Raw genomic sequence first — 72,089 nt, 5'->3', positions numbered from 1 at the left:
TATATTTTAGGTCACACACACACACACACACCAATATGTACCAAGTTGCGGCACTGCTGGTATAATATTATTATTGATGAGGATTTAGAACATTTTCTATTTAGAATACCTATTGGTAGTAGACCAACATGATCCACACTCCGCTCAACTAAACCGTAAATGCTATATAGGGGCATAGGGCCCACGTTTTATTGCAAAATGCAATATTTTTTAGAATGTCCCAGCCGGCAATGCTTTTCAAGTACAATATTCGTTTTATACATCAAAGAATTGAAAACATAAACTTCTATTTTGAATACTCTTGTTAAATAATATTTAATAGTATTTATAAACAAAGTTAGAATACTATCCATTTGTTTTCAAATAAACCTCAGTATAAAATAATAATTTAACAAATATTTGAATTCAACTTATAATTAATATTTATAAATAAATATAACACAATGCATACCGAAAAAGTCCGAAAAAAAGTTATGTAATTAATGTTTATTCATTAATAAATTTAAAAAAAACGATATAACTTATAATTTAAAAAACTAGTATAAATGTTTTTTCAACATTAATAAATTATAATTAAATGTATCATATCATAATATTTTTTAAGAGATTTTTCTGGAAGTAATGGGGGTGACTGGGGAAATATAGTCAATGGATGATACTGGTTACGTCATTATCTTGTAAACCAGTACATCTTAAATTATGTTGTCCATACAAAAAAAAAGGGAGAATGATGAAAAAACGAATTTATATCAGAACTATATTATTAAAATACATTTTCATATTCAAATGTGTAAAATTAATGTTTTTAGTTATTTATCAAAAAAAATTGTCTTGCTTTTTATCGAACCAACCACTAAAGGTTAATTTTGGAATTGTTGTATAACAGCAATGAAGAACAGATTCATTATATACCGCCGGTCTCGAAAAGACTTTTGGTTTGTGATATCACCGCTTTTACATACAATTCTGGCAAGCATCACGCGCTTGATATTCTCCAGTTGATCTTAAATTAAAAAAAAGGTTTATTCAAATTTTGTTCATTCATTAAAAAATATTTAGGTAACTAACAATCAGTGAATACTCCTGGTACGTCATAAAAATATATATCGGCAATTCTAGTTCTTACAAATTGTTCCCTGATGATACACCTCATCATAGGGCCAACCATTGCGTCGTTAACGTGTATCTCCAACAATGAACATACCAATAGTTCTATATCGTTTCAAGTTTTATATAGATTCAATAATTTATCAGCTGACTAAAAACAACATACAGAAAGAAAGTAATCAGTACATTATAATTATATTATAATTTAACAATTTCATATGGTTCAGAATTTGGCATATTATACATTTATACAGGAAGGACAATATCGACATGAAAATCACAGTATAATATACCTTCCGGAATTACCTTCTAACGAAACAGTTCGTTACCAGTTAACGGCGACCGTATTAGTAACTAGTATCTAACTAAGGGTCCCGGACCCGTTTGCGTACATTTAACCTTTTTTCGACTTGTTTGCGTACATGTTTGTATTTACTATTTTATTAATTTTAATGTACCTAATGCTTCTTTGTCGTTAATTAAACTAATTTATCGCTATAATATTTTGTGCCGATTAATTGTTTTAAATATTTCAATCGATTTATAGATTTATTACATAATTTTCTGAAACATTTATCTAAAATTTAATTTATTTATGGCGTCTTTTCGTTGAACATACCTACCTTAATATTTTTTTTTATTGAGTTTAATTTTAAATCTGCTTCTGATTGAAGTGTATGACGACGTGTATATTATTGAAATTTGCTTTGAAAGTTACAATATAAGTCTAATTTAATAGTCGTTTGAGTAGTCATTTTTCAGGTCAAATTTTGTATTAGTTGGATTTTTACGATTTTCGATGTACGCAAATTAGTTGTCAGTTTACAGGTAAAAAATTTCGTACTGTGTGCAAACGAGCATCACCGGTAGTTAAGTACAATGTACAAGCACTATAGCAGCCTGTCTACCTGCTTATCACCATATGTCTAATTGTTTAATCTATGTTATTGAAAACCACCAAGCAGCGTGACCCAGTCAACTTTCCCAACGTATCGGTCGTGGCATATGGTGGGACGTATGGTCGACGGAAAAGGCCGTTCGGACATATTTCTTCGGACCTCCGGACCGATAACACATCGCACGACGTAAAACTTGTCGCTGGAGCTGCATTGTAATATTTGGTTGTAACTATTGTTATAAGTAACAACATATCATAACTTTGTGATAAACATAAAGTGTTTTTACTGTGCTTTTACCACCTCAAGTCCTAACTCAAACCTACATTACGACCGGACCACGATAAACCAGTATTCAATTATCGGTTCTACGTTTGCTTTACTTGTAACCTACTTTACAGCAGAGCGAAAACAACCGGCCCACTTTTTTTTTTATAAAATACCTTGAATACAATATTTTCATTTGCTGGTTGTAGCAATGTGGTGGATTGGGCCAAAGACAAAAAATATTTATTTTACAAGTGACCAAAAAAGAATTCAATGTTAAGATGGTAACATATTAGATAATATTAATAATATAGTTACAATATAATAATATATTGTATACTATATTGTTCCAATAGGATAATGTTCATATGTACTCGTACTATACAATAATACACGATAAGGTATAATAACGCCAATCAAACATAAACCCTTTTTAAGAAAGCTTCAACATTATTCGAATGGGCTAATGCCTAATCGTAAACAGCACAAAGACCCGAAGCCGTACCTAACTAACCGAGTGCAGTAGTTATCTATGTAGTTTCTAAAGACAATATCACGAGTTCACGAGTTCACGCAAGCTTGTTGCACTATCTCGACTTGCCATCTAAATTATTATATTTTTTTGCAGGAAACATATGGTTGAGTATACCTGTGCAGTGTTTGTTTCGTTGGTTTTTACTTTTTAGTGCACAAGAAATTGTATCGCAATTTTATACTGAGCGGTGCGACGTATTAATAATAATATATTAATATGCTTTTATATATTTTATTTTTTTTTTGTGTCAGAACGCCTGAAGACATATTTTCTAGTAGAAAGATTAGATTTTCAACTTCGAAGGTGTTTTCAAAAAACCAATTGCATCTAGTTGGTACTTTTAAAAATGTTCTGTACTTTTTTTTTATAATCAGGACGGAATTTGTAAAAATCGCTAATTAATTTGTCAACATAATTATTGTCTTCACTCTTCGCTCTAAATAGTTTTTCAACATAATTCGTAAACAGTTAAACAGTTAAATTCCAATTTAAATAAATAACAGCAAAATAAAATTATTTTATAATTAGTATAAATTACTATAACTAGAGATGTATACAAAACTGTATGAATTTGTTAGCTATCCAAGTTTTTCAATCATCCAGTTGTTCGTCAAATCAAAATTGTACGCACACATTAGTAGTAACTAGTACTTAGTAACAAATGATATACTACAATCATGAATAATCTACCTATTGAATTCTATTTGCATTTATTTATATGGCTAATTTATACCCTCGGTGATTTCCGTGATTTTTAATATTTGTTTACAAATTAAATTATTCGTTTTTAATCGCACCTAAGGTGATTGTTATGAGAGTTAATCATTTTTATTAAATGTTAACAAGCGACGATATTTTCTATAATGTAACAGAATGATTATGATGGCCGAGCGAGTAGCTTACTGCTGCTGCGCGTTGTCGCAACAGCCGCCGAGCCGCCACCGAGCTGCCGCTGAAACTGAAGAAAAGTAACGATTAGACCATAAATCCCTGGTACTCCAACTCCCTATTTTTCGATTTAGTTCGTACATTTTTACTATCAACCACAACATCAACCTCACAGACCAACAGTATTATTATTATTATTATTATTATTATTGTTCAGTTTGAAAATATATAATATGAACCTGCCGCCGCCGTAGCGTCTCTAATATACTTTGGGCGTATCTGTATTTTTAATTTCAAACAGAATTGGCCCAATGATTAAGATTAGAATCCATCGATTAATAAGAATAGAGAAATAATATTATATTATATTATAAATGTGTGGTAGTAAATTCCAATTTAAATAAATACATCCATTACAGCATAATAATTTTATTTTATATTTATTATAAATAATTAGAGGTGAGAAGCGAATACAAAACTGTATGCATTTCTTAGCTATCCAGTTGTACGTCAAATCAAAATTGTACGCACACACTAGTTCTTAGTAATATTAATTATATACTATAATTATAAATCAATAGTAGTAGTTAATCTACCTATTGAATTCTATTTGCATTTATTTATATGGCAAATTTATTCCCTTGGTGATTTCCGTGATTTTTAATATTGGTGTACAAATTTAATTTTTAATTTTTATCGCACCTAAGGTGATTGTTCGAACGCGGAACGGGGTCGCCGCCAAAATCATGGACGCTCCAAGTCGCGCGAGATATCGGATGTCTGCGCGACGCGTTCCCCCTCCGAAGTTACTACGCCGCCTTCAACGGCCGGCGAGCTGGCCATCGGCCGCGGGCCGTCGCGTACTTTGTGGTTTTTGTCTTTGTCCATCGGCTGAACGTAGTGCAACGTCCGCGCTATCGTTCTTAAAAAAAATAATAATTCGCGTGTGACCACGCCTGTTTATCCGTCGGGTCCGTCGTGATTAAGAGGACGCCACACCTAAAGCGAAACGTATACAACGGCCGAGAGAACGCGCTGTTAAGTGTTTTCGCGATGCGCAGGCACGCGACGTTTAAGTCACGCCCATTACTCGTAGTCGGCGACCGGCCGACGATTTTGCTCATTCCGGAGCGACGTTTATTATTTTCTCAACGTTCGTCTGTGACGGGTCGAGTATATATAATTATATATATATATATGTATACAATGCATACACGTATATTATGCCGCATTGCCACGGCGGCGCGCCGTAATCATGTTAATATTCGCGCGTACCTACGTGGCTTGTATTTATTGCATTATTAAATACTTACTTCATAAAAAATATATTCAATACAGTAAATAATATCTAATTTATAACTGTAATCTAAACTAGTATTACCAAAATATCTAAATATTAGTTTTTTAGTAGATAAATTTTAAGTCTCTAACTACTGTTATCATCTAACGTAAAATTGTAATTTAATTATCGCACTTAATACGCCAAAATGTATTTTATCTTTCATCTCTAGGTAAAGATAGCGAAAGCTAGGAGTACCTTATTGTAAAAAAAATTTTTAAAAAAAAGTGGGTAAATTAGTTGAATATATTATTTACGTTATACTGTTACCACATAGGTATATTTTTTAAAAGGTCGTACCTTTCTACCTATCTTACTTATAATAATTTCCATAAAACCAAATCTAAATATTATAGTTGAAACAAAAAACAATAGTTTATACTTTATACTCGTATATAATATTTGAGTGCGATCCATGTAAGATCACTATTATTTTAGGTATGATTTATATTATAATGTATGCAATATACATTTCAATTTTTTAAGTTGTTTTCTTATACTTAAATAATTATATTTTCATTCAATATTATTTCTTTTTTTTAACCATTAACTTCTTATTTTTTTGCGCATGTATTATGTGTATTGGCTCTCTGATATCGGTTACGAGAAGTCTTAATTTGAAAAGTGGATTAACAATTTCCGGTAACATACACTCTAAATAAAATCTGTAAAAAATATAAGTAAAATGTTTTTTGAGATATACTTTTACAAATATGGATTTAATAATAATAAAAATAATAGTTACAGTTTAAGTTTTTCTACCATATTATTAATCCAAAACTCTTCTTCATATTTTATTTCTTGAATATTAGTCCAATTTGTAGTGTGAATTACAAAATAGCATATTTTTCGTTGTGTTATACGTAATTGACCTATGACTTGGTAATAGTAATTATGATTTTTTTTAAATTCAATGTTACACGTTTTGTCATTAATACTACAATAATCCAACTAAATATAATGCATCATTGGTTAGTCGTGTAGTTATTAAAAATTCTTTTAAAATTCAATGAATCACGTGACTTACAAGTTTATTTTGCACTGCTTCAGTGGCGCTCAATGTATCTTTAGCCACGAATGGACATTTAATTTCCAAAATACCGTCTTCACCAACAAGACCATCTAAAAGTAAAAATAAAAACGACGTCGAGATCACAACGAGCTTCCGCTCGCGTCTAATTCCGCGTTCGCGCTACTCGCGTGGAACCACGGGCCATCATCGTCGAGCGACGAGCCGAAGATTTGTCCGCCGTCGCCAGGCCATAACCTAACCTAACCATATTGGTCGGCCACACGGATCGCCGCAGTCGCCGAGCCACGTAGCCGCTAAGATTAGTCAGGTCTATCATTTGTTTTGGCCCCACGTGTCAGTGGGCTATATATATATATTATAATTATTGTTCACCAGCTGTGGTATTTAGTGTTAAGTTGATATTACTATTTTAGGCGCCCGTTAATTAAATTATTTATTTATGCCAATATACTTACGTGTTTCCGACCCTAAACATTTGACTATACTATACAAATTGATTAACCTGTCCCCGTTCCAGCCTTCAACACTTAACGCAAGTCGTTGCCGACAACCGCACAATTCGTAGGATCGGTACCGGCGTTTACAGTGATAATCGTTATTTGGATGATAAAAGTTGCTAAAAACGACGCGCTACGGTTTGTTTATCCCTCAGTTACAAAAACGTTGGTGCTTCCATATTTTCTATCAGAATGTAACAGGAACGTATGCTATGATCGTGATGGCCGTTGAGCGTGTAGCTACAACTGCTGCCGCATATCGTCACAATAGCCGCCGAGCCGCCGCCGCAACTGAAGAAAAGTAACGATTACACCATGAGTCCCTGGTTACTCCAGCACCCTATTTTTCGATTTAGTTCGTATGTTTTAGTCAACCGATCAACCCAATAATAATCATCTCACAGACCAACAATATTATTATTATTATTATTATTATTATTGTTCAGTTTGATATGAGCATGCTGCCACCGCGTTGCCGTGCCGTCTCATTCAACACCGCTGACGCATATACGCGTCAACAGAGCTCATTCCAATAGGCCTACACTATTATTAAATCGGATTTTTGTTAATGAACTCTGAAACCAAAATAGGCTATTGACAATGAACTATAAATTAAACCAAATAAACTATATAGGTAAGGGTGATTTTAGTTTTGATTTTTCCGTTGTTTCTGGAATCACAGTCGGCGTTGAACGTGCTAATATACTTTAGACGTATCCTATATTTATCGTAACTATTATATTAGACGTATCTAATATTTCACAGAACCTTATAGAATTAACTTTACCAAAATATTTTCAATATAAATTGTAAATTATCAATATAAAATAATTCAATTGTCCTAGGATGCCTAGGATTTCCTAATTTCTATCAGCTTATGTTGGTAACACATAGTTTAATTTTACATTAAATAGAAAAATTGAAAAGCTTATGATATAATATTATACAATATAACAGTATTATATATTATAATTCAACTATAACATTTGGTTAAAGATTTTCATTTTTGTAAATATATTAAGTAGGCATAAAAGTATATTACACATATTAAAATCAAAATTCTTCCTTTATTAATTATAATACATAAATGTGCGTTATAATGATTACTCATACTTAGGTAATAACTAAATTATAACATTATTATTAACATAAATTAAAAATTAAACTTTAGAAATTGTATTAAGATATTCTTTAATTATTATATTTACCTATTGTTCCTCTTCTTCCGATTGTTTTTTTGTTTTTAACCTAAATGGGGCGTGAGCAAGCAATGTTCCTAAAGGAATATCAATCTCCTTATCTGTGTTGTGTTTGTATTTAAGATGTTTTCTCAATGCATCTGAAAAATATTATTAAAATAAGAATATATTCATTTTGGTTTTTGATGTAACTTTAAAACAAATGATTAGAAAAGAAGAAGTAGTTATCAATAGGCTCAGAATAGGCCACACTAGATTAACCCACACCTTCCTAATGAAGAAAGAAGACCCACCCATGTGCCCGACTTGCAACGATCCCATGACAGTTAAACACATCCTCACCGACTGCAGAAAGTACGAATTACAACGTCAACAATTCAATCTAAATCACCATTTCGCTGAAAACCTCAACATCGATACAACTAACGTTCTCAAATTCCTAAGAGATACAGAACTTCATAAAGAAATGAATATATATTATAAGTATAATGTACCTACCATATTTAATGTAACTTATCTATTATTAAATACTATGTAATATGTTTTTGTAGCCAATGGCCCATAGTTGCCGAGGCATTTGTCACAATAAAAAAAAAAAAAAACAAATGATTGTCAATACATAAAATTTTCAATGGTTGTTTATATTTGCATTTTCATGTATACATGATAAAATATTCAAATTATTTGGATTTATTTTTAACTGTTTAGGAACATTTTCAGTTTTATTAGTTTTTTTTTCTATGGATGTCAATAAAACTTTATTTGTTGAGTAAAAATACTTGAAAATTTAATTCAAGGCTCCTACTATATTGTTACATTGACAATTGAAAAATATTAAAAAACTTTAGTCACAGTTTTTTTTATAAGCATTTAAAGTTCAAATCTTGACAAACTAAAGAAAAATCACGAAAATTAGCAAATTATTTTGAATCGAGAATTCATAAAAACTATTCTTTTTGAATCTAAGAGTTGATATTGTAATACAAGATTCCTCATAAGTTTTTCTACCGTTGTCAAAAAAAAAAATGTCTACAAACAATCATTAAATTTTTATGAGCGTTTGAAATTCATATTTTTACAGCATTTAATATTCACTCGATTTCTCATGTAATGATTTTGTTATTTTGTTATTCAAAACGAATAACTGTAGATATATGAAAATTTTACTAAATCATACAAGCAGCCACTTGACAACTTTGACTCCGTATATCTCATGAATCTATAATAGCAGAAATTTTGTTGACATTATATAAGTTTAATTAGGTGTAAATTAAATTAAACTAATTATGATATTAACAATCTCTGTTTGATTCATCTATTTTTTTTCTTGCATACCGTATCATCTTAAATTAGGTACTTTCCTCTTGGTACATTAAGTGGAGTCAAAATTAAATTAACACTTCTAAATCATTGCACGTAATATTCGTACAGATGTTTATTCTAGTTTTAAACAACTCCATTATTACTAATAATTCCTATTGCATCAAATGCCCACTACTCAGGTTTTGTTTTTTAGGCGAACGACTCAACTGGGTCCACCATATTAAAGTAAAAAGACTACTACTCAACCAAAGACACAGAAACCTCTGCTTTTATTAAATGAAAAAAATCAAATATTAATCTTAGAAACAAATTATTTCTTTACAAAACATTATTAATACCTATTTGGAATTATATATTCTGATATTCAACTATAAGGAAATTTAAAAGTTTTAGTTAAAAATGTTATGATATAGTAATATTGTTTATATTTGTATAATGTGTTATTAAATCAGTGTTAAAAAATGAAAACATATTTTAGAATTCATGTAATTCATGTTCTAAAAATTTTAATGTTTGCTATCTAAATAATTTATCAATTAAATCAGAAAATATATTACCTTTTATTTAATCCTCTTTTGAGAGCAATAACCAATGGTTTACAAAAAAAATATATTTTTCATATCGTTCAACGATTTATGTAATGCATTTATAGTAGAGAGCAAATATCCCAACGATACATTTTTATCACCCTGCAATATGTCCAAAGCTCTAGATATAGGTTTCATGACTTAAATATAAGACAATCTTTAGAATATATTTTAAACACATTAAGAAATAAAAATTAAATTTACATTGCAATATTCTTGCTAGAATGAAACTTCCCGAGGTACTAAAATGATAGGAAGTTGTTAATCATTACACACTTTTTCAATCTTATAAATATTTACAGCAATGCATCTTATAGCATCATAATATGAATTCAATCTAAACATAAAATACATAATATTATTAAATAATAATGATTTATTTTTTTTAATGCATATAATACTATTTAAAATAATTAGGAAATACCTTGTGGCATTAAGCGTGATGAGATAACAACCAATATGATATTTTATGGTGTCTGCGCTTAATGTAGACCGATTTTGTTTATTAAAAAATGCTCGGCACTTTTTGAAAACTTTTTTACTGATTGTGTTATACACAAGATCTTGATCAGTATCTTTGATGTCGACTGAACTTATTAAATTCATTGTGTGTACAGCACACCGTTGGTGAGGTACCCCCTCTAATATACTTAAGAGCTTATCAACAAATGGTTCACTTTCAAGATTATTTGTTATTTCTACTGACACTTAATTTTCTTCGCCATTGCCTTCTTTTGCAGGCACTTTATTTGATGTTACTTTGAGGTATTTTACAAATGCTGGATGCTCAATGAATGTAAAAGGTGACACAGTATCAACTATAAGTTTTAAATTAGCCTTATCAAACTCAACTTGATTTAATTTTTTCGTTGGTTGAACTTTACCAACTTAATTGCAGTTGTTTATGAGATATTGATGTAGAATCTGTTGGTCTCGTTTTCACACTATTATCAAATTCTGTCAAATCATTTGGATGCTTAATCTGAATAAAATGATAAATATATTATATAATATTTTGCACGAGAATACCTTGAGAATATTCTAAAACTTGTTTATTTTTATACAAAAACAACGACAATCAATACAAATTATTTAAAAATATTAGCATTACAATATTATAATAATTATTCTTCTATAACATTTCGACAAATTTTTTAAAATCCATATATTCATAAATCATAAATTTTAGTTACTGCATAATGTATGAAAAAATAAAAATATGAACATCTATGACTATGTTATTTAACAGTTTTAAAATTATCTTATAAAACGAAGGTAGGTACTATTAAATATATTTTGTATTTTAGTTTATACATATTTAAGAAATCAGGCATTATCATTATCTTAAAATAGAATCCACACTTAAATTAGTAATTACGAATACAGATACATACTTTGATATTTCGATATGTGTTCTAAAAATTGAATTTGATGATTTAGAAGTAGAAATTCTTTTTTCTTTTGGACGACACAAAATGCATTTAAAGATTAAATTATTTTTGTTTGAATTTAAATCACTTGATTTTAGTTGTTCGAAATTAGGAGTTATTGTTGGCCAATTTGGTAGATCATTAGAGCTGTTTACTTCTTGATGCTCTAGATTTGTACTAAACATTGAGAAAAATATTATGTAGGTATTACAATTTTGAAAAAAATGTAAAACATTATTTGGTACTGATGTGTCAACACAATATATGAGGAGTGTAAATCCAAAATGTAGGTATACTATTGCCATTAAACTAATGGAAATGATACTTTTTGCATTATTGTAAATTTTAAAATGCAAAAAATATGGTTTTTTTTTTATATAAGTTTATAAAAATGAATATTAGTTAAAAAATAATTTCTACAAGTTATAACTCATTTAACATTACATTTATTGAGCTTCAGTTAACTAACCTTGGTTATAGAAGATGAGATTCAGAAAATCGCTTATCTTTAAAAATCAGTATTTTGGCAATATTTAATTTTTGATTTCCATCCCTTTTATAAATTACCAACTTAATAAATAACAAGTAAAATTTATAGTTTATAAAGTTTAGTAATATATATATTTACAATTAACTATATCTTTACCTATATGTTTATGAATACAATTACTTGGATTAATATAAAAACATTACTTATACTTGGATAATGATCGTTCATGCTTATGGCCAATAAGTTTCAATACAAATTTACAATACATAATTAATTATTAACAACTGATCATGGAAACTGAGTACTGACTGGCAAGAATAAATAAGTAGTGAACATAAATAACAGTAAAAACTAAAAATTGAGTGAGTCAGCGAGGAATAAAAAGTGAAAACTGTATGAACTAATAATGTATAAATGTATGATACACCAGTATAGGTAAGTAGGTATTTCTTTAATAAAATTATTATATTATATTATAAAATAAATTAATAAATAATAAGTAATAATTAATATATAATGAGTACCTAATAAATGGGTATCATAAATCATAGCTTCGAGAGCTCGTATCTATTGATGTCTTATTTTTATTATACCGACAATTATTGTTAATTACCCCTTTATTATTATTTATTATTTCTTAACTAATACGACATATTAGTGACATTAGTTTTTATAAATAATATTATAATACAACATTTTTCGTAAATATAGGTACCTTGTTTTTTGTTAATAATATTTTCTATATTCTTTGAACTTATGAATTATATAAATAATATTTTTCTGAAAATTCAAAATTAACTTAATTGGGAATATTAAAAATAATTTAAGTTGATTTTAAGTTAACATAGATACAAATGAGTTAAGTTAATGTTAAGTTAATAAAACAGCAAACTTATAAGTTAAGTTAATAAGTTAAAATTAACTTAACTTTTAACTTATTAACTCGTTAATGCCCAGCCTTGAATAAAATTATCCAATATTAAATAGTACATAATTACCTGAGGCTTACAAAGATTATAATTTTGTGGCCTTAGCAAAAATAAAAAACCGTGGCCCTTTGGCAACAGTTACGTTTATAGCCCCCCATTCCCTCCTCAAACAAGTTGTATATTATAACAAAATAATAATTTATTTCAATTTAGTATTAACTTATTATTATAGATAGTATGTTTTATTAATTTTATTGGTGTAAATTAAAAAACTAATAAACGTAAATAATTGAAATTTTTACCAAATGTTCATAGGACAATATTTCATATGTTATGCTAAATTGTTTAAAGTATTTGCAATCTTTTTGGGATATTTATCAATATTTTCAAATTTCAAATTGTTTTTAGTTTTTTTTTTTTTACCAAATTGCATATTTGAAATTTATTAAGGAATTTAAACTAGTCAAAAGTTTGTTCACACTCAATATATATTTCATATTTGAAAAAATCCTGTGTAGTAGGATCAGCTAAAGTGGATCTAGATGTTTTCATCAGAATAAGAAAACATCCAGAGTCAGTAAGTTTCTGATTGATAATATGATGCACACTGCACAGGTGATATATGAACTGAAGTGATGAAGTTTAAATAAAAGTATCCAAATTATTAAATTTTACTTCATACTAATTACTTTAGAAATTAATTAGAGATAGCAGCATTTGCTTAATAACACAATCACTATAATGTCTATACCGCGGTTATACTTTTAGACTTTAGCGGTGTTGCGCCGACGAGGTAAATCGAAATCGGGTTTAACCAAAATTAAAATAAAGTTCTACATGATGTTATTTGTTTATATATTAATTAGTATGATTGTGATTGCACAACTACACCCGGATCCCTTAACTTAAAAAGTTAATAAAAAGTTAACAAAAAGTGTGTATTAACTTTTAACTTAACTGAGTTAACCTATAGTTAAATTAACTTTTAACTTTTTGTTATTGGTGCATATTGACTTAACTTAACTGGGTTAAAAAAATTATTAACTTGGACAGCCTTGTATTATTATAGTTCATAAATCATAAGTATTTGAAGTCGGTACTCGGTATTTATAAATGTCGGTAATCGGTTCTTAACTGGTTAAAACATATTAAATGTTATTATAACGTTTTATGTCAACTGGAATATTGTCACGGCCACCTGGAATAAAAATAGGTTTAAAATAACGGTAAACAATTTTAGGAAAATTCTGGGAAATGACTGGTTTTTTTTACCGGTTAGCCCGATTTTGAAAATTATAATTATAGAAGCTGGAATATGCATTTGAATAATGCAAAATATTTGTTCTTTTTCAAACGTATTTTTCTACTACTATTTTAAGTAAAATAAAAATTCGAGCTTGAATCGACCTGCAAAAACTTCTCATTTTTCAGATAATAAAAAAATGACCAAAATACGACATATCAACGAGGGGTGAGAGTTTTTCCTGTGAAATCATTTTTGTTCATCAAAATAGTGCTTCGATAATAGTCATCGTAGACAATCACTGACTTGTGCATGCGTGTGCGTTAATATCTTTATCTGGCGTGTAATGTAAAGCGTCACTCATACTTATATCGATTTACGTACTGACAAAAATTATGCACGTTCCACGTGTGGCCGACATAACATGTGAATTGAATTGCCTAAATTGTACTCCTTAATAAATGGCCAGCACTGACACCCTTAACATATTATATTATATGGATTAATTGTCTATATGTCATCGGGGCTCTGTTTCCGATCGGCACACAGTTGTACAATACGGTCCCCGATACACCTGGTGTAATAATGATGGTCATCGGCCAGAACAGGAATGAGAATCATTGAGAATCACCTAACCTATGAAATGCGCTGATCCATGGAACAGGCTGGAATATGGACCCAACGTCCCTGAGTGGCTACCACAATGGCCCGATGGAACGATGATTTATATTTTGGATAGAGACGAGATTGAAATTACGTCGAGGAAGCGGTCGGTGTTACAGGGTGGCGGCTGCAAGTATTATTATCATATAAGTGACCACTCATATCATTATGCCCTATTATTTAAGTTAAATTTATGTATAATAGTACCAACGGACTCAAGCATGTTATGAACGTTTTAAAATTATGATTCTTATTTTTTTTTACTAGACCTAATGTTAATGAATATGATGAGCATTGACGATGACAACAACCACGACAATAATAATAATATTAAAAGTTGAGTTAAGTTAAAAAGTTAATTTGATTTTAACTTTTTTACTTAGTTTCCGATAGTTTAAACAATACAAAATTACACTCGTTTTTTAAATTATCTGGGAAGTACTCTTCATAATATTGAATTGAATTTGTAGTTAGTATCTGAAAAACGGTCCCAAATCTATAAATTACCTTACTTATCATCTGCCATTACTGGACTGAGTAAAGAATTGCCCAATTAACTATATAATCACTAAAATTATGTTCGATATATTACAATGCCCGCGACCGTCCTTGCATTACCGTATTGCCGTGACAGCCACGGCTATGAGTAAAAACTTATATTTTTAGTTCCAAAAACACGGCTGACTGACTGGTTTTAGAACAAAAAACCTCGCATAAAAGTTGAAGAGAAGACTTGAAATTGTTAACGTATAGGACTAGACTTTTGATATTTTAATTTATTATACCTACCAATTATTCACAAATCAAAAAGTAAAAACAAAAAACAAAAAATGCAAAACGATTTTACGGATTTTGCAAATGAATTATCGAAAATCGAGTCCTCTAATTTTATATAAAATATCCATAACAACCCTTTCAAAAATGTTTAAACAATATTTCTATATAATATATATTATTTATTGTATTAAAAATATAAGAATTTATAAAAAATAAAACTTATCTCATAAAATAATAAGTGTATTCCGAGTTGCGACATCCGACAAATAGTAATTGTTTATATATTTTTTTCCAGAAAAAAAGTTGCATTTAAAAATATCATTCTTTGTATAAAATAAAATAATATAAGTACTTAAAACTTTCCAGTACACACGAATAATATTAGATTCTGAGCGGAGCGAAAGAATGTATTGGTTTTAAAATGATGTGTGTTTTTTTTGTCTGTTAGCAACATTTTGGATAGTACCTAAGCATGCTTAGATTTTTGTGATCAGCATCTTTACTATTAAAAAAGTGAACATAGTAGGTACTTTTGGGAGGTCAAAATTGAAAATTCCTAGTAGTTTTAGAAAACGTCGAGAAAAACTACCGACAAATTACGAAAAAACCTCTAAAAATGGGATTTTAATTTCTAACGCTGTGTTTATCACCACACCAACGAATAAAAAATAATAATATAAGGACGACGCTAACCACTCAGAATCACTTTTCGTATACAATATTTTATCATTTTATTCGAATATAACACATCCACTACAACTATTGTACAGCAGAGCGGTACCCACAACCCACTTGTCCACAAATTATTTATCGACAATAGTTTAAAAAAACTTTAAAAAATCAAATATTTGTCATGGCTAGCTAAAACCGCTCAAAAAGATGCAAAATATTTTGAATAATACGTATGTTAAATTCTTATATAAATATTTGGTGTAACTTTAAGGTATCTACGATTATTATTTTTTGACTTAAATCATAAAAAATATATTAATTTTATCAAAACTAGTTTTCGTGAAAAATCATCGTTTTTCCTCTGTGACTATGTATTTTTAATATTTTAAACTGCAAAGGTAAAAATATATTACAAGCCTTGTATTAAATGTTCAAGCTTTTTGACACAACGAAAAAATGTTATTGCCATTTATAGAAATAGAAACTAAAAAAGGTAGGCAAGTGGGTTTCGCTCTGCTGTACCTACAGTAGGTTACAAGTGAGTCACTGTAATATATGGTGTAAAATTCAATTCAATGATATAATATATGAAAAACAATATTCTGAGCGAAGACGATAAGTCAGCCTATGATATTACTAAATATATTTGATGATATTATTATGAATAAAGTAATTTATATACAACATATTTGCGTGGAAACTTGTTTTGAATTTTCAATCCTTAGCTATAAAAGTTGAACATTTTATACATTTTTAACTACAAAATAATTATTAAATTATAAATTTGATAAAATTTGTCAAAATTTGAACTTTAAATGCTTATAAAAATGAATTGTGCCTATGTATTTTTAATATTTTTCAACTGCTATTATAACAATATATCAGGAGCTTTGCATTAAATTTTAACGCTTTTTAACCAACAAATACAATTTTATTGATATTTATAGTAAAATTGAAAACTGACAGTGTCCGTTAAAAGTTCAAAAATAGTTAAAATATTTTTTTAAATTGTATAGTGCAGAGAAAATAAAAGTATAACATTCAGTAAAATGATCATACAGTTCTTCGTTTTTGAATAACAACAAAATAACAAAACCGCTACATGAGAAATCGAGTGAAAATCCAATATTGTAAAAATATGAACTTCAAACACTCATCAAAATTTATTTTAATTTGTTTGTGGACATTTTTAGATTCTGAGTGGTACGCTGAATGTATAAATTTTACAATAATGTGTGTGTGTTTTTTTTTTTTTGTGTCGGTGTACACTATAAGTAGTCGAAATAATGCTTTGATTTTCAACTTCAGTATCTTGTTCGATTGGAAAAAGAATATTGTTGGTGCATTGGGAGGTCAAAATTTAAAATTATATTTTCATTTTCTATAAATGATAAAGTTTTGAAAATAATTTAACTCTTTTTGAGCTGTTTACAGTCATTGTAAGTTTTCAATTTTCTTTTTTATAAATATCAATAAAATTGTATTTGTTGGGTAAAAAAGCGTGAAAATTTAATGCAAGACTCCTGATATAATGCTTCAATCGCAGTTGTAAAATATTTAAAATATATAGGCACGATTTTTTCTTATAAGCATTTAAAATTCAATAATTATTTTGTAGTTAAAAATGAATAAAATGTTCAACTTTTATGGCTAAGGATTGAAAATTTAAAACAAGGTTCCAAGTAAATAGGTTATATTATATAAATTACTTTATTTACAATAATATCATCAAATAGGTATACTTGGTAATATCATAGGCTGACTGACCGTTTTCGCTCAGAATCGTTTTACTTATACAATGATGATATATCATAGATTTCAAATTTAACAACATCCATTACAGTGACTTACTTGTAACCTACTGTTCAGCAGAGTCTTAAACTTTCCCATTACTTTATTATAAATTACAGGTATACCATAAATATTATGTTTATCATAATCAGATGTATCATATTCATTAAGATTTGCTTTCATATCCTCATATAAATCTAATGTCTTAATTTCACACATTAATGAATCAGTATCACAATATAATAATTTAATGTTATCTCCATATCTTTCTTTCAGTTTATAAAAATAATCATACATTCAAATTTTTGAAATCTCCAAAATACATACACCTATATACATAGGTTGATTAAAATAAATTTCTGTTCAGCTCATTTCAACAGCAGATAAATTCTTACTAAAAAATGTAGAATTTTTAAAATTCGATTTAGAAACATATTTTGTACATTTATCACCTTCAGATATTAATTTTTTATCCACATGTTTTTTTACATTCATCATTGTTCTTCCAAAAACAGAATTATTCATTAATTTATAAAACATTTTATCAAAATTATTTTTTGCTTCCTTTCTTAAATTTGTATTTTTTTCAATATATACTCGCATCCAATTAGACTGATAAAATTTAACAACTTTATGAATCTTTCCTAATTTTAAACCGCCTTCAATGCTTGCTGTAAATTTAAATAATGAGTAACATAATTCTTTTTATCATATAGTGTAGTTAATAATTTTGGTAATTTTTTACCATCAAATATGTTTTCTGGACAATATGGTAGATCATTATGTTTCTTATGAAGTTCTTCTGGATAAATTAAATCTACTTCAAAAAGGTAACCTATTTCCTGTTTTTCCTTCATTCCTAAAATCCTATCCTCATCAAAAAAATCTGGATTCACCCAATCAAAACCACCATATTTTGACATAGCGTACCCATATAAGTTATTTGCATCTAAATACTGTATATATACTAAATCTTTATTTTCATTAAAATTTTTACCCATATATTTATTATTTGCTTCACTATATCTATTTGAACACTGGGATAAACCACCTCGTTTAGCCCTTTCAAACATTAAAAGGATATCACAAATTAATTCAATTTTTTGTTTTGTAGTTTTTAACATACAGCTCCAAGCAAATCTGGGTGTAGTATAATACCAAGTTGAATCTTATCCATATGTATTTAACGAAGTCTCTCTAAAATATTCCATAACATCAGTTTCTAAAAGTACATCTATAGTATTATATAACATATTAAATTCTTGCATATTTTTTACGTTGAAATATTTCCAAATTTCTTCAGCATAATGATACTCTCCATCGGTAATATTTTCATCGTTTAATGAATTATAAAAAGACTTTTTTGGAGGTAATTTTGTCTCTTTATATTTATCTAATGAGGACATAGATATATACATAGAGCTATACATATATATATAGCATCTTCTCTTAATTTTTCATATAATACTTTTGGGGCATTTTCACCAAAATATTCAAAAATTTTTCTTTCAAAATCGCCATTGGTATATATAATAATATAAACAAAACTTATTGCAATATGTTTCTGAATTTTAACGGTACTACAATGTTTCTTTCTCTCATTTATCTGTTGTATAACACTTTCAAAATCTGCGTAAATAACAAAAGATACTTTCATTTTATGATTAAAATTTTTGAACTCAACAATATTTTCAATTTTATTCGGCATTTCCAATCTTGATGTCTTATTTAATACACAGTAACTCTTATGATCTAACAATTTTTCTTAAGTTTGAAAACTATTTAAACACATTCTACAAAGATATCTCTTTTTTCCATTTTTTTTAATTTGATTTCTAACTAACCCCTATAAATTTTTTATTAAACAATAATGTGTATTATCTCCATCTTTCAAAAATAATAAATCAATATGTACTTCTGTCTCATCTTTCGTTACGGATATGGGATTTATATTATAATCTTCATCATGATGATAAACATTAATAGATAATCCGCCCTCAATCAAATTGTTCTCATTAACACTGTTTACAAAACTAGGAATCTTACTAACTATCATCGGATACCCAATTTTTACTTAATCAAATATTTTTTCATATTCTTTATATTTATCTACTCTTTGTGGATGATCCTTACACCCAACTGGATACAAATGAGCTAAAATTGACCATAAAAAACATTTATTATCATTTTCATTTTTCACATTTAAAACTGACTTTATTCTATCTGGAGTATTAATATAGGAGCATATTTATTTATGGCTACATTAAGAGTATTAATTGAAACTAACACCCATTGTGATCCTCTTAAATTATCTGAAACACGTTCATGTTCATATAGTATTTTACTTTTCATTTCTTTATATATTTCATCTAAATTTGTTTCTGGAAAAATGTCATAATTTAATGTTTGCAAATATCTATCTGCCGCCTCTACAACATCTATAATACCACCTTTTTCATAAGTGCAAACTAAACATAAGGCTGTAAAAGCTCATTTATGTGTTGTTTGCACTTATACCATTTCTTAATAAGACTAACAGCAGATTTCTTTGTACTATCTATAAAATCCGGTAAATTTTTGATTTCAGTTATATTTCCAATTTCAAATTGAGTATGTCTGCTTTTAAAATTTTCTTCATCAAATGTAGGTTTATAAATAGATTGCTCCTTATTGGATACCTCTATTATATCTTCATGAAATTTAAATGGAAAACCAGTTAACCAATAATTTTTTTCCTCATTAGTTAATTTAAAAACAATCTCTAATCTACTATCATTATATATTGAATGCTTTATGTTTAAAATCAAAATCTTATACAATCTTTCCAAGCTTTTAGTAATAATTTTCCTTCCATATTGTATGCAAAATGTATAGTTTCTTAAAAAAATGTTCTATCTGTTTATCACTTTTATTTAAATATTTATTATGCGCTTGAAAAAACTTAAACCATTTTGAAACATTTATGTCTTTACTTTTCTCCTCAGTTTTTATAAATCTTATTGAGACCTGATTATCCATTTATTAATGTAATTTATTAATATAGTTTATTGACAAAATTGTTTTTTATTTTTATTTAATAAGTAAATTTTTAATAACAAAAATTATTCTTGAGGAATGTTTTCTTTACTCATATTATCCACCCTTTTTGAGTGAGATTTAGTTGAAAAATGCCTCTTGTGGGCTCTTAAATGCATTAGTTGACCACATTCACATGTTACCAATTCAATGCTAACTTTGGTTTTCATACAACTTTTACACCATTTTTGGTTTTTACTAAATTCATTAACACTCTTGAAATTCTGACATTTTGAACATAAATATACATCTCCTGCTTTCAAAGATTACAATAATACCTCATTATTATTTATCTTCTCATAAAGATTGATAATTTTATTATTTCGATTCATTTTTTATATTTATTTATATACAACATTTTTTAGTTACATTAACTTTGGTTTTCACACAACTTTTACACCATTTTTTGTTTTTACTAAATTCATTAATACTCTTGGCATTTTTACATTTTGAACATAAATATACTTCTCCTGCTTTCAAAGACTTCAATAATGCCTTCTCATTAAGATAGATAATATTATTTTTTCGATTCATTTATTTATATAAAAAATCATGCTACTAACTATGCTTTTGAGTTTAAGTTTTCTAGCTAGATTTGTAACAACTACAAAAATTACCATCTCAAACCAACATCTACAAAAATCGAAATTTCAATTCAACATCTAAAAAAATGGAATTTCAATTCAACATAATATATTATATATTATACAACGTTTCAACATCAAAGGACCTAGGGAGGTCTCTTGGGGTACTCCACAATTAATAGTTTTAGTTTCAGATAATTTTGATTTGATTTTTGTACAACGTGTTCTATTATTAAGATATGATTTTAATAGTTCTAAGGTGTTTCCTCTTATACCCATATTATTCAATTTCCTTATTAGTACATTATGGTCTACGGTATCTAAAGCTTTTTTTAAGTCGAAGAAAATTACCATTTTACATTTTTTTTCTGTTTAAATTAACGACATTTATTTTGAAATTGCTTTTTCTGTATTTTTACTTTCTCTGAAACCAAATTGTGATTTAGAAAGTATTTTATTTTTTTCTAAAAAGTTAACTATCCTTGAATAAATACATTTTTCAACAATTTTAGAGACATTTGAAATTAAAGAAATTGGACGATAATTATTGACATCGTCTTTTGGTAATCCATTTTTTTTATATATAGAAGTTATTATTGCATGCTTTAATTGTTGAGGAAAATAATTTGTATTAATAAATAGATTAAATAATATTCTGCCATTGAAGTGGCTATTGAGTCTTTATCAGCTTTTAAACCTTTAACACCTACATTATCTGAGCCTGGTGATGTTCTACTTTTTAATGAACTAATTTTTATTTTATTTCTTCATCACAAATTGGTTCAAAAAATATAGAATTAGGTTTAATATTAGATTTTAACTTGGTTTTGAAAAAAGGTATTTTTGAAGCTAAATCACTACCAATATTAACGAAATGGTCATTTAATTCATTACACTCAATTTTGACATAATTTTTATATTTATTAATTTTTAAGAAATAATATAACAACTCCCATTGTTTTATTGGATTATTTTTACTAACTAAATTGATTTTTTTTTAAATTAACTAATGAGGAAAAAAATTATTGGTTAACTGGTTTTCCATTTAAATTTCATGAAGATATAATAGAGGTATCCAATAAGGAGCAATCTATTTATAAACCTACATTTGATGAAGAAAATTTTAAAAGCAGACATACTCAATTTGAAATTAGAAATATAACTGAAATCAAAAATTTACCGGATTTTATAGATAGTACAAAGAAATCTGCTGTTAGTCTTATTAAGAAATGGTATAAGTGCAAACAACAACCAAAGTATTTTCATTTTCTGCAACATGTTGATATATAATAAACGTACAAAATACACATTAATAAGCAGTAAGCACATCAAAATATGTATAAAATAGGTAACATATGCCTCTGTTTCCATATAACTATCGTTGTTTATTATCATATATTACAGGCCTTTTTTCAAAAAAGTTTATAACTTGCTTACAGCACGCCTTTAACTTTTGAGTTTATAGGAAAGTGGCATTATTTCGTAATATCAAGTTTGTGACGTCAAATAGAACATTCTAGAAGGTTCTTTTTTTCTAGATTTGTACCCCTCTTATTACCTTTCACGTCATTATTGTGTAATATTGCATCATGTTTTCAATGTTATAAATACAACCCACTAGTGAATTTTGAGTCATTCGTTGGCATACAGTAGACGTCTTTAGTCGTCTAAATTGCGATGACAGTGAATTAATTCTGAAAGCCTATAATTATGGATAAAAATTTTGACTACAACCAATGAATCACCAACACCAAAAGCTGCTGAACATGAATACTTAGATGAAAAATGTGGTAAATATATATTGTTTGCAATTTATTTATGATATGTACCTATATAATATGTATTGAGAAATGTATGAAATTGTAATCTAAAAATGTATAATTGTAATTGAAATCTGTATAGTTGTAATTGATAACTTTATATAATTGAAAATCTGTGTAATTAAAAATGTATGTAATTTTATATAAAATATGTGAAATATCGATGTAATTGTATACAAATTGTATACAAAAAAGTAGTGAAATTTGGATGTAAAAGTATCAAAATAAGCTAATTTTAAGGTGTTTTTTGACTGTATAAAAAAGCCAAGTGGCGTCATATAGACATAACGTATTTACTTATCATTATGTTACAAATAATTAATGCTCTAAAACTTAATTTTTAGATTTTCAAAGAGTCTTTTTAACTTTCATAAAACATGAAATTCGGTGTTTAACATTCCTTTGCCACACTACCAATGAGAATATTGAAAAACTCATGAAAGAAAAAATGACAGTTATTCATGCAGATGATGATAATGTAAATATGGATGTATTATTTCCAATAAGAGATGAAGACAAATTGCAAGTGTTTGAAGAAAAATCAAAAGATTTTGATTTTAGATCAACTTTGGTAACTATATATTTTAATATGAAACAACTTGATCAATTAATTATTATATTTCATTATTTTTAGGAGGGTAAAATTGCATTACTAGTAGGTAATAAAGATCTTGGTAATAGTATTAGGAGAATTATGACGCGCATGTTTGATGATCAATTCCTATCAAACTTATAGTTAACCCAAATATGACATATAATATTTTATTAAAGTTATTGATTACAGATATAATAATGAAGGATAATTAATTTAACTAAACTTGTTTTAAAATTATTTCATATTTACTAACTTTGATAAACAATTCTCTTTAACCTATGTTTAATTAATATATTTAAAATTTGTATTCTTTGATGAAATATAAATATATACTTATTTTAATAATATTTTTCAGATGCATTGAGAAAACATCTTAAATACAAACACAACACAGATAAGGAGATTGATATTCCTTTAGGAACATGGCTTGCTCACACCCCATTTAGGTTAAAAACAAAAAAACAATCGGAAGAAGAGGAACAATAAATATCATAATTAAAGAATATCTTAATACAATTTCTAAAGTTTAATTTTTAATTTATGTTAATAATAATGTTATAATTTAGTTATTACCTAAGTATGAGTAATCATTATAACGCACGTTTATGTATTATAAACAAAGGAAGAATTTTGATTTTAATGTGTGTAATATACTTTTATGCCTACTTATTATATTTACAAAAATGAAAATCTGCAACCAAATGTTATAGTTGAATTATAATATATAATACTGTTATATTCTATAATATTATATCATAAGCTTTTCAATTTTTCTATTTAATGTAAAAATATACTATGTGTTACCAACATAAGCTGATAGAAATTAGGAAATCCTAGGCATCCTAGGACAATTGAATTATTTTATATTGATAATTTACAATTTATATTGAAAATATTTTGATAAAGATAATTCTATAAGGTTCTGTGAAATATTATTGCAAATACTACCAAATATTTTAAGAAAATTTTAAAGATTATTATAATATTCAGTAAAATTATAGTAACAATAAAATAATAATCTTTTAATATTATAAAAGTAATTTAGAAATAATATTATTTTTGTGCCCAAAAAATCATAGGGGAATGTTATAGAAACATTTAAAAATGTTTGTATAAGCATCTCGAAATGTTTTAAGAACTTTAATATTTTTTATATAATATTGTTCACTTGTTAAATTAACATTATTTTGCTATCTGGGTACTATATTGTTACAATGACATTTGAAAAATATTTAAATTCCTTAGTCACAGTTTTTTTTTATAAGCATTTAAAGTTCAAATCTTGACAAAATACGGAAAAACCACGAAAATTAGCAAATTATTTTGAGTTGAGAATTCATAAAATATTTTCTTTTTAAATTTAAGATTTAAAAATGTAATACGAGATTAATCATAAGTTTGTCTACCTTAATCAAAAAAAAGATAGGTAAGTGGATGTCACTCTGCTGAACAGTAGGTTACAAGTAAGTCACTGTAATGGATGTTGTTAAATTTGAAATCTATGATATATCATCATTGTATAAGTAAAACGATTCTGAGCGAAAACGGTCAGTCAGTCAATCGATTTTTGTAGATGTTGGTTTGAGATGGTAATTTTTGTAGTTGTTACAAATCTAGCTAGAAAACTTAAACTCAAAAGCATAGTTAGTAGCATGATTTTTTATATAAATAAATGAATCGAAAAAATAATATTATCTATCTTAATGAGAAGGCATTATTGAAGTCTTTGAAAGCAGGAGAAGTATATTTATGTTCAAAATGTAAAAATGCCAAGAGTATTAATGAATTTAGTAAAAACAAAAAATGGTGTAAAAGTTGTGTGAAAACCAAAGTTAATGTAACTAAAAAATGTTGTATATAAATAAATATAAAAAATGAATCGAAATAATAAAATTATCAATCTTTATGAGAAGATAAATAATAATGAGGTATTATTGTAATCTTTGAAAGCAGGAGATGTATATTTATGTTCAAAATGTCAGAATTTCAAGAGTGTTAATGAATTTAGTAAAAACCAAAAATGGTGTAAAAGTTGTATGAAAACCAAAGTTAGCATTGAATTGGTAACATGTGAATGTGGTCAACTAATGCATTTAAGAGCCCACAAGAGGCATTTTTCAACTAAATCTCACTCAAAAAGGGTGGATAATATGAGTAAAGAAAACATTCCTCAAGAATAATTTTTGTTATTAAAAATTTACTTATTAAATAAAAATAAAAAACAATTTTGTCAATAAACTATATTAATAAATTACATTAATAAATGGATAATCAGGTCTCAATAAGATTTATAAAAACTGAGGAGAAAAGTAAAGACATAAATGTTTCAAAATGGTTTAAGTTTTTTCAAGCGCATAATAAATATTTAAATAAAAGTGATAAACAGATAGAACATTTTTTTAAGAAACTATACATTTTGCATACAATATGGAAGGAAAATTATTACTAAAAGCTTGGAAAGATTGTATAAGATTTTGATTTTAAACATAAAGCATTCAATATATAATGATAGTAGATTAGAGATTGTTTTTAAATTAACTAATGAGGAAAAAAATTATTGGTTAACTGGTTTTCCATTTAAATTTCATGAAGATATAATAGAGGTATCCAATAAGGAGCAATCTATTTATAAACCTACATTTGATGAAGAAAATTTTAAAAGCAGACATACTCAATTTGAAATTGGAAATATAACTGAAATCAAAAATTTACCGGATTTTATAGATAGTACAAAGAAATCTGCTGTTAGTCTTATTAAGAAATGGTATAAGTGCAAACAACACATAAATGAGCTTTTACAGCCTTATGTTTAGTTTGCACTTATGAAAAAGGTGGTATTATAGATGTTGTAGAGGCGGCAGATAGATATTTGCAAACATTAAATTATGACATTTTTCCAGAAACAAATTTAGATGAAATATATAAAGAAATGAAAAGTAAAATACTATATGAACATGAACGTGTTTCAGATAATTTAAGAGGATCACAATGGGTGTTAGTTTCAATTAATACTCTTAATGTAGCCATAAATAAATATGCTCCTATATTAATACTCCAGATAGAATAAAGTCAGTTTTAAATGTGAAAAATGAAAATGATAATAAATGTTTTTTATGGTCAATTTTAGCTCATTTGTATCCAGTTGGGTGTAAGGATCATCCACAAAGAGTAGATAAATATAAAGAATATGAAAAAATATTTGATTAAGTAAAAATTGGGTATCCGATGATAGTTAGTAAGATTCCTAGTTTTGTAAACAGTGTTAATGAGAACAATTTGATTGAGGGCGGATTATCTATTAATGTTTATCATCATGATGAAGATTATAATATAAATCCCATATCCGTAACGAAAGATGAGACAGAAGTACATATTGATTTATTATTTTTGAAAGATGGAGATAATACACATTATTGTTTAATAAAAAATTTATAGGGGTTAGTTAGAAATCAAATTAAAAAAAATGGAAAAAAGAGATATCTTTGTAGAATGTGTTTAAATAGTTTTCAAACTTAAGAAAAATTGTTAGATCATAAGAGTTACTGTGTATTAAATAAGACATCAAGATTGGAAATGCCGAATAAAATTGAAAATATTGTTGAGTTCAAAAATTTTAATCATAAAATGAAAGTATCTTTTGTTATTTACGCAGATTTTGAAAGTGTTATACAACAGATAAATGAGAGAAAGAAACATTGTAGTACCGTTAAAATTCAGAAACATATTGCAATAAGTTTTGTTTATATTATTATATATACCAATGGCGATTTTGAAAGAAAAATTTTTGAATATTTTGGTGAAAATGCCCCAAAAGTATTATATGAAAAATTAAGAGAAGATGCTATATATATATGTATAGCTCTATGTATATATCTATGTCCTCATTAGATAAATATAAAGAGACAAAATTACCTCCAAAAAAGTCTTTTTATAATTCATTAAACGATGAAAATATTACCGATGGAGAGTATCATTATGCTGAAGAAATTTGGAAATATTTCAACGTAAAAAATATGCAAGAATTTAATATGTTATATAATACTATAGATGTACTTTTAGAAACTGATGTTATGGAATATTTTAGAGAGACTTCGTTAAATACATATGGATAAGATTCAACTTGGTATTATACTACACCCAGATTTGCTTGGAGCTGTATGTTAAAAACTACAAAACAAAAAATTGAATTAATTTGTGATATCCTTTTAATGTTTGAAAGGGCTAAACGAGGTGGTTTATCCCAGTGTTCAAATAGATATAGTGAAGCAAATAATAAATATATGGGTAAAAATTTTAATGAAAATAAAGATTTAGTATATATACAGTATTTAGATGCAAATAACTTATATGGGTACGCTATGTCAAAATATGGTGGTTTTGATTGGGTGAATCCAGATTTTTTTGATGAGGATAGGATTTTAGGAATGAAGGAAAAACAGGAAATAGGTTACCTTTTTGAAGTAGATTTAATTTATCCAGAAGAACTTCATAAGAAACATAATGATCTACCATATTGTCCAGAAAACATATTTGATGGTAAAAAATTACCAAAATTATTAACTACACTATATGATAAAAAGAATTATGTTACTCATTATTTAAATTTACAGCAAGCATTGAAGGCGGTTTAAAATTAGGAAAGATTCATAAAGTTGTTAAATTTTATCAGTCTAATTGGATGCGAGTATATATTGAAAAAAATACAAATTTAAGAAAGGAAGCAAAAAATAATTTTGATAAAATGTTTTATAAATTAATGAATAATTCTGTTTTTGGAAGAACAATGATGAATGTAAAAAAACATGTGGATAAAAAATTAATATCTGAAGGTGATAAATGTACAAAATATGTTTCTAAATCGAATTTTAAAAATTCTACATTTTTTAGTAAGAATTTATCTGCTGTTGAAATGAGCTGAACAGAAATTTATTTTAATCAACCTATGTATATAGGTGTATGTATTTTGGAGATTTCAAAAATTTGAATGTATGATTATTTTTATAAACTGAAAGAAAGATATGGAGATAACATTAAATTATTATATTGTGATACTGATTCATTAATGTGTGAAATTAAGACATTAGATTTATATGAGGATATGAAAGCAAATCTTAATGAATATGATACATCTGATTATGATAAACATAATATTTATGGTATACCTGTAATTTATAATAAAGTAATGGGAAAGTTTAAGACTCTGCTGAACAGTAGGTTACAAGTAAGTCACTGTAATGGATGTTGTTAAATTTGAAATCTATGATATATCATCATTGTATAAGTAAAACGATTCTGAGCGAAAACGGTCAGTCAGCCTATGATATTACCAAGTATACCTATTTGATGATATTATTGTAAATAAAGTAATTTATATAATATAACCTATTTACTTGGAACCTTGTTTTAAATTTTCAATCCTTAGCCATAAAAGTTGAACATTTTATTCATTTTTAACTACAAAATAATTATTGAATTTTAAATGCTTATAAGAAAAAATCGTGCCTACATATTTTAAATATTTTACAACTGCGATTGAAGCATTATATCAGGAGTCTTGCATTAAATTTTCACGCTTTTTTACCCAACAAATACAATTTTATTGATATTTATAAAAAAGAAAATTGAAAACTTACAATGACTGTAAACAGCTCAAAAAGAGTTAAATTATTTTCAAAACTTTATCATTTATAGAAAATGAAAACATAATTTTAAATTTTGACCTCCCAATGCACCAACAATATTCTTTTTCCAATCGAACAAGATACTGAAGTTGAAAATCAAAGCATTATTTCGACTACTTATAGTGTACACCGACACAAAAAAAAAAAAAACACACACACATTATTGTAAAATTTATACATTCAGCGTACCACTCAGAATCTAAAAATGTCCACAAACAAATTAAAATAAATTTTGATGAGTGTTTGAAGTTCATATTTTTACAATATTGGATTTTCACTCGATTTCTCATGTAGCGGTTTTGTTATTTTGTTGTTATTCAAAAACGAAGAACTGTATGATCATTTTACTGAATGTTATACTTTTATTTTCTCTGCACTATACAATTTAAAAAAATATTTTAACTATTTTTGAACTTTTAACGGACACTGTCAGTTTTCAATTTTACTATAAATATCAATAAAATTGTATTTGTTGGTTAAAAAGCGTTAAAATTTAATGCAAAGCTCCTGATATATTGTTATAATAGCAGTTGAAAAATATTAAAAATACATAGGCACAATTCATTTTTATAAGCATTTAAAGTTCAAATTTTGACAAATTTTATCAAATTTATAATTTAATAATTATTTTGTAGTTAAAAATGTATAAAATGTTCAACTTTTATAGCTAAGGATTGAAAATTCAAAACAAGTTTCCACGCAAATATGTTGTATATAAATTACTTTATTCATAATAATATCATCAAATATATTTAGTAATATCATAGGCTGACTTATCGTCTTCGCTCAGAATATTGTTTTTCATATATTATATCATTGAATTGAATTTTACACCATATATTACAGTGACTCACTTGTAACCTACTGTAGGTACAGCAGAGCGAAACCCACTTGCCTACCTTTTTTAGTTTCTATTTCTATAAATGGCAATAACATTTTTTCGTTGTGTCAAAAAGCTTGAACATTTAATACAAGGCTTGTAATATATTTTTACCTTTGCAGTTTAAAATATTAAAAATACATAGTCACAGAGGAAAAACGATGATTTTTCACGAAAACTAGTTTTGATAAAATTAATATATTTTTTATGATTTAAGTCAAAAAATAATAATCGTAGATACCTTAAAGTTACACCAAATATTTATATAAGAATTTAACATACGTATTATTCAAAATATTTTGCATCTTTTTGAGCGGTTTTAGCTAGCCATGACAAATATTTGATTTTTTAAAGTTTTTTTAAACTATTGTCGATAAATAATTTGTGGACAAGTGGGTTGTGGGTACCGCTCTGCTGTACAATAGTTGTAGTGGATGTGTTATATTCGAATAAAATGATAAAATATTGTATACGAAAAGTGATTCTGAGTGGTTAGCGTCGTCCTTATATTATTATTTTTTATTCGTTGGTGTGGTGATAAACACAGCGTTAGAAATTAAAATCCCATTTTTAGAGGTTTTTTCGTAATTTGTCGGTAGTTTTTCTCGACGTTTTCTAAAACTACTAGGAATTTTCAATTTTGACCTCCCAAAAGTACCTACTATGTTCACTTTTTTAATAGTAAAGATGCTGATCACAAAAATCTAAGCATGCTTAGGTACTATCCAAAATGTTGCTAACAGACAAAAAAAACACACATCATTTTAAAACCAATACATTCTTTCGCTCCGCTCAGAATCTAATATTATTCGTGTGTACTGGAAAGTTTTAAGTACTTATATTATTTTATTTTATACAAAGAATGATATTTTTAAATGCAACTTTTTTTCTGGAAAAAAATATATAAACAATTACTATTTGTCGGATGTCGCAACTCGGAATACACTTATTATTTTATGAGATAAGTTTTATTTTTTATAAATTCTTATATTTTTAATACAATAAATAATATATATTATATAGAAATATTGTTTAAACATTTTTGAAAGGGTTGTTATGGATATTTTATATAAAATTAGAGGACTCGATTTTCGATAATTCATTTGCAAAATCCGTAAAATCGTTTTGCATTTTTTGTTTTTTGTTTTTACTTTTTGATTTGTGAATAATTGGTAGGTATAATAAATTAAAATATCAAAAGTCTAGTCCTATACGTTAACAATTTCAAGTCTTCTCTTCAACTTTTATGCGAGGTTTTTTGTTCTAAAACCAGTCAGTCAGCCGTGTTTTTGGAACTAAAAATATAAGTTTTTACTCATAGCCGTGGCTGTCACGGCAATACGGTAATGCAAGGACGGTCGCGGGCATTGTAATATATCGAACATAATTTTAGTGATTATATAGTTAATTGGGCAATTCTTTACTCAGTCCAGTAATGGCAGATGATAAGTAAGGTAATTTATAGATTTGGGACCGTTTTTCAGATACTAACTACAAATTCAATTCAATATTATGAAGAGTACTTCCCAGATAATTTAAAAAACGAGTGTAATTTTGTATTGTTTAAACTATCGGAAACTAAGTAAAAAAGTTAAAATCAAATTAACTTTTTAACTTAACTCAACTTTTAATATTATTATTATTGTCGTGGTTGTTGTCATCGTCAATGCTCATCATATTCATTAACATTAGGTCTAGTAAAAAAAAATAAGAATCATAATTTTAAAACGTTCATAACATGCTTGAGTCCGTTGGTACTATTATACATAAATTTAACTTAAATAATAGGGCATAATGATATGAGTGGTCACTTATATGATAATAATACTTGCAGCCGCCACCCTGTAACACCGACCGCTTCCTCGACGTAATTTCAATCTCGTCTCTATCCAAAATATAAATCATCGTTCCATCGGGCCATTGTGGTAGCCACTCAGGGACGTTGGGTCCATATTCCAGCCTGTTCCATGGATCAGCGCATTTCATAGGTTAGGTGATTCTCAATGATTCTCATTCCTGTTCTGGCCGATGACCATCATTATTACACCAGGTGTATCGGGGACCGTATTGTACAACTGTGTGCCGATCGGAAACAGAGCCCCGATGACATATAGACAATTAATCCATATAATATAATATGTTAAGGGTGTCAGTGCTGGCCATTTATTAAGGAGTACAATTTAGGCAATTCAATTCACATGTTATGTCGGCCACACGTGGAACGTGCATAATTTTTGTCAGTACGTAAATCGATATAAGTATGAGTGACGCTTTACATTACACGCCAGATAAAGATATTAACGCACACGCATGCACAAGTCAGTGATTGTCTACGATGACTATTATCGAAGCACTATTTTGATGAACAAAAATGATTTCACAGGAAAAACTCTCACCCCTCGTTGATATGTCGTATTTTGGTCATTTTTTTATTATCTGAAAAATGAGAAGTTTTTGCAGGTCGATTCAAGCTCGAATTTTTATTTTACTTAAAATAGTAGTAGAAAAATACGTTTGAAAAAGAACAAATATTTTGCATTATTCAAATGCATATTCCAGCTTCTATAATTATAATTTTCAAAATCGGGCTAACCGGTAAAAAAAACCAGTCATTTCCCAGAATTTTCCTAAAATTGTTTACCGTTATTTTAAACCTATTTTTATTCCAGGTGGCCGTGACAATATTCCAGTTGACATAAAACGTTATAATAACATTTAATATGTTTTAACCAGTTAAGAACCGATTACCGACATTTATAAATACCGAGTACCGACTTCAAATACTTATGATTTATGAACTATAATAATACAAGGCTGTCCAAGTTAATAATTTTTTTAACCCAGTTAAGTTAAGTCAATATGCACCAATAACAAAAAGTTAAAAGTTAATTTAACTATAGGTTAACTCAGTTAAGTTAAAAGTTAATACACACTTTTTGTTAACTTTTTATTAACTTTTTAAGTTAAGGGATCCGGGTGTAGTTGTGCAATCACAATCATACTAATTAATATATAAACAAATAACATCATGTAGAACTTTATTTTAATTTTGGTTAAACCCGATTTCGATTTACCTCGTCGGCGCAACACCGCTAAAGTCTAAAAGTATAACCGCGGTATAGACATTATAGTGATTGTGTTATTAAGCAAATGCTGCTATCTCTAATTAATTTCTAAAGTAATTAGTATGAAGTAAAATTTAATAATTTGGATACTTTTATTTAAACTTCATCACTTCAGTTCATATATCACCTGTGCAGTGTGCATCATATTATCAATCAGAAACTTACTGACTCTGGATGTTTTCTTATTCTGATGAAAACATCTAGATCCACTTTAGCTGATCCTACTACACAGGATTTTTTCAAATATGAAATATATATTGAGTGTGAACAAACTTTTGACTAGTTTAAATTCCTTAATAAATTTCAAATATGCAATTTGGTAAAAAAAAAAAAACTAAAAACAATTTGAAATTTGAAAATATTGATAAATATCCCAAAAAGATTGCAAATACTTTAAACAATTTAGCATAACATATGAAATATTGTCCTATGAACATTTGGTAAAAATTTCAATTATTTACGTTTATTAGTTTTTTAATTTACACCAATAAAATTAATAAAACATACTATCTATAATAATAAGTTAATACTAAATTGAAATAAATTATTATTTTGTTATAATATACAACTTGTTTGAGGAGGGAATGGGGGGCTATAAACGTAACTGTTGCCAAAGGGCCACGGTTTTTTATTTTTGCTAAGGCCACAAAATTATAATCTTTGTAAGCCTCAGGTAATTATGTACTATTTAATATTGGATAATTTTATTCAAGGCTGGGCATTAACGAGTTAATAAGTTAAAAGTTAAGTTAATTTTAACTTATTAACTTAACTTATAAGTTTGCTGTTTTATTAACTTAACATTAACTTAACTCATTTGTATCTATGTTAACTTAAAATCAACTTAAATTATTTTTAATATTCCCAATTAAGTTAATTTTGAATTTTCAGAAAAATATTATTTATATAATTCATAAGTTCAAAGAATATAGAAAATATTATTAACAAAAAACAAGGTACCTATATTTACGAAAAATGTTGTATTATAATATTATTTATAAAAACTAATGTCACTAATATGTCGTATTAGTTAAGAAATAATAAATAATAATAAAGGGGTAATTAACAATAATTGTCGGTATAATAAAAATAAGACATCAATAGATACGAGCTCTCGAAGCTATGATTTATGATACCCATTTATTAGGTACTCATTATATATTAATTATTACTTATTATTTATTAATTTATTTTATAATATAATATAATAATTTTATTAAAGAAATACCTACTTACCTATACTGGTGTATCATACATTTATACATTATTAGTTCATACAGTTTTCACTTTTTATTCCTCGCTGACTCACTCAATTTTTAGTTTTTACTGTTATTTATGTTCACTACTTATTTATTCTTGCCAGTCAGTACTCAGTTTCCATGATCAGTTGTTAATAATTAATTATGTATTGTAAATTTGTATTGAAACTTATTGGCCATAAGCATGAACGATCATTATCCAAGTATAAGTAATGTTTTTATATTAATCCAAGTAATTGTATTCATAAACATATAGGTAAAGATATAGTTAATTGTAAATATATATATTACTAAACTTTATAAACTATAAATTTTACTTGTTATTTATTAAGTTGGTAATTTATAAAAGGGATGGAAATCAAAAATTAAATATTGCCAAAATACTGATTTTTAAAGATAAGCGATTTTCTGAATCTCATCTTCTATAACCAAGGTTAGTTAACTGAAGCTCAATAAATGTAATGTTAAATGAGTTATAACTTGTAGAAATTATTTTTTAACTAATATTCATTTTTATAAACTTATATAAAAAAAAACCATATTTTTTGCATTTTAAAATTTACAATAATGCAAAAAGTATCATTTCCATTAGTTTAATGGCAATAGTATACCTACATTTTGGATTTACACTCCTCATATATTGTGTTGACACATCAGTACCAAATAATGTTTTACATTTTTTTCAAAATTGTAATACCTACATAATATTTTTCTCAATGTTTAGTACAAATCTAGAGCATCAAGAAGTAAACAGCTCTAATGATCTACCAAATTGGCCAACAATAACTCCTAATTTCGAACAACTAAAATCAAGTGATTTAAATTCAAACAAAAATAATTTAATCTTTAAATGCATTTTGTGTCGTCCAAAAGAAAAAAGAATTTCTACTTCTAAATCATCAAATTCAATTTTTAGAACACATATCGAAATATCAAAGTATGTATCTGTATTCGTAATTACTAATTTAAGTGTGGATTCTATTTTAAGATAATGATAATGCCTGATTTCTTAAATATGTATAAACTAAAATACAAAATATATTTAATAGTACCTACCTTCGTTTTATAAGATAATTTTAAAACTGTTAAATAACATAGTCATAGATGTTCATATTTTTATTTTTTCATACATTATGCAGTAACTAAAATTTATGATTTATGAATATATGGATTTTAAAAAATTTGTCGAAATGTTATAGAAGAATAATTATTATAATATTGTAATGCTAATATTTTTAAATAATTTGTATTGATTGTCGTTGTTTTTGTATAAAAATAAACAAGTTTTAGAATATTCTCAAGGTATTCTCGTGCAAAATATTATATAATATATTTATCATTTTATTCAGATTAAGCATCCAAATGATTTGACAGAATTTGATAATAGTGTGAAAACGAGACCAACAGATTCTACATCAATATCTCATAAACAACTGCAATTAAGTTGGTAAAGTTCAACCAACGAAAAAATTAAATCAAGTTGAGTTTGATAAGGCTAATTTAAAACTTATAGTTGATACTGTGTCACCTTTTACATTCATTGAGCATCCAGCATTTGTAAAATACCTCAAAGTAACATCAAATAAAGTGCCTGCAAAAGAAGGCAATGGCGAAGAAAATTAAGTGTCAGTAGAAATAACAAATAATCTTGAAAGTGAACCATTTGTTGATAAGCTCTTAAGTATATTAGAGGGGGTACCTCACCAACGGTGTGCTGTACACACAATGAATTTAATAAGTTCAGTCGACATCAAAGATACTGATCAAGATCTTGTGTATAACACAATCAGTAAAAAAGTTTTCAAAAAGTGCCGAGCATTTTTTAATAAACAAAATCGGTCTACATTAAGCGCAGACACCATAAAATATCATATTGGTTGTTATCTCATCACGCTTAATGCCACAAGGTATTTCCTAATTATTTTAAATAGTATTATATGCATTAAAAAAAATAAATCATTATTATTTAATAATATTATGTATTTTATGTTTAGATTGAATTCATATTATGATGCTATAAGATGCATTGCTGTAAATATTTATAAGATTGAAAAAGTGTGTAATGATTAACAACTTCCTATCATTTTAGTACCTCGGGAAGTTTCATTCTAGCAAGAATATTGCAATGTAAATTTAATTTTTATTTCTTAATGTGTTTAAAATATATTCTAAAGATTGTCTTATATTTAAGTCATGAAACCTATATCTAGAGCTTTGGACATATTGCAGGGTGATAAAAATGTATCGTTGGGATATTTGCTCTCTACTATAAATGCATTACATAAATCGTTGAACGATATGAAAAATATATTTTTTTTGTAAACCATTGGTTATTGCTCTCAAAAGAGGATTAAATAAAAGGTAATATATTTTCTGATTTAATTGATAAATTATTTAGATAGCAAACATTAAAATTTTTAGAACATGAATTACATGAATTCTAAAATATGTTTTCATTTTTTAACACTGATTTAATAACACATTATACAAATATAAACAATATTACTATATCATAACATTTTTAACTAAAACTTTTAAATTTCCTTATAGTTGAATATCAGAATATATAATTCCAAATAGGTATTAATAATGTTTTGTAAAGAAATAATTTGTTTCTAAGATTAATATTTGATTTTTTTCATTTAATAAAAGCAGAGGTTTCTGTGTCTTTGGTTGAGTAGTAGTCTTTTTACTTTAATATGGTGGACCCAGTTGAGTCGTTCGCCTAAAAAACAAAACCTGAGTAGTGGGCATTTGATGCAATAGGAATTATTAGTAATAATGGAGTTGTTTAAAACTAGAATAAACATCTGTACGAATATTACGTGCAATGATTTAGAAGTGTTAATTTAATTTTGACTCCACTTAATGTACCAAGAGGAAAGTACCTAATTTAAGATGATACGGTATGCAAGAAAAAAAAATAGATGAATCAAACAGAGATTGTTAATATCATAATTAGTTTAATTTAATTTACACCTAATTAAACTTATATAATGTCAACAAAATTTCTGCTATTATAGATTCATGTGATATACGGAGTCAAAGTTGTCAAGTGGCTGCTTGTATGATTTCAAAATTCAAACTTAATTGTACGGAATAGGAAAACATCAAACATACAATGATGGAAACCATAATTGATAACTCATCAATAATACTACTTCCAACACAACATCTACAGAATGTCATAATAGTGACTTTGAAGATGATTTTTTTAGTTCTGAAGAAAATAATGTTTTGGATTCAAATAATGATTATAAACTTCTTGTTGGCAATTATTTGTCTAACACAAATATTCAATCTCCTTCAGAATTACCAAATACTTTTTATTAAAAATTTAATTAATTATTAAAGAAAAATTTATTTAGTATAATACTGCCGTCTAGTTGTCCCAGTTGTTGGGCAATTGATAATATGAGTAGATGTATACATGTATGTACTTTTTCTCAAATACTTTACAAAACCGGGTGTACACAGGCTATATTAAATACTGAGTAAATGTTATCAATAATGATACCTATATAAGGTACCTAATAAACAACCAAATATAGCAACAAATCGGTACATCCAATCGGTACACTTTTAAACTCTCTAGTAGGCATGGGTGGACTGGGCCACTGTGCTACTGAAAATTTGCATAGTGGGCTGGTGCCATATTATATCCCCCAGGCTGGTACAAATTAATCTACCTGGTATATAGTGCCACAACAACCTGTGGTTAAATCATAACAATTGATAAAAATTAACTCAGACAATGCTCATGATAGTATTAAAATATGTACAATATGTTCAATGCTCTTCTGTAAGCAGTATAACAGTGTATATTATATTTACTACATAGTTTACGTAATTAACTACCTACGTATTTACTATATAATGACCTATTGGTACATGAGCAAAGTCACAACTAGGGTAAAAGTTCTGGGGTGCTACAGCCCACCTAACAAAACTATTAATTTAAATTCACCTTTAGGTTAATAAGCGGCTTATATCTAAATAAATGAGAAACATTTTTTGGAAGGGGGGTCTTTATATTTTAGGTCACACACACACACACACACCAACATGTACCAAGTTGCGGCACTGCTGGTATAATATTATTATTGATGAGGATTTAGAAAATTTTCTATTTAGAATACCTATTGGTAGTAGACCAACATGATCCACACTCCGCTCAACTAAACCGTAAATGCTTATAACTATATAGGGGCATAAGGCCCACGTTTTATTGCCAAATGCAATATTTTTCAGAATGTCCCAGCAGGCAATGCTTTTCAAGTACAATATCCGTTTTATACAGCAAAGAATTGAAAACATAAGCTTCTATTTTGAATACTCTTGTTAATATTATAATATTATTATTGTCGATGATTTAGAAAATTTTCTATTTAGAATACCTTGTCAGTAGACCAACATGATCCACCAAAATGCATTCTTTTTTTAGAAAGTCCCAGGCAATGCTTTTCAAGTACAATATCCGTTTTATACATCAAAGAATTGAAAACATAAACTTCTATTTTGAATGTTTATCAGTTTGGGCGTTTTTAGAGCAATAATTGTTGTAATGTTCAGGTAATTTTGTTAATTTTTAGTAGGTTCACAATTATGCATGATATATATTTTTATATTAAACTTAATTGGTACATAATTAAAACATTCTGTCCCGACAATTCATAATTTGTCAATCGTACTATTTATATATAATAAACATTAAATACTGCTCACTAATTGAATTAAGAACTTAGTAGAATACTCTTGTTGAATAATATTTAATAGTATTTATAAACAAAGTTAGAATACTATCCATTTGTTTTCAAATAAACCTCAGTATAAAATAATAATTTAACAAATATTTGAATTCAACTTATAATTAATATTTATAAATAAATATTACATAATAAATACCGAAAAAGTCCGAAAAAAAGTTATATAATTAATGTTTATTCATTAATAAATTTAAATAAAGGATATAACTTATAATTTAAAAAACTAGTATAAATGTTTTTTCAACATTAATAAATTATAATTAAATGTATCATATCATAATATTTTTTAAGAGATTTTTCTGGAAGTAATGGGGGTGACTGGGGAAATATAGTCAGTGGATGATACTGGTTACGTCATTATCTTGTAAACCAGTACATCTTAAATTATGTTGTCCATACAAAAAAAAAGGGAGAATGATGAAAAAACGAATTTATATCAGAACGATATTATTAAAATACATTTTCATATTCAAATGTGTACAATTAATTTTTATTTATCAAAAAAATCGTCATGCGTTTTATTATCGAACCAACCTTTAAAGGTTAATGTCGGAATTGATGTCGATGTAGAATAACAATCCAGAACAGATTCACCATAATCCGCCGGACTTGAAAAGACTTGTGGTGTCATCATTGTGATATGTGCGGTTCCACATAAAACTCTGGCAAGCGTCATGCGCTTGATATTCTCCAGTTGATCTTAAATTAAAAATATAGGTTAGTTCAAATTATGTTCATTAATTAAAATTAATTTAGGTAACTAACAATCAGTGAATACTCCTGGTACGTCATAAAAATATCTATCTGCAATTCTAGTTCTTACAAATTGTTCCCTGATGATACACCTCATCGTAGGGCCAACCATTGCGTCGTCAACGTGTTTCTCCAACAATGCACCAACCAATAGATCTATATCGTTCCAAGTTTTGTATAGCTTCAATAATTTATCAGCTGACTAAAAACAACACGCAGAAAAAAAGTAATCAGTACATTATAATTATATTATAATTTAACAATTTTATGTTTTTATTCAAACTTACACCTTCCACCATGATCTCAGACAAATCTTGTACATTTTCTATGTCTTTTAGTCCACAATATTTTCTAAATTGGGTGTAGCTTGGAATACCGTGATCGCGGCTTCGCTGTATATCCAAACTCACAATGTCCATGCCAAACGAATAATCATTTTCGTTCAAAACATATAGGTAATTTGTAATCTATAAAAAATATTTAAAAAAAACTTAATATACGTAATATTGTCTATAATCTTGAAGTTATCATCATTAATCGTCGTCTCAGAATGAAAAGGTTCTAACGTAATTTTTGTAATTATTCAGGGGAACGTTTATAAGATAAGACCTATCATTCACGCAGGTTCTAAACCTTTTCATTCTCTGTATCTCATTGAATAATCAACGGATCGATACGATTTCAGGATTGTATTATACAACAAAAAATATTAAACAATAATATGCAAAAAAAACCATTAAAAAAAAATTGATTTAGATCCTTTTAATTCTGAGACGACAAAATTTATATATTGATTGTGTTTCAAAAAATTACTGATTCTGTAAACAGCATATCAACTTTTTGCGTAGCCTGCACAGTTAGTCCTGTTAGCATATAATGCAAGGATTCGTTCATTAAAAGCGGTTTGTTGTAAGTTCCTTTTAAGGTACCATATTGCCCGAATCTATATGTTGGATAATCCCGATACTTAGTGGATGACTTGTAGACACTAAACAAATTCATGCATAAAAATTATAATTAGCGTCTTACGTATAACAAAATACAACTTTATTATTTTTTTTTTTCAAACTTTAATTCTTATATACGAATATACGATTGTATATTTGTCTTCTTAAATCAATTGTATGTAAAATCTTGTTAAGCACATTCCTATTGAAGATATTAATGAAATATTATGTATTGAAGCGACATAAGTACCTAACTATCTAAACAAGGGCTCGCATTTGAAAAAAAAAATCGTTTTATTTTATTTACAATTAAAACGATCAAAGTTTTGCGTATCTATATTGTTATTCAGAATTAAAACGTTATACCTACAAGTTTTGCGTTCATGGTTATTTAGAATAGTGTTAATACCACATATTAAATGTATTGACAATAAGTAATACTTAGGGCAGGTAATGGCCCGGTCGCCCGGATATGGAATATAATATAATCAGTTATAATGGTCTGTACGTATTACATAAGTATTTCTACGAAACCAATATACATACTAAATAAATTAATTTTAAAATATTACGTTTTATGATATTCTATAAATTACGTTTTGCCTTATGCTTTGATTAATGTTATATAATATATTTTGTTCGCAGTTGGTGAGTTGATTCCAGAGACCTACTTTATGTATTAGTTGATTCCCGGGTCATTATTAGGTATGTACGAGTTGATTCCCATTATATGCCACAGTATACTGGTAATCTCATTACCAGATACCAATTTTTAAAAACAATGTGTTACCTATACATTTTTACCAAATTAATACATATTTTTACTAATAATTTTTTAACAGTAAATTAATGATTTTTAAAATATGAAAAAACTAAAACGAACAACATTTATGAGAAACTTGTCAGCCAACCTCCTCGTGGTATTTCTAGGGTTAGGCTAAAATAGGCTGAATATTTGCATAAATGTTTAAAATAATATATAATGACCAGGGAATCAACTCGTAATACCTCTTGATGACCCGGGAATCAACTAATACGGTATCAGTCTAGGTAAACAGGTCCCGGGTAATCAACTTGTAAGCAGCCATTTTGTTTGCCTTTATGTTTTATTTTTCTGTATTTAATTATTTTAGATTATCGCTTTCCGTTATAAATACTTTTACAAATTTTTTTTTGTCAAATATAATATTATAATCATAACATTATTTTACCGTTTGCAAGTCCTGATCTACAGTGGCGTATTTACGGGGGGGATACGGGGGATAGATCCCCCCTTGGCCTTTTTTTTTTTAGTCTGTTCCCATAAACCTTAATATACCTACTAGTATGCAAACCGCAACTGTAAATACCTGTAATCAGTAATCACAAATTCACAAATCACAACTAACGATGTATGAAATCTGATATTATTATAATTAATGATGAGTGAATATAGGCAAAATTATACACAATCTCTTATCTCAGTGGAACAAATGATAATGTTTGTCCCTGATTTGTATCCATCACAGTGTCATGTATTCTATTATTAGATCATAAACAAATGTACGATATTTTGATAATATGATCTAATATACCTAGTAGGTAATATTCTATTACACAGTAATTGGTTATGATAATCATTAATCTATGCATACTATTCGGTGTTCTGTTTATACTTCATTGCTCAAATGATAATAAATTGAGTAATTGAAACAACTATTTAAGAAATATTATATTAATTCATGATTGAAAGTGATATTTTATGGTCAAATTTACTTTTATTTATATACTGTATTTTATTTTAGATTCTGAGTGAAACGATGAATGTATTGATTTTACAATGATGTGTGTTTTTTTTTTTATTTTTTTTTTTATTTTTTTTTATTTTTTTTTTATTTTTTTTTTATTTTTTTATTTTTGTGTCTGTGTACACGATAAGTAGTCGAAATAATGCTTCGATTTTCGACTTCAGTATCTTGTTCGATGGGAAAGTGAATATCGTTGGTGCATTGGGGAGGTCAAAATTTTAATTTCCCAGTAGTTTTCAAAAGCGATGTGAAAAACAAAAGAAAAATTAAGGAAAAACGGGAATTTTTACGCAAAATCGATTTTTAACAAAATCGATTTTGGTTATTGGTGTAACTCTAAAACAAATGACCGTAGATGCATGAAATTTTCACTGGTTGTTTATATTTGCATTTTCTATACACAATACAATTTTGAAAATAATTTGACTTTTTTTGAACTGTTTACGGACATTGTCAGTTTTCAGTTTTTTTAAATTTTTTTTCTATAAATATCAATAAAATTTTATTTGTTGGGTAAAAAAGCTTGAAAATTTAATAGAAGGCTCCTAGGTTATTGTTTCAAAGGCAGATGAAAAAAATTAAAAATCCTTAGTCACAGTTTTTTTTTATACACGTTTTAGTTCAAATCTTGAAAAAATACGGAAAAATCACGAAAATTTGCAAATTATTTTGAGTTAGAAATTCATAAAAAATTTTCTTTTTAAATCTAAGATTTTAAAATCTAATACAAGATTCCTCATAAGTTTGTCTAACTTTATCAAAAAAAAAATTTCTACAAGAAAGTCAAATTAAATTTTTATGAGCGTTTTAAATTCATATTTTTACAACATTAGATATTCACTCGATTTCTCATGTACCGATTTCCTTATTTTCTTGTAATTCAAAAACGAATAACTGTAGATACATGAAAATTTCACTGAATGTTTATATTAGCATTTCCTATACACCATACAATTTTGAAAATATTTTGACACTTTTTGAGCTGTTTACGGGCATTTTCAGTTTTCAATTTTTTTAGTTTTTTTTTCTATAAATATCAATAAAGTTTTATCTGTTGGGCCAAAAAGTGTAAAAATTTAATACAAGACTCCTGATATATTTTTACAATAGCAGTTGAAAAATATTGAAAATACATAGGCACAGTTTTTTTTTATAAGCATTTAAAGATCAAATTTGGACAGAATTTATCAAAATCTCGAAAATTATCAACCATTGTAATTAATAAATTATAAAATGTTCAGTTTTTATAGCTAAGGATTGAACATTTAAAACAAGATTCCATGTAAATAGATAATTCGGTTACCAAAAAATCTAAAAAATACACAAGCACAGTTTATTTGTATAGTCATTTTAAGTTCAAATTTGGACGAAATTACATAAAAACCTAGAATAACTATTTTAGTTATTTTGTTGTGATTGTATAATATTATTCGTGGGCACTTGAAACTTCTAATTTGTAATATTTTCATCGATATATTATGATGATAGTATCACGGTTTGTTGTTGATGTATAACGCGTTATATGTACCTAATGGATATTGTGATATGATTAATTTGGAATTTATTATAGGTCAATTTTTTTTTTAATACCATAGATAAGTGTATAATATGTCTTATACCTAGACTGACATATCGTCTCCACTCAGAATCGTTTTTCTTATACAATGATATATCATTGAATTCAAATTTAATACCATCCATTATACAGTGACCCACTTGTAACCTACAGTACAGCAGAGCGACATCCACTTGCCCACCTTTTTTTTCAATATAATTTACCTACTTTTTTCAATGACATCAAAAAAGAATACCTTGTTATCATTTTTCACAAGCAATAAAAAAATTCGAAGAAAAAATGAAAATAACGAGACTGAAGTAAGTGCTAATTTTTGTGAAATTTGAAATGTAAATTCAAGTTTTTGTGATATTTAGGTGAACTCACCAGTAAGAAAAATTACAGAAGTAAACAAGTCTGCATGTCCCACAAATTCTTTAGAAAGTTTTAGTGAGGCATCGAATTCAGTAATAGAATCAAGTAATCTTTTACTTTAATATACTGTTTAATATTTAAAATAATATTTATAATGTACCTACATCATAAATATACCCCCAAATATTTATTAATATATTACAGAAAATGGCAGATGATGTTGGAATTGAAATGCTAGAGAAAAGAATTTCTTCTAAACAAACACATAGAGCTAATCCAAATTTACAAAATCATTCTACCGAACAATACTATTGTGTAACAGTATTTTTACCATATATTGATTACTTTATATCACAACTTACTGAGCGTTTTATAAATCATAAAAGTATTTTTGAAGGTATAAACTAGTTATTACATATTTTATATTATATTTTCAAAAAAAAATCTCTATTGACATTATATTATTATAAATTATAATATAAGTACAAATACTGAATAGCTATATAAATAACTAATTTGCCAAAGTATTTTATTATTTGATATTTACTGTTATAGGGTTCGATTGCATTTTTAAAACCCAGCCATTGCCACAAGAGATAAATGACCGAGAACAATTTAATAAGCTTGTGAACATATATTCACCCGTTGTAGATAAATTCAATAGCATAGCCGAATTCAATATGTGGAAAACAAAACTAATTACAGATAATATCATTCTTAGTTCAGGATTACAGGCATTAGAAATTTGTGATAAAGAATTTTATCCCAACATTTACATGTTGATAAAAATATTTTGTACGCTTCCAGTGTCAACAACAACTCCTGAACGATCATTCTCTAATTTAAAAAGAATTAAAACTTATCTCAGGAATAGTATGAATGAAGTAAATTTGCAGATTTTAAATTATGGTATATTATTGAAAGTATTTATAAAATTGTGTATTTCATTGTTATTATAGACTAGACTGAATGGATTGGCTCTATTAGCATGCCATACAGAAACAAAGATTACACCAGATGAAGTCATTGATGAATTGTCTCTGAAAAATAGAAGACTGGAGTTTGTTTTGTAAAATCACTGCAAATAAATGGCTATAAGTGCCTATGTGTTATAGCCTATGTAGATAATAGATATCAATGATCAATATAATTATATGATATTTTACATTTTTACAGAACAAATTATTAATTAACTAAATATTTTATAAATTTATTTCATTGTGTTGATTATTATAAATCTATATTAAGCTATTAATATATTTTTTATTCATTAGATTATTATGTTAAACTTAAAATGCTATTCATTAATTAATATTGTCTTTTAAAATACCTATACTTGATTAGTGATTAAAAATTAGGGATTAGCAAAAAAAAAAAAGTCTTGCATGACTGGTTTCTTTGAAAATGTATTTCTAATTTCTATACCCCCCCCCTCAAGAAAATCCTAAATACGCCACTGCTGATCTAAACCTATACGTTCAATACGGTACTATATTGTATACATTTAATTTTAATAAAATAATTAAAAAGTTGAACAAGATGTTAAACAGCTCTGATGTACAGTAGTTGTCAAGCATGTCGTTGTAATGAATGTGTTATATTCAATGATAAATGATGGTATACCAAAAACGATACTGAGCGGGGAAGTTGCGTCAGGGTATACTTGTATAAATAATCAAATTTAATAAATAAAAACAAATTAACAAAGGTCGATAATATCTCATGACTATAAATAGCATGACTTTCCGGTGAACTTTTCTTTTTTGAAACAGGTACAGAAACTAGTTGGGAACCCTCAACTAAATTGTTTTATGTTAGCTAGGTATTAAAAGAAAATCTTTTAGGCATTTCTAATCTGGATATTAGTTTTGAATTACAATATACTTACAGTATGTCTCAGAAGTCCCGTATCATCCTTAATATCTCCGTGGAAAATCAATATTTTTAAATGCAGTTGTTTTTACAGTAATAACAATAAGTATTGAAATTCTGATTGAATAGCATAATATTCGATTTTTTAGGCAAACATGTTTTTTAAATTCCCAAGATAACCATTTTGTAAATTTTATTTTTTAAAACTTCTTTAAATTTATTGAAAATGCCAATATTAATTTACACAACTTAAGTTCACACTTAAGTGAATATTTTTAATTACAATTTACAAAACTGAGATATGCGTAAATTTTATTATTATAATTTGCATTAATAACTGTAAGATAAAATCATAAACCATTCGTAATTTTAGGTTCACTTCATGATAGTTAAAATACTTAAAAATAGGTAACTAGTTTCACTATTCACTGTTCAATAAACGACAAGACAAAGCTATTGTTATTTTATTATTTTTATTAAAATCAAAACTTTAATTAGGTATGTATTAGTTTTGTCAGATTTAAATAAATATTTAATTAATAAAATAAAAAACCATTTTTTTTAAAAAAATTTTATGAATTTTGACATACAAAATATCAGTTATTAAAAAAATAAGTTTTTAATCTTATAACTGAAAGCTTTCACTAATAATTAGATAAGGAAGCCATAAAAAATATCAACGTTCCAATTTCGAAAAAAAAAAATCAAATATTATGGTATTCAATCAGAATTTTCCTTATTTATTACTGTAAAAAAAACTAAATTTAAATATATTGATTTTCCACGGTGACACTAGGAGTGATACGGGACTTCTGGAACATACGATATATGAAAAATTGATAGATGAAAATTCGTTCAATTACTGATGAAAATCCAAACGCAATCAAAAACCTAAACATTTTAAATTCAAATGCTCATAAAAAATTAATTTTACATTCAGGGAATTTTTTTTTATCGTTTGTACAATTTGTGGGGAATCTGACTGACAAAATAAAACACATTATCATTGTAAAATCATTAAGTCACTGTTTAAATATTAAAAACTGCTAACAAGTTGAAGGGATGAAAGAAAGTGACATTATTGTGCACGTATATAGGTGTTGATCATAAATTTTAATAGGAATATTTTTGAAGTACAACGGTTGTTCACGTCTATTTTAAAAACTGTTACCATGAAATGACCTTCCGCATACACGACAATTATAATATTGACTATAATAATATATGCAGTGTTTGTCCGAACCTAATTGAATCGCCAATCATGGAATTGGCGAACGGCAGTATCGAGGTCGCGAAGCTGTTGCTAACGGTCGGGTCGGCAGTCACGTCGTACATGGTTCTTTGTCCAAGTCCCAAACCGTTTTCCTTGGTGTAGTTAACGCCAAGCAGTGCCGGAAGCCATTCGTTGTACGTTATGTGCTGTATGAAAGCCGTCACGATTTTCTTGGCCTCCCGGAAAATTTCTTCGTCAGTCCAGAAGAGATTTTCTTTATACACTTCTCGGGCTATACGGTTGTGTTCCCTTACCCACAATGTGTACAAGGCATTCAGTTGTGGATACGCGTTTGCTCGAATGTCACCAGCTTTATTACATGTACCTGGGCCGTTCTGACAAACGTTCGTGTCGGTGGTTTCCAGCGGCATATGATCCGACATAGGATCGTCATTCCGTATTTTTTGTACCAAAAGTAGGCCGAGTGACATTTGTCTCAACGACAATGTCTGTTGTTCCGACGTACCGTATATCATCGATGCGTCTAAATAATGGGTAGCTTGGTTCATCTGTGAAACATAAATATGTCTTAAATAGTGACACGAATTATTAAATATTCTATAAATTCCTGTAGTTTTTGCGAATATGCAGCATCTGCAGTGCTAAAGACTGAACTGCTGAAAATATTCGCACCACCCATGTACACGAGTTTTTGTAGTTTGTTTCTTTTAGATTCTGAGCAGAACAAGGGATCTGTTGGTTTTACAATAGTGTTTTTATTTGCCTGTATACAAAATTTCTAGCAAAAGGAAATCTTTGATTTCAACAAGTTCACCGTAGAAATCAATAAAAATAAAAATAAAAATTATGATTTTAGTTATTTTGTTGTAGTTTATAATTTTAATACAACTTACAGGCTATAATAAAATATAATAACAATATAAAATATCTAGACTGACAAACCGTCTCCGCTCAGAATCGTTTTTTGTATACAATTCTATGATATCATTGAATTCAAATTTAATACAATCCATTATACAGTGACCAACTTGTAACCTACTGTACAGCAGAACGACATCCACTTACCCGCTTTTTTAAATTATTATCACCAACATATACAAACCAAACATATTAAATTATCCAAACGGACGAAATGTACAATTATTTAACATACGCGATTTTCTTTGTACGTTTTTATATAGACTTGGCCTATATAAGCCACCATCAGAGCCCTTCCCTTAAAATGGCTTCGATAAGTGTTATTATTTTTACTATAATAAATATATAATATAATTTTTTCAATATTTTATTATTTAATATGGCTGTTACTTGTTCCATGGGTCCAAATGTACAATTAGTACGCATTGCTGGCCGCGAACGGACGTAGTTCATGCACTTTATGCAATTAAGCGGATCAGATTTACATAACCTATCTTCAACTGGTATATACATGGGCTTGCAGGACTTAATGTGTTTCATCATAGCATATTGAAAATTTTTGTCCTTATCACAACAACTCACAAATCTATGGTCTGTCCCTTTGGGTTTAATATACATACACTTGCATTATTTAAAATCAATCAATTTATATACTGTTATGCGTGTTTAATGTGCATACCCATTGTAGAAACTGCCGTGTGTGATAGATCGTGGCCTATGAACATCGTCCAGTACGCCATCATCATAGTTTTAGTGTGGTCAGGTGAGTCCTCGTCTTTTACAAGATTTGTACTCACTAATCTAGGATCAGGCAGCTTTTTTTCGTAAAAATTTGGCATTTCGGAAATACCTGAATGATCGATTGATGAAAACAAAGCATTAGATCCGCAAGAATTTAAATTAAAATACATAACTTATATATTTATCAGAAATTACGTGCTAATTAGAAGAGTGCTATGAATATCATAATGTTTTAAAAAGAAATAAATATATACATTTAGGTTTCGGGTGATTTGCGTCACATAAAGTTTAAGAAATATTACCATCTGTGTACTCTGGAAATAGCAAACGTTTATAAGCCGTGTTTGCCTTCCCCAAATAATTACGTTCCAGGTTGTTACAAGATCCGTCAGCACTACGATAATCCAAGTTCTTCCCGGTGCACAAATTGCTGTTGTTATACTCGGACATACACATCTCACCCAATATTGTCTCAGTCAGGCTCACTAAACCTATATCTATGCTACATTGTCTCTGATCAAAATAGCCGTGGCTGAAATGATTAATTTATGCATGTAATTACAATAAATCTTGTATATTTTTTTTCATTGAGATATTTATTATATGCTTATATACATTCGACATTTTCTATTCGTTATTTGTGTTGAAGCTTCAATTAAAATTTCAGCAGTTCGAGATGCTGACTGTCCGCTTTTGGAAGGCATAGAACCGATCAGTTGTCCATGAGCCAGGCTTCCAAATGTCAAGCGACTACCGTTCGATAATATGCTATCCTCTGAACGATACCGGCTTTCAATTTTTTCAATAGCTTTTTGGATTTCTTCGTCTAATTTCTCCGGATAGATATTCGGGAACCAACTGCCTTTGCAACATGGTGGTATGAATATCACCGTACAAATCAACAATCGTATTATAACTATCGAAGTACTCTTTCTGACCATTTTTATCAACTGTAATCATATTACAAAACAAATAAATATCAAATATAACTGTAACTTTATTAATTCAACAATTTTTAGAGTTTGTAATATTGATTGCATTAAAGTATGTTTAAACAATTACTTTCATAAATTAAGCACCAAAATGTCAGCTGGTATAATTTGTTAAAAATATTAACTATTATAATGAATTATGTTCATATTCCACGAATTAGCTTACGTATAGTCAATCTCGGCACTAGATGAAAACTTTTAGAACCTGGACATATCAAAATAATATACTTATTTTTGATGTAAAGTAATAACTAGTTAGGTGCCTTATAGTGGCGTGCGTGTGTGCTGGCAGTATTACGAATATTTTTATATCGGTTTTTAGTATATATTCACTATATCGGTATCTACAGTATTACCGGTTATATGGTATATTATATGGTTATATCGGCAAAAACCAGAACTCTGTACATTTTTAATATTAAAGCCAGATCCACAGCTGCGTCGTGTGTCGTGTCGTGCCGTGTCGATCAAATCGTATTGTGTTTGTATTTACTTTTTTGGTATCTTATGTAATACCTAACCAAGATGCAACCGAGTACACCAAGAATTGACTACTGCTCTAATTGTAAACTATATCGGTTACCAGTCGTAAACGCATATAATAACCAAGCCCTCGCACGACACGGCACACGACGTAGCTAATCACAGCGCCTTTTTACCTATCATATTGTGTCAGATTGATGACTAGTTGTCCCCCCGGTGTTGCCCGTGCTAAAGATTAATTTTTTTCAACTTCTATATAGAAACGCATTATGTACCTACGAACGATATCAAGGAGCTTACAAAAAACCAATAACTATAATATAATTTGCACAAGCTACTACATATAGTTCGTGATTATTAGACTGACGTAGTGACGTCGTACGATACACATATATACACATTGTACTTATTCTAGCGGCCCGACCTTCCTTTGCGTGATAAAATGTAAGCAATTGAAAACACAGTTGGCTGCACTGGTAAGTCGTACACATACACTTTGTGTTGAGACGAGACAACGTTATTGGTCAAATTGTTGTGGGAAAGAGAGGTCCAACCAGTACAATTTTGTGCAGCAGACTCGTATTATAACAGTATAATAGTATAGAAATACAAATAATAATTTTTGGTAAACGGTATTTTCGGTATCAACGGTAATTACCGATTCATGATATACAGGTATTATAAAATATCGAAAATACCGCCAACCCTTCTGGTGCTTCGTACAAAGATTAATTTTAATTCCGGTAGCTCACTATTTATCAACCATTATCTCACAATATTTGCACGAGCGCGTTTTAGTAAACATATTATGGAAAAGAATAAATTTGAAACACTAATGTTATAAGTGCAGATCTTTCAACCTGACGACTGACAAGTGTCGTTATAACTTATTTTTTAAAAACCTATTGATTTCAGTTATTTTTTTGTAAATAATCGTTAGGTACTTACTCTTCGATAAATTGTTTATTTTGAATAATTAACCGGTCCTTATCCTTTTGACATCTATAGTGCGATTGAACTAGTGTTTTTTGTATTGTTATGCGCCAATGTTCCTTATCCAATGGTTGAGATAATTTAACCACTCACTTTGGGTGCCTTTTTATTTGATATTTCGGACTTCTGCCTGGTGTTAGCGGTGTCACGCCGAACTACGGTCGCCGGTAGACTGACATCGGTGGTCAAGGGAATAGTTATCATCACGGGAGCATCGGACGAACGACAATCTTATTGGTGGAACTGCACCATCACCCCTCCCCTCCCTGCATATCCTGATAACTCTTCTACCCACATACCAACCGTACAAACAAATAGACATACAAATGCATGACGGTTTATCATAATATATATTTATTAGATTTTTCTGTTTTTTTTTCTTTTTTACTGCCTCCATTTACCTTTTTATTCTTTCGTTTTCTATTATTTCATGGTCTATCACGATAATTTGCAAATAATTTTTTAGTTGGAAATTCATTTTATCTAAGATTTAAAAAGTTAATACAAGATTCCACATAAGTTTTTAAAAAAAAGTTTACCGAAAAGTCCCATTAATTGTTAATGAGCGTTTGAAGTTAATTTTTAGATTATTCACTATTTACAAATTTTTTGCGGTTTTAAGTAATTTTTTTGAAAATATGAACATACAAGTTTAAAAAATAGTTAAGTTAGTTATTATGAATATTTTTTATTGCTGTAAGAAACCATAAAAACTTTAATCTATAAAAATGTCAAAAAATGCAAAAAATGCATTATAAAATGCCAAAAACTTAAATGGTTTTTAATTTAATTTATATATTTATGATATTACAGGATATTATACATAAGTACATTACAATTTACATGCATAAAATTGGGTTTATTAAACAAAAAAAAAATAATAAAAATATTAATTAAATTTGAATTATTAAACACCTGAAACAAAAAAATAATATTTTTTTTTATGTGTTTATTTTGTTAACATAATAAATCTATCTTAAATATATTTATTTGCGGGTACCTTATTCAGCTTTAGTCTTTACTATTGCATTGGACAAAAAAAATGTCAATTCACGGAATTTGATTAAAAATACCGGAAAATGAACTAAAAGGAAAATATAAAATAAAATTGCAAAAAAATGAAAATAAAAGTTTCATAATGGATTTGTAGTTGCATAATTCAAATTATGTACTTACAGTGCTATGTTTCACAATCACCAAAAAAATTGCACTTTGCTTCAAATTCACAGCCCTATAAATAAGTATTTAGTTTTATTACTATTAATTTCGTCATAATCCTAAATAAAAAAACGAACCTACTGTTGTATATTAATTTTAATATTATTGTCTATAAATATATGTGTTGATTGAAAATAATCACAACGAATAAGAAGTTTCTATTGTCCCCATGTTAAATTATTGTGTAATTTTCATAGTTGAATTTTTTTTAATATTTTGTAATTTTGTTATTATTACTTTTTTTTTTTATTACTATAATAATATATTACCTATATGTTACGTAAAATTAACTATAAGAATTCAGATTTAATGTTTTAAATTTTTTCCAATGAAGAGTAAGTATCTAATTTCGGGTTGTTGCATTCACCGCCGATCTGAAAAAAAACATATTATTATATTATACTCTACCGAACCGTTGCACTGGAAATACAATGGTTTGTGTTTTCGAGTTTCTAAATCATAATATGGTTGCGTGTGTTTGTTGTGTTGTGCCTACAGTGTATAGAATAATGGAATTTGACCTTGGGTTTCGAGCGAGGCAGTTACCACTTACCAGTGTATTCCTTCGTAAATGTTGTCAAGGGTGTGGGACAATGAGAAACTGAATTTTGAGAAAATCGTTGGAATTCAGAAATACACGACAGGTTTTACAAAGCCGGGTATGGTATATATGTAATTTATATAGCGAACTTGTAGCTGCATCGAACCCATGAATTTGTAAACTCGCGGGCTGAGAATGAAAAGGATCTATGTCACAATATCCAATTGTTCAGCATAGCGATTCTTAACTTTAATACCCTATATCTTTTTTTCAGGTTATCTTATGAATATATCCATAACTTTAATGAATTAATAAATACAATTATTGTCACATACATTGTAAATACTAAGTATTAGACACATATTATAAAACCCAAAAAACCTGGAAAAAAATGTATAAGAATAAAAAGGTTCTGTGTATAGTATTTTTTCATTCTTCCAACTAAATGATATTATATACATAGAACTTTTTTCTTATTTTGTAATTCGATACAATAATAATTTTACTTTTTATCAAAGTTACCAAAACATGCGACATCAATATTTATAATAAAATTGGTTTTTACATTATTTTAATGTTTAATTGAAAATAATTATTACAAATTTGAGCGAATAAATAATTAAGTTGCTTAATGCACCTATCCAATTTTACTATTTTAATTATATTGCAGATTGAGACTACATTATAATGAATATCCCCGCTAATACTATAACTTTAATAAGTAATATCACATTATAACATCATCGTTGATACGTCGGTTTCTATCGAACCAGAACTATAATCACGATTCAGTAATTTTTCATGACATAGAACCTTTTCATTTTCTGTATCTCACTAAGTATTGTATGTAGAAACACCGTTTCCGACAAGTGGGTCACTGTTATAGATGGTGTTAAATTTGAATTCAATGATATAATATCATTGTATAAGAAAAACGATTCTGAGCGAAAACAGTCAGTCGGCCTGTGATATTACCAAGTATATATGATGATATTATTGTGAATAAAGTAATTTATAATATATAACCTATTTACGTAGAGCCTTCTTTTAAATTTTCAATCCTTAGCTATAAAAGTTGAACATTTTATAAATTTTTAAGTACAAAATAATTATTAAATTTTAAATTTGATAAATGTTGTCAAAATATGAACATTAAATGGTTATAAAATAAAATTGTGCCTATGCATTTGTAATGTTTTTCAACTGCTATTATAGCAATATATCATGAGCCTTGTAAAAAATGTTCACGCATTTTTACCCAACAAATACAATTTTATTGACAATTATGGAAAAAAAACTAAAAAATTTAAAAACTGACAATGTTCTATAAACTGCTCAAAAAAGGTCAAAATATTTTCAAAATTTTATGGTCTATAGAAAATTAATTTATAAACATTCATCAGTAAAATTTGCATGTATCTATAGTTCTTAGTGTTTTAATTACAACAAAATAACACAATTGCTACATGAGAAATCGAGTGAAAACACTGTTTTGTAAAAATATGAACTTCAAACGGTCATATAAATTGTATTTGATTTGCTTGTAGACATTTTTTTTTGATAAAGGTAGATAAACTTATGAAGAATTTTGTATTACATTTTTAAACCTTAGATTTAAATTGAAAAATTTTATGCATTTCTAACTCAAAATAATTTGCACATTTTCGTGAATTTTACATATTTTGTCAATACTTAAACTTTAAGTGCTTATAAAAAAAATTGTGATCATGAATTTTTAATATTTTTCATCTGTCTTTGAAACAATATATTAGGAGCCTTCTATTACATTTTCAAGCTTTTTTTATCCAACAAATAAAATGTTATTGATATCTATAGAATAAAAAACTAAAAATATTGGAAACTTAAAATGTCAGTAAACAGCTCAAAATAAGTCAAAATATTTTGAAAATGTTGTGATGTATAGAGAATGCTAATACTAACATTCAGGCAAAATAAAATGTGTCTACGGTCATTTGCAGATTTTGCGTAAAAATTCCCGTTTTTCCTTAATTTTTCTTATGTTTTTCATAGCGCTTTAGAAAACTACTAATTTTTACTTTTGACCCCCCAAAGTACCAACTAAATTAATTTTCCTATAAAAAAAGATAGTAACAATGTACTGTTGAAGAAAATCTAATTTATCTTATTTAAAATCTATTTTACTGTCCTAAAAGGTGATAATAGACACAAAAAAAAAATAGAAAAAAAACATACATCATTGTAAAATCAATACAATTATCGCTTCGCTCAGAATATAAAAAAATAATAGTAAAAAAATTTATTAATTATAAACTTATAATCAATATTAAAAATATTTATTAAAAAGCGTTACATATATTATGATGTAAAAAGTTTCAACTAATCAACTAATGATTAGTTAATTAATTAATTCATGTTTATTAATTAATGATAATTAAATATAAAAACCCACCGTGCAAATGTTATGTTACTGTTATATAAAAAAACATTCATTAGGAACTCTGGAACGTTCTTGTGGAACTTCCATAGCAGTTACTAAAACATGGCAGAAACGCTTTATGCCGTGTTTCTTGTGACTAAATTGTATACAATACCTAACTGTTATATAGGTATGTTCCAAAATATTTTTCTGAAACATTTCAATAGAGTTAATAAAAAACATTCCTAAAATAACCACATTCAACATTACATTAATGTTAGTAACTCCAACACTATCCGGACTGAGACCCCCCTCACCCGCCCCCACCCAAAAAAAAATTCGGTAAAACTTAAAAATTATTTAAATAAAGTAAATTTTAAAAGAATTTAACTCATTAGTTATTGCCCTTTAAAATAAATTTTTTATATACATACGCCGCTGAGTGATAGTGCTGAAACTGATTTAATTTCTTTTTACTATAGTTGGGGATATTTTAGTGGCTCTACAATATTACCATAGTTCACATAACAAAAATATAATATTCTAAAAAATAAAGTTTAAGCAAAATAAGTAAATAATTGTCATATATGATACATATTTATTTGCATAAATCAAAAATACATAATACATAATTACAATTAAATATTAAATATAATTAAAACAAAATTGTAAGACATACAAAAATTAACACATATAAATACATTATAATACAGAATTATTGTATACAAATATTTCTTTTTTAACTAACTAATATGAAACATACAATAAATGTTGTATAAATATATTCTAAAACATGTAAAATGTAATAGAACTATAAATTTAACATTTATATATCAGACACTGTGACATAATGAAAATAATAACAGCTCGGTTATGAAGGAGCTGAGAAAAAAAACATTTGAATTTCACATCTCTTAAAAGGATTTGAAAAGGGTTTGACACATGATTACTATTTACTAAATAAATTCCAATATTCATACTAGGTATTGGTTCTGAAAATAAATCTTCTACTGTTAGTATTTTAATGACTGAAAGTTTTATAACATTATCAATTTTTGAATTAATTTTATAAATACTTTTAATAAAAACAATATCATTATTTTTTTAAATGATACATTGATCTTTAGGATTCTACAGCTCAAAATAAAATTATTAGATATGAGATTTATTTGATTATAGTGAATAAAACTAAAATTTGAAATTTTTTCATTAATTTTAAATGACTTTAATATTATATTATCATCAGTAGAAATAGTTAACAGCTCTTCTCCTTCAGATGCAATAATTTTATTTTTATTTCGGAAAGTGGGTATTTACAACATTTCATAGATTTTTTAAGAAATTGTAGGTAATTTTCATATTTAAACGCACTAAAATTATCTAAAGGTCCATGTAAGTTAGCAAAAAATGGTAGGTGTATCAAACTGTGGACGTTGTAACTGATAAACTGAGGGCCGTAAATTAATGAATAGTTTTGAACAAATTTTTTTAAAAGTGTTAAAGCTAAATAATTATATTTTTGACATAAGTCATTTGAGCATAGTATTCGAATGGACACTAATAAAAGTAAAAAGTGTTCATACATATCTTTTTTTAAATTTGATTTTAATACAATTACCCCAGTGTATAAAAGAAATTCACGAAATTCGGTTGCTTTCCAATACTCAAGATCATCTAATGACCTTGGTAGACGTGCAAACTCAGATGGTACAAATTTTCTTATATTCAAAAGAGATAGAGAAATTATATCTTTTTTCTCTTCTAAAATTCTCATTGGTTTTTTACCTTTTACCCAAAACTCTAGAAGCCGTTTCATGACTCCTTGGCACACACAATGCATATAATCAAGAACTACAGTGGTTGTTATGTCTAAAGAAAGCTCTATCAGAGGACTTAATCCATCCTTATGGTATTCTATATTCGATTTTGATCGAAATGAATCATTAGTACGCAATGGCGCACACAAATTTAAAAAACAAACTTTATTGTCAATAAAATCACCTTCTACTTCACAGGAGTTACAACCAAAATACCCATTATGATTTTTAACTTTTAATAAAAATGCTTTTGCAGGGGCGTCTGCTACAATGTGAATAATTTCAAAATGTATTATTTTATTTTCAGTTTTAATTCCATGAGTTATAAGATTTTGAATCTCGTTTAAAAATGGTCTAAAATATTCATTAACATTACCCGGTTTGCGTTTAAAACTATGGTAAATATCTACTGGAAATATTTTATTTACAAAATAAGGTAAATTTACAAATGACAATAAAATTGGCCAAAACTGAGTTTTGAACTTTTTGCAAGTGGTAAACCGTCAATATTGAAGCTCAACTTAATTGTTATATTATGAGGAATACATTTTATTTGTTTAATTAAATGTGGTTTAATCACGTTAACAATACCTAAATCTAGATATGAACCATTTTCAATTTCAACAATCAAATGATTAGCTATATGTTGGCTAACATCTTTTGGAAGTTTTAAGCCCGTACTACATAAAATGGATAACATTTCATTGGCACATCTGTGTGATATATTGAAGTCTACAATCCACTTACGAAAACGTTTTACTATATCTTGATTTGAGACTTCAAAATCTTTAGCAACTACTAATGATTCTTCATTTAACATGGATTGAATATTGTTTGAAGCGTCCTAAAAACATTAAATGTATAAATGTTTAATAGGAAAAATGAATATAAATTACTTACTTACATTATTACTTATATGGTTTGGAATTTGATGTGCTATTAGAGGGAACATTGGCTCTTCTGGTTCATTGTTTAATGATTCTAAATTAATTTGTTCATTGAATTGTTGCTTATTATTTTGCTCATTGGAAAGCTTTCTAACCGGTATTGTATTCACTAATGTTATTTTGATCATATAAAAACAAAAATATTATATTATATTATAACTATGTTGGAATCAATTAATTTTGAAAATAAAATAACATATCGTTACTTACACAGTGATATTTCAGTTTTGATTCTCCTCTGAAATTGGCAGTTAGAAATGCTTCCAATATGTTTGACTCTCCTACAAGATATTGATGAACCTAAAAAATAATCACACTTACCAATATAAATTATAATATGTACTATGCTTGTACACTTGTATTTAAAAAAAAAAACAATATTTTAAGGAAATAATAAAAGAGAATTAACTATAGCTATTTTTTATTTATTATAATAATTATAATAACAATGTAAAATTTAGTACACTAATAACATTTCCAAGTTATCAAAAAATACTGATGGTAGAAATGATAATACCTACTTTTCAATTGTACTTATAGGTATTACCTTTAACAAATATAAGGTATATTAAATTTAAGGTTTATGTAATTCAAAAAAAAAAATAAACCTTATATACCTTCTTTATTAACCAATATACCTTCTAAATAAACGGATTTTAAAATATTACGTGTTATGATATTCTATAAATTACGTTTTGCCTTATGTTTTGATTAATGTTATATAATATATATTTTGTTCGCAGTTAGTGAGTTGATCCCAGAGATCTACTTTATGTATTACCTAGTTGATTCCCGGGTCATTGTATCTATATGTCACTGTATGCTGGTAATCTCATTACCAGATACCAATTTTTTAAAAACAATGTGTTATACATTTTTTCTTAAAAGGTTTTGACAGACACAAAAAATAAAAAATTAAAAAAACACACATCATTGTAAAATCATGTATCATCGCTTCGCTCAGAATCTAAAATGCTAAAAAATAAATAAAATAAAGTAAAATGCTTATATGTAATATTAATATCTGCTGTAGTGCAGGAATCCACAGAAAAAAAATTGCGCTTAAAAATATAAACGGAGGTAGGTATGATAGAATTAACTATTATGATTAGGTACCTACATAGGCGCAATTTGGACAGTTGATTTGGGGAGACTAAACTTATAAAATCAATACAGACTCGCATACATTTTTTATTAGGTGGATTTAATAATGAATATATTCAGAAACTTAGGGGGGCTTAAATAAAACTAGGAGGGGCTAAGCCTCCTAGACCCCCCCCCCAAATTGCACCTATAGGTACCTACATCAAATTATTGAATACTTAGTAATTCTCTGAACTTTATAGTACAAGTCCACAGTGTACATTATATTATATTATTGTTGAAGTTGTTACAAAATTGCATACTCCATTATAGCGTGTATTGTTAGACTTTAATTGTACACAAATATTACTATATTTTATACACATTATACATATTATTAATATAATAAACCACAACAGCCGGGCACCAACACAACGTCACGCGCAATCTTGTAAAAATAATATAAAAATTGAATTTAAATACATCCATTCATTATTTTAACTAATATTATTATAGAAGAAAAACGTTTTGATGAGTGTCTGATTTAAAATATTTCACAAAATTCGTCAAAATCATGAAAACTTGTAAATTATTTTTCATTTAGAAATTCTTATCGAACATTGGAAAAAGAAAATAGGTAATTACTGAATGTTTTTTATGCAAATAAAGAAATATTTTAACACAGACTTTAAAAGTTTAAACGACTACAAATTTTACAATTTAATTTTTAATTTAATGACATACACCTTTATGACTGTATGGTTATGCTACTTTTAACTTTTTTATCACAAATATAAATTAAAATGATTGTATTTTGCAAGGCTGGGCAAGTTAATGATTTTTTTTTAACTCAGTTAAGTTAAGTTAATATGCATCAATAACAAAAAGTTAAAAGTTAAAAGTTAATTTAACTATAGGTTAACTCAGTTAAGTTAAAAGTTAATCCACACTTTTTGTTAATTTTTTATTAAGTTAAAAAAAAAGTTAATTTTTTTATACAACGCTAGCGTACATAATTTTTTTCTAATCCAAAACTAAATTTTAGGATATAGTGTTAATACTTCATATAGTATTTCCATATAAGTTAGATTCGAATGATATAAATGTTTAACTTTAAACAATTTACGATGCATATTTTTTGACATGAAAACGAAATAGACTGAAATAGTGAAATATTATAAAATCAAAAACAAAATAAATTAACTTAATTTACTTCTTAAAATGAAAAATTAACTCGTTAATTTCACGTTAATTAAGAAAGAAATTTAGTAAGTTAACAGTTAACTAGTCAAGTTAATGAAAAGCCAAAAGTAACTAGTTAAGTTAAAAAGTTAAAATAATATTAACTTTTTAACTTAACTTTAACTTTATACTCGTTAATGCCCAGCCTTGGTATTTTGTAACCTAACCTAACCTCTTTACATTCAATAATTATTAGTTCTTAGTATTTACTTAATTCAATAATAAACTATTTAAATGAGTATTCTTTTTTTACAAATGACAAAATATAGTTTGTTGAAATTGTAGAAGACAATATCGTTTTTTCAAAATAATTAGCGCCGTGCCAGTTTAATACATATACTCGAATATATATGTTGAAAGGTACGTTAATCATTTATTAAATGCGTCTACGCATAGGTGATTCACTCAACACGACGCCACAACGGTAGTTAGGTTAGGAATCGTTTACGATTAAATTTAGTATATCCGGTCTTAGCAGGATAAGCCCACCGGGAAATCGGATTTTTCCTGTAGACCCTCGTCTGTATTGTATGTTGAGCCACCCCTGACTTCAGCGCCGGTACTAAATTGTACAAATATGAGGCCCTAACAAATATTTCCCGGTTGTCCGGAAATATGTATCCTTGACGTCTATCCTAATTATTATATATTTACTTAATAAAGTAATAAAATACGTCTTATTACTATTAGGTAGTAAAATATAGTTACTCAACTCCACTCATATCTAACCTTTAAATTGGTAGTACACTAGTACCTAACTATTACTTAGCAATAGCTGAAGAAATCGGTGACCGCATGGTAACTACCAACACGTAAATCATATATTACATTTGTATTAAAGTATAAGACTAATCGGGATATGGTATTTGCGGCAATTTAATGTTTGTAATTTGCGCCACCAATGGGTACATTTAAGCACGTAGTAATTTGCGCCACATCTATAAATTCATTTTGGTTATTTGCGCCACGACAGAAAACGAAATGGAATACGTATTCTGCGCCACACTTTCATCTTAAATTGTTGGAATTTACCAGCAGATAAATTTACTGATATCGCATCAGAAATACGATAATACCTATGCGTGCTGGACATAATATTGTTGTGTTCTACTAATAATAAGTAGAGACGAGATCGATTACGTCCGATCTAATAAAAATTATCAATTGTCAAAATATCGAACAATATTGAACAGCAGTTTCAATGTATCATTCGATTTACAGTTAGTCCGATATTAATCGCAAATATATTAATAATATATTTATTGAATATATATAGAGTATGTATACTTATATACATTTATTTATAATTATAATATACTGATTTTTTTATTAAAATAAACTTAATTATTTAGTTATTTTAAAGTGGCACAAATTACAATTTTTGTAGGTAAACGATGGCGCAGATTACTTAATGCCTTTTATTTAGTTTTAGGTGGGGCAAACTACATTAAGTGGCGCAATTTACCAAAATTAATTTTTAGATGTGGCGCAAATTATACATATAAATTTTTTTGGGGAGTTGTTTTCGGCGCAAATTACATACGCCCGCGAGAATGACGCGCGACTATGCGGTTGTCACGAACCACGGCATCGTCCACATGGGGTCCTGATATCCAGCCCGCAAGTGAACATTACAGTTTCGAGTATAATACTCAAGTTTATAATACTCCGGCCCACAAAGAATATTACTGTTTCGAGCATGCAAGCCGGTTTCGACCCGTGCCGAACGGCAGTCAGCATGCCGAGGAACGCGCGGAGTCGGACGAACATGGGGTCCTGGTATGTACGGGGTCAAGTATTCGGGCCACACAAAATAAGATTAAAGTTTCGAGCATGGAAGCCGGTTTCGACCGGTGTCGAACAGCTGTCGAGGTTAGCGCGGGATCGGACGAGTGTTCGTCGGGCGACTGTAATCTTCTCTTGTTGTCAGAGTATAGTAACGTAGTAAACAGCTGGCTGTATAATATGATAAGCACTAAAGCACCAAAGAAAAATACAAATCGTTTGTACCAATATAAATATATTAATAAGGTATCCATAATATATAGGTATAATCAAAAAAAATTCAACTTTTGATCATTAAACTCCTTTATTCAATATTCATATTATATTGTTTTGTAAAGGTCCCCATACACTGCAGCGGTGGCGGTGGCGTTAAATTCTATCGTCTTGGTTTTACCGCCGCGGTGAGCGGTGAAATGTGTTCTGCATTCCTGCAGTGTGTGGAGACCTTAATATTAATTTACACCACGGTATAGATTATGTGAATACTTGATACTTACTACGTAAGTTTAGGCAATTACAAGTTACAATATTGTAATGTTATAAACTATGGAGTGTGTGCTATGTAGTGGTTAAAACTTAAAAGCATCAAGTATCAATACATCATTTGTATCGTGCGGGTCTTATATATTTTTTAATATTTAAAACTACATAGTGCTAAAATAAAAAATGAATTCAGTTTACTAATAATTCGATTTATGTATACGGTCATATAGGTTTATAAGGTAAAACAAAATTTAAAAAAAAAAAAATTATTTGAAAGTATCCGTAGTACTTTTTTTCCAAGTATTCAGATACGTATTTTAAATACTTTTGAAAAAAGTACCTGTATCTATACTATATCTTTTTCAAGACTGCCCATTACAGATAAGAAAATAAAACTGGTGGAGATTACAATCGCCCGTCAACATCCAACCATTCATAATATAATATTGTAATAATTTATTATTTATAATAAAGGACGGCAGGGCGGGTATTCTATACGAAGTATAGCCAATTTGGCTCCTGTTTTACAAAACACGTCCATTTCCATTTGGTTAAAAAAATATATTGGTGTTCTTATTAGTTTTATATGTGAAATAAATTATAAAAAATGGCATGGTATAAAAAAACCTTGGTATCATACATCATGAATTTAAAATGTGTTATGTTGGTGCTTTTTGAAATTGTATAATAACTATGCAAAGTGAATTTTAAAGAATTTTCGAATACCCCGTTTAGATATTTACGTATTTGCGAAACTTTTTTCGTCCAGAGCGGTTTGGGAACCAACAAAAAATGAATGGGAGCCGTTTAGATTGCACGGCTATTATTACGATGTAAAGTTGGGCAAAAAACGAATGCTACCGTGACGAAGCTGCTTTAACTGTAATAAATTATTACGTATTAATATTTTGATATTATATACCAGGTGATCAATTAAATTTAAGACATTCATTATTTAAAAAATTATAAAAGTTTTTGAAAATATTTTTTAATGTAGTTAAAAACAATTTTTTATATATTTATTTTTTAGTATTTTAGATTCTGAGCGAAGCGATGAATGTATTGATTTTACAATGATGTGTGTTTTTTTTTTTTTTTTATTTATTTTTTATTTTTGTGTCTGTCATCATCATTTAGGACAGTAAAAGTGCTTGGATTTTCTTCAACAGTAACTTTTCTGATAGCAAAGTGAATCTAGATGGTACTTTGGGGGGTTAAAAGTAAATATTTCCAAGTAGTTTTCAAAAGCGTCATGAAAAACAAAAGAAAAATTTAAGGAAAAACGGGAATTTTTACGCAAAATCTGTTTTCGAGAAAATCGATTTTGGTTTTTGGTGTAACTCTAAAACAAATGACCGTAGGAACATGCAATTTTGACTGAATGTTTATAATTGCATTTCCTATACACCATAAAAATTTCCAAATATTTTGACTCTTTTTGAGCTGTTTACGGACATTGTCAATTTCCTTTTTTTTTAGTTTTTTTTTCTATAAATATCAATAAAATTTTACCTGTTGAGTAAAAAAGCTTGAAAAATTAATAGAAGGCTCTTAGATTATTGTTTCAAAGGCAGATGAAAAAAATTAAAAATCCTTAGTCACAGTTTTTATTTATAAGCATTTAAAGTTCAAATTTTGACAAAATACGGAGAAATCACGAAAATTAGTAAATTATTTTGAGTTGAGAATTCATAAAAATTTTTTTTTTAATCTAAGATTTGAAAGTGTAATACTAGATAACTCATAAGTTTGTCTACCTTTAACAACAAAAAAAAAAAATGTCTACAAGAAACTTAAATTAAATTTTTATGAGCGTCTGAAATTTATATTTTTACAACATTTGATATTCACTCGATTTCTCATGTAACAATTTTCTTATTTTATTGTAATTAAAAACGAATGACTGTAGATACTTGAAAATTTCACTGAATGTTTATATTAGCATTTTCTATACACCATAAAATTTTGAAAATATTTTGACTCTTTTTGAGCTGTTTACGGACATTGTCAGTTTTAAATTTTTTTAGTTTTTTTTTCTATAAATATCAATCAAATTTTATTTGTTGGGTAGAGGAGCGTGAAAATTTAATATAAGGCTCCTGATATATTGTTCTAATAGCAGTTAAAAAATATTAAAAATACATAGGAACAATTTTTTTTTATAAGCATTTAAAGTTCAAATTTTGACACAATTTATCAAATTTATAATTTATAATTTATTAATTATTTTGTAGTTAAACATGTATAAAATGTTTAACTTTTTTGGCTAAGGATTGACAATTTAAAACAAGGCTCCACGTAAATAGGTTATATATAAATTACTTTATTCACAATAATATCATCAAATATACTTGGTAATATCATAGGCTGACCTACCGTTTTCGCTCAGAATCGTTTTTCTTATACAATGATATTATATCATTGAATTCAAATTTAACACCATCCAATTACAGTGACCCACTTGTAACCTACTGTACATCAGAGCGACATCCACTTATCCACCTTTTTATAATTACTATTTTCAATGGCAGTATTCATTTTAGATTCTGAGCGAAGCGATGAATGTATTGATTTTACAATGATGTGTGTTTTTTTTCATTTTTATTTGTGTCCGTCATCACCTTTTAGGACAGTAAAAGTGCTTGGATTTTCTTCAACAGTAACATTTCGGATAGGAAAGTGAATCTAGTACTATAATTATATATGTAATTTCTGCCAATATGACTTGCCAGTAATTTGTTGAGTAATGAATTGTATTTAGTAATTTTTAATATGTTTTCGTATACGTTAAAATAAAAGGACAATATTAAAACAATTTATAATACCTAATAATTATAATATTTATGTCAAACGTTTAAAATTGGTATAAGACTTAAACTATATTATTGTCTTTAGACAAGTATCCATGCAAATGTATTCTGAATGATTGAAGTAGGTAAAAGAAAAAGTTAGTGTGCTTTACGGAATTTGAATTTGTTTTTTTCGTCAATGATAATATGATTGAAGGGGTCAATGAAACAACAGACTAGACAACTCCAATTCCATACGTTTTTCAGGACAGAGTAAACACTAAACACTGATTATTAGAACAATTGTGTAATACCAATTAATATGATAATAATAGGTATAACTCCTTTCCCTGTCTTCATATTATTGTTAATTATTGTTAATTATAATGTGTCATGTGCGGGTCCTGATTCTCTTATCGCTGGCCGCCTCTGCTATGTATAGTATAGACAGGTAGGTTAGGTTAGGTTAAACTTAGGTGTTTTTATGTCCACTGACTACTGAATTGTTATGGCTATAAATAATTTCGGTACTGGTTCCAGATAATTTAAATACAGAAAAGTATAAATAGTATAATAATTTTAGATATCTATCTGGAATGCGGGTTTAATTAATAGTATGAGAAATGTTAGAAAACTCATAGTTTATACATAAAACAGTAATATCATTAAATTGTGATAAATACAATTTTTGGATTCTGAGCGAAGCGATGAATGTATTGATTTTACAATGATATGTGTTTTTTTTATTTTTTTTTGTGTCTGTCGTCACCTGTTAGGACATTAAGAGTGCTTGGATTTTCTTCAACCGTAACTTTTCTGATAGGAAAGTGAATCTAGTTGGTACTTTGGGGGTCAAAAGTAAAAATTTCCTAGTAGTTTTCAAAAACGACGTACAAATATCAATAAAATTTTATTTATTCGGTAAGTAAGCTTGAAAATTTAATACAAGGCTCCTACTATATTGTTACAACGACATTTGAAAAATATTAAAACTCCTTAGTCACACTTTTTATTTATAAGCATTTAAAGTTCAAATATTGACAAAATACGAAAAAATCACGAAAATTAGCAATTTCTTTTGAGTTGATAATTCACAAAATATTTTCTTTTTAAATTTAAGATTTGAAAATGTAATACAAGATTATTCATAAGTTTGTCTACCTTAATCAAAAAAAAGGTAGGTAACTGGATGTCACTCTGCAGAACAGTAGGTTATAAGTGGGTCACTGTAATGGATGGCGTTAAATTTGAATTCAATGATATAATATCATTGTATAAGAAAAACGATTCTGAGCAAAAACGGTGAGCCTATGATATTACCAAGTATATTTGATGATATTATTGTAAATAAAGTAATTTATATAATATAACCAGTCTTGTAAAGTATTCGAATACAAGTATTTAAATACGTGTATCAAAATACTTTTTGAAGTATTTTTGGTATTCTAAATACAATTTTTTTAAAGTATTTTTTAAGTATTCTGAATACTTTATAAAAGTATTTTTAACAAAATGTAAATACTTGTATTTAAATACTATAAACATAGTATAAATAATTATTTTTGAATTTTTTACAAATATTAAATTTGATTACAATATGTATAATTTTGTTTTCGTTGAAACGATATTGCCAAACGCCAATATAATTATCTATTAGTAGGTAACTAATAAGATATTGCAGTTATGTAAACTCAATGTATTACTGTGTATCAAATTATTATCGTTTATACCCGTTTGATTATTGTTTAATATTGAATACAGAATAGAATAAATCTATTAATATACTTGTTATGACATATCAGATTTATAACCTAATGGCTAATGTTGCTTATTATTAATTAAATAATTTTTCAAGTATTTTTACTCAACAAATAAAGTTTTATTGACATTCATAGAAAAAAAAAACTAATAAAATTGGAAAAAATTATATAAACAATTACTATTTATCAGATGTCGCAACTCGGAATACACTAATTATTTTATGAGATAAGTTTTATTTTTTATAAATTCTTATATTTTTAATACAATAAATAATATATATTATATAGAAATATTGTTTAAACGTTTTTGATGGGGTTGCTTTGGATATTTTATATAAAATTAGAGTACTCGATTTTCGGTTATTCATTTTCAAAATACATAAAATCGTCTAAAACCAGTCAGTCAGTCGTGTTTTTAGAACTAAAAATATAATTTTTAACTGTAAAACATGCCAATTTTGTTCCAATAATACGGCTTATAGAATGGTTTTAGAGCAAAATACCTTAATTAAAAGTTGTAGAAAAGAGTTATATCGGGTGACGTAAAAGACTCGATTTTCGATATTTCACTCTCAAAATCGATAAAACTATTTTGCGTTTTCACTTTTTTTCATTTTTTATTTGTGAATAATTGGTATAAAAAATTAAAATATCAAAAATCGAGTCTTATACGTCACCCGATATAACTCTCCCCTACAACTTTTAATTTTATAGTATATAGTTATATAATATAATTATAATTATTATAAATAACTAGAGGTGATGAGCGAATACAAAACTGTATGAATTTGTTAGCTATCCATGTTTTTCAATCATCCAGTTGCTCGTCAAATCAAAATTTTACGCACACATTAGTAGTAACTAGTACTTAGTAATATTAATTATATACTATAATCATAAATCAATAGTAGTAGTTAATCTACCGATTGAATTCTATTTGCATTTATTTATATAGCAAATTTATTCCCTTGGTGATTCCCGTGAATTTTTATATTAGTGTACAAATTTAATTTTTAATTTTTATCGCACCTAAGGTGATGATCGTTATTTGGATGATAAAAGTTGCTAAAAACGACGCGCGACGGTTTGTTTGTCCCTCAGTTATGGCTCTAGTTACGTTGTAACATTACAGAAACGTTGGTGCTTCCATATCTAATGACATTTTCTAACAGAATTTAACAGGAACGAATGCTATGATTGTGATGGCCGAACGAGTAGCTACTGCTGCTGCGCGTTGTCGCAACAGCCACCGAGCCGCCGCCGCCGCTGAAACTGAAGAAAAGTAACGATTAGACCATGAGTCCCTGGTTACTCCAGTACACTCTTTTTAGATTTAGTTCTTATGTTTTGTGATCCGATCAACTCGATCAACCAGAGACGCCAAGGCAACGCGGCGGCAGCGGGCTAATATCAAACTGAATAATAATAATAATAATAATTTCGTTGGTCTGGTTGATTTTGTGGTTGATCACAAAACATACGAACTAAAATCGAAAAACAGTGTACTGGAGTAACCAGGGACTCATGGTCTAATCGTTACTTTTCTTCAGTTTCGGCGGCGGCGGCTCGGCGGCTATTGCGACGATACGCGGCAGCAGCTGTAGCTACACGCTCAAACTACTTGTCTAACTACTATTATCACACATATACATAATATTATATCTCTATTCTTATTAATCGATCGATTTTGCGCACACATTAGTAGTAACTAGTACTTAGTAATATTAATTATATACTATAATCATAAATCAATAGTAGTAGTTAATCTACCGATTGAATTCTATTTGCATTTATTTATATGGCAAATTTATTCCCTTGGTGATTTCCGTGAATTTTTATATTAGTGTACAAATTTAATTTTTAATTTTTATCGCACCTAAGGTGATGATCGTTATTTGGATGATAAAAGTTGCTAAAAATGACGCGCGACGGTTTGTTTGTCCCTCAGTTATGGCTCTAGTTACGTTGTAACATTACAGAAACGTTGGTGCTTCCATATCTAATGACATTTTCTAACAGAATGTAACAGGAACGAATGCTATGATTGTGACGGCCGAACGAGTAGCGACTGCTGCTGCGCATTGTCGCAACAGCCACCGAGCCGCCGCCGCCGCTGAAACTGAAGAAAAGTAACGATTAGACCATGAGTCCCTGGTTACTCCGTACACTGTTTTTCGTTTTAGTTCGTATGTTTTGTGATCCGATCAACTCGATCAACCAGAGACCCCAAGGCAACGCGGCGGCAGCGGGCTAATATCAAACTGAACAATAATAATAATAATAATTTTGTTGGTCTGGTTGATTTTGGGGTTGATCACAAAACATACGAACTAAAATCGAAAAACAGTGTACTGGAGTAACCAGGGACTCATGGTCTAATCGTTACTTTTCTTCAGTTTCGGCGGCGGCGGCTCGGCGGCTATTGCGACGATACGCGGCAGCAGCTGTAGCTACACGCTCAAACTACTTGTCTAACTACTATTATCACACATATACATAATATTATATCTCTATTCTTATTAATCGATCGATTGTTAATAGTAATCTTAATCATTGGGCCACGGCTGTTTGAAATTAAAAATACGGATACGTCTAAAGTATATTAGAGACGCCACAGCGACGCGACGGCAGCATGTTCATAATATTAATATCAGACTGAACAATAATAATAATAATAATAATAATAATAATATTGTTGGTCTGTGATTGGGATAGTAAAAACGTATGAAACGTACAAACTAAATCGAAAAATAAAGAGTTGGAGTACCAGGATGATTTATTAATTTTTATCGCACCTAAGGTGATCATAATGAACGTCATTTATATGATAAAAATTGCTATTATACCATGAGGTGATTGTAAGGACCGTTATTTGGATAATAAAAGTTGCTAAATACTACGCGCGACGGTATGTTTGTCATTGAGCGTGTAGCTACAGCTGCTGCCGCGTATCGTCGCAATATCCGCCGAGCCGTCGCCGCCGAAACTGAAGAAAAGTAAAAATTAGAACATGAGTCCCTGGTTACTCCTCTACACTGTTTTTCGTTTTAGTTCGTATGTTTTGTGATCAACCCGATCAACCAGACCAACAGTATTATTATTGTTCAGTTTGGTATGAGTTTGCTGCCACCTTGTTGCCTAACCTGCGTGGCGTCTCTAAACACTTTCAACGCTGCTAACGCGTATACGCGTCAACAGTTTATTCCAATGGCCCAGTGACGCGTCAATAGACGCTATAATTAAATCAAATTTTTTTAATAAACTTTGAAACAAATAAAGACCATTAACAATGAACTATAAATTTAAAGGTATGGGTGGTTTTAATTTTATTTTTTCCGTTGTTTCTGAAATCACGGGTGGTGTTGAACGTACATGCCAATATACTTTAGACGTATCCGTAATTTTAATTTCAAACGGCCGTGAACCATTGATTAAGATTAGTATTAACAATCGATCTTTTAATAGGAATAGAGAAATAATATGTTTATGTATAAATATGTGATAACAGTAGTTAAACAAAATGAACAGTTAATAATTATAAACAGTACATTATGGTGTAATATATTATAAATTATAATGGTGTATAATGCAAGAGGATATCGAAGTTTTGGTTTTACAATGATGTGCGTTCTTGTAAAAACTCAACATTTTACCTGCAAATGCTTAGAAATTAAAATAAAACCATAGTCAAAACCTTAATATATTACACTTTTAAGCTTTTTGTCCCAGCAGACATTTTTTATCAATATTTATAGAAAAAAATTATTAAAAAAATAAGTTTAATATATGATTACCTAAGTAATACGTCTTTAGTTAAAGAATCATTTAATTCCTTGAAATTCCACTGAATATCTAAAAAATATAAGAAAATATAAACACAGGAGATAGGTATACTGTATAATAAAATACAATTAATTTGTAATAC

General features: G+C 27.8%; 2 protein-coding genes across 2 annotated transcripts; one reads left to right on the top strand and one right to left on the bottom strand.

The window, feature by feature from the left end:
- The first annotated feature begins 23,593 nt into the window (after window positions 1-23,593).
- On the top strand, window positions 23,594-24,226 carry LOC132953565 (uncharacterized). Its single transcript, XM_061025956.1, has 3 exons — window positions 23,594-23,716; window positions 23,780-23,870; window positions 24,096-24,226. The coding sequence occupies exons 1-3, from the start codon at window positions 23,594-23,596 to the stop codon at window positions 24,224-24,226; spliced, it is 345 nt and encodes a 114-aa protein (XP_060881939.1).
- Window positions 24,227-39,741: 15,515 nt separating this feature from the next.
- On the bottom strand, window positions 39,742-52,177 carry LOC132935291 (peroxidase-like). Its single transcript, XM_061001784.1, has 10 exons — window positions 52,057-52,177; window positions 50,249-50,583; window positions 49,936-50,165; window positions 49,572-49,742; window positions 49,283-49,491; window positions 47,984-48,522; window positions 41,018-41,192; window positions 40,492-40,671; window positions 40,217-40,406; window positions 39,742-40,150 (listed from the first exon to the last, which is right to left on the bottom strand). The coding sequence occupies exons 2-10, from the start codon at window positions 50,572-50,574 to the stop codon at window positions 39,942-39,944; spliced, it is 2,229 nt and encodes a 742-aa protein (XP_060857767.1). The 5' UTR covers window positions 50,575-50,583; window positions 52,057-52,177; the 3' UTR covers window positions 39,742-39,941.
- Between the last annotated feature and the right edge of the window lie 19,912 nt (window positions 52,178-72,089).

Source organism: Metopolophium dirhodum, chromosome 1 (genome assembly GCF_019925205.1).
Source record: "Metopolophium dirhodum isolate CAU chromosome 1, ASM1992520v1, whole genome shotgun sequence".
Taxonomy (NCBI): domain Eukaryota; kingdom Metazoa; phylum Arthropoda; class Insecta; order Hemiptera; family Aphididae; genus Metopolophium; species Metopolophium dirhodum.
Note: the sequence above shows the minus strand (reverse complement) of the source record. Positions and strands in the feature narration are given on the sequence as shown.

Coding starts and splice junctions, on each gene's coding strand:
- LOC132953565 (XM_061025956.1), top strand. CDS start 23,594: ATGACAGTTATTCATGCAGATGATGATAATGTAAATATGGATGTATTA. Junction 23,717..23,779: donor TTGATTTTAGATCAACTTTG/GTAACTATATAT, acceptor CATTATTTTTAG/GAGGGTAAAATTGCATTACT. Junction 23,871..24,095: donor GTTTGATGATCAATTCCTAT/CAAACTTATAGT, acceptor AATATTTTTCAG/ATGCATTGAGAAAACATCTT.
- LOC132935291 (XM_061001784.1), bottom strand. CDS start 50,574: ATGGTCAGAAAGAGTACTTCGATAGTTATAATACGATTGTTGATTTGT. Junction 41,193..47,983: donor ATGATTGGCGATTCAATTAG/GTTCGGACAAAC, acceptor GAATTTGTTTAG/TGTCTACAAGTCATCCACTA. Junction 40,407..40,491: donor CTGAGATCATGGTGGAAGGT/GTAAGTTTGAAT, acceptor TGTTGTTTTTAG/TCAGCTGATAAATTATTGAA.